The sequence below is a fragment of the Heteronotia binoei genome, chromosome 7 (assembly GCF_032191835.1).
Source record: "Heteronotia binoei isolate CCM8104 ecotype False Entrance Well chromosome 7, APGP_CSIRO_Hbin_v1, whole genome shotgun sequence".
Lineage (NCBI taxonomy): Eukaryota > Metazoa > Chordata > Lepidosauria > Squamata > Gekkonidae > Heteronotia > Heteronotia binoei.
In genome coordinates, this window is record NC_083229.1 from 67,358,751 (window position 1) to 67,430,839 (window position 72,089).

The following is a 72,089-nucleotide window of genomic DNA, read 5'->3' on the forward strand; positions in this document are numbered from 1 at the left end:
ATCAATCTTAGACTCAATTGAAGACACTGTATTTTCATATGATTCTGGTGGGCTGATTTAAATATCACAAGCATATCTGCAGTATCTTTTTCTACACTACTTGATTGCTCAGCTAATTCCAATATTTTGTCAATATGTTTTCACAGATTCCCACCAGCCTACATTCTCATGTTGAAGGGAGAGCTGGCTCTTTCTAAGTCAGCCCAAACAGACTTTAAAGTTAGCATCATAATGACTCTTAGTACCTTTCTGTCAAACCAGTGATAATAGCACATCTTGCTAGCTCATTTTTGGATCCCAGGTAATTTGTTCTTCCTTCAGCTGGATGGTCTGGGTCCACAAGCCTTTTTTTTAATGAGATGGGTCTTCATCCTTCCTCTCCAAATTAGATAGATGCTTTCCATGAGTCTATCTAATAAGTGACCATGCTGTGCATCACAGGAGGTTGCCATTTTTATTCCTTTGTTCTTGCCTGCTCATGCCAAGAGCCTCTGGCAATCTTTCTACCTTTAATAAGAGATGTGCTTAATCTGGGCCCATAACCTCTGTTGGGAGAGTAAGTAATGATGCACAACCTGATTAGATAAAAGTATATTTAGGAACTAACATACTTGATAAGAAAGAGGAGAGACAGAGACAGGTTCTTAACTACATCTCTAGCTGAAAGAGAGATTGAATGTGGTGCCTCTGAGAATAAAGAGGAACTGCCCTAAAAGTAGCAGTCTGGAGACAGAAATGGAATGGCACTTCAGAGGAGAGAAGATGCTGTCCTCACTCTCCTGTCTAATTGTATTCCTGCTGCCTTCCTTCAGGGTCTTTTTCTTCTTTGTACACCAGACAACAGGATAAACCCACCTGGATGCAACCTACATTCACCATGTTGTCATCTTGAGTCTAAATGTGTTTGCTCAGAAATAAATACTACTGAATTTGATGGTGCTCAGTTTCTAAAGAGTGAACGCATGATTGTTGCAATGTTTATTCATTCTGAATATGTTTTTCTTCATTCTGATGTATGGTATACAGTTATGAGATGCCTGTACAAACAACATCTGCTAAAGTGAGATAACTTCTTTTAATTTCTTCCTGAGTAAAAGGAACTGTTGTGCACAGATCATTAGGCACTTCTAAATCAAGTTTAATGGAAAGTTAAAATCTGAATGTAATGTGACACTCAGTAATACACTGTGGAGAGGCCTGGTTTTGCAAAAATATCAGTGAAAAGTTTTTATTATTAAAGAAACTGTAGCATTGTTACTAAGTTACAATTTGATTTATCTCTATAATGTCTAACACACCGTGAGGAGATATTTTAGTGTGGCGAGGTGTATCCAGAAAAGTAGATTACCACTATTCTTGAAAAGGGAGTATGAGAAAAGACCAGCCTGCATAGTGGCTATAATACTGGATTTAGAACAGGCAGACCCAGGTTCAAATCCTCTTTCTGCAGCCTAATCTTCCTCATAACATTTTAAAGGGTAAAATGTTGAGCAGTAACCAAGGTATGTGAGTTGTATAAAGGAAATAAAAGACAGAAATGTAACAAATGTATTAAACACTATGCTGTTTAATACATTTCTTTTGAATTTCCACAGGCCGTGGAAAACAATAATAGCCTATATCATTGCATCCCAAGGGAAAGCTCTCTGTTTATTCTATGACTTCAACAGCCAACTTGTTCCAGGGTCAAAATTATTGTGCCTTCTGTTTAGCACCAGATTGCAGCATTCTGGATAAATGCTGCAATCTGGTATTAAACAGAAAGTGCAGCAATTTTTGAATCTGGTACAAGCTGGATACTGAAGTCATAGAATACACAGAGGGCTTTCCCCCTTGGACTGCAGTAAGTTAAGCATTTTGAATGAGAAGAAACCAGGGAAAAGAAAACCCCCATTGCTATCATCATTTAAACCTTCTGCCTGACCAAATAAAGTAATGGTGTTGAATAAGCACCATCTCTTGATGCATGTTGGTATGCAGGTAAAAAAAGGGAGTAGTAGCAGGATTACGATTTTGAATTTGGAGCCAGGGTGATATTGGCCAAACTCTGGCAACTATGAAAGCTTTTTTTAAGCAAACCCACCCTAAAAGAATGGATAGTTAACAAGTTGACACACACATTGGCATTTCAGCTGTTAACCTTATTTGAATCCATCAAAGAAGTCTTGTGTTTTCCTTTTTGGATGTGGGGGACAAGACACCCACCAAATATAGAAGGGCACCTTCAGATCAAACCTCCAAGTTCATCTTAGAATGCTTTGCTCTTTTGCGCTCTTGTAAATCATGCCTCTGTCAACAAGTCAGCTGAAGTCAAAATACTACTATAAGATACATTTTCTTCATTATCTTTGGAATATGTTACCCTTTATTGACAAAAAAATGCTTTCCTGATGATCTACTGCACTGCATTCTTCTTGTAGCATTCTTTCCTTGGCAGAGTCTTGTTTTTGTTTTGTTTTTTTAAAGTCACTAGGATGGTTTAAAATTAATAAACATATTGGAAACTAACATTTTGTAGACTTGATAAGGAATGTATGTATAACATTGCTGCTTCAAATGAGCAATGATTTAAATAGCAAAAATATACTGTCAACCGGCCAGTGAATTTAGTAAAAATTCATTTGCAGCATAGCTTTGCAAATGAAAACATTTTCCCTTTGTATTGTTGTTGTTTCATATTGTGGGGGTCCCGCAATGTCCATTTCAATGGCATGGATTGAAACCTCCTTGATTAATACTTCCTAATGCAAGCCATATGACATTATGTTTAGACCAGTCTATACGGTATACTGAAAGTTGGTGGAGGGTAGTACTGGAATAGGACCAAATCACCACTCTTCTGCTCTCTGGATGACTTTGGACCCATCTCCCTTTGACAGCCTAAATGTATTTTACTAGTTTGTTGTGAGATAATACTGGTGAAATAATAATATATACAGGAAGGATCAGCATTGGACTTAGTCCATAAAGATGTGAACATATGAAGCTGCCTTATACTGAATCAGACCCTTGGTCCATCAAAGTCAGTATTGTCTACTCAGACTGGCAGCGGCTCTCCAGGGTCACAAGCTGAGGTTTTTCACACCTATTTGCCTGGACCTTTTTTTGGAGATGCCAGGGATTGAACCTGGGACCTTCTGCTTACCAAGCAGATGCTCTACCACTGAGCCACCGTCCCTCCCCAGATAGTTCATTCTTTATATTTTAAAATTGATTGTTATAATTATCTCTAGCTATTACAATAGAACACTTCATTATATTCCAGAACTATATACCGCTTACACTTTCCAATGTTGTACAATCATTTCAGACAGTTTTGATTACATTACAGTGTTCCTGAGAATAACTATTGCTCTCAACTTTGCCAGCATATTAACTTTTTATATTAGATGTCTTCATATTTTATGCCTCAGAAGGTTTCAGAACATATACTATCTTCTGTTAAAAATAGTGTTAGGCACAATTTATGTTTTATTCCTATAATAAACAGCATAACTGAGCATGGGTAAGGTTTATTCCTCCCCTCCCCCTGGAAATTGTGGGTTTTGTAATGCTTTCAGTTCACATATTGATGGATCTTGGTCTCCAATACCATGATTGATCTACAAACTAACTTTCTGAGAAATCTGTGCAATATATTCAGCATACTCTGAGCAGTACTTTTATTACTGCTCTCAAACTCCCGTTACAACTCCCATAGCTGCATTTTTCTGCTGATTTACTTCTGGCTTCCATTATTTTTCAATAACATTCAAGCAGAAGACAGACTCTTGGTATTTTAGCTTTCAAAATAATTTTTTGGGGAAATGAAGAGATTATGGATGATATGTTTCAAAAGGGAGAATCTGTAGAGTGTGGGAAAGTCACATGGTGCAATCCTAAGAATGCTTTCCTGAGAGAGTTCCATTTATTTACTTCTGAGTAGACCAGGTTAGGACTGCTCTTCAGATCAATTAGATGATTTTACAGAGTGCATTTATTGTCCATGGTAGGCTGACATCTGGTCTTATCAAGATACATTCAATTAAATCAACAACTTCTTTCTGGGAGATGGGGGTGGGGAGGGTTTAACAAGTAAGAGGATTCTATGAGGCAATGACCAAATGGCTTGCTTTCTTTTAAACACTCGGGATCCTGTTTCCTAGCATTGAAAATGGGTTATAATAATAATAATAATAAATTTTAATTTATATCCTGGCCTCCCCGCTGAAGCAGGCTCGGGGCGGCTTACAAGACATAGTACATCGTACAATGATACAACAATAAAATTCAAATCGATTAGCAATTAAAATACAATTACATATAAAACAACATTTAGGTTAATAATATAAAACCACAATATAACATAATATGGTGCTGCAATCTTGATGTGCGTATAAAGATAGTTTTTATGGTGATGATGCAATGGTTTCACCTTAAAAGGCCAGCTGACAGAGGACGGTTTTGCAAGCCCGTCGGAACTGATTAAGGTCTCGTAGGGCCCGTATCTCTTCTGGCAGCTGGTTCCACCATTGGGGTGCTGTTATCGAGAAGGCCTGCTCCCTTGTCACTTTTAGTTTGGCCTCCTTTGGCTCAGGGATTTTCAGCAGATTTTGTGAGCTAGATCTCAGTACTTTCTGGGTTGTGGACATGACGTCTGGTTTAAATCAAATTCTGCCTGATTCATATGATCCGTGTAAAATGCAATTTTAACTTGTTGTGAATAATAAGTATCAAAATACAAAACGAATATTATCAGTCCAGTCTTAAAAGTAGGTGGTCCAACGGAGAACTGGTCTGCTTTGCTAGTCGTTTCAGATCTCAAATCCTTTTTCCAGGGACCATTTTTATAAGTATCGTACAGTAATAGCAGGTGCGCCATAGTAAGTACTATACTTATCAGCAATGCAGGCATCCCTGCATTCCCGATAAGGATAGTACTTACTACGGCATTCCCGCTATTATGCGTGCTAATTAGAGAAAGCTAGGAATTCTTTTGGCACTACTGGATCTGGAAAAATGTACAATACTTATAAGAATGGTCCCTGGAAGAAGGATTTGAGATCCGAAATGGCTTGCAAAGCGGACCGGTTCTCCATTGTACCACCTACTTTTAATATTGGACTAAATGTAATTTAGTGGCTTTCAGCCACATAAGGGCAGTAGGAGCATTTAACATATGAGATTTTAACTTGGTGATATGTACTGATAATATTCGTTTTGTATTTTGATACTTATTATTCACAACAACTTAAAATTGCATTTTACACGGAGATTTTTTTCTTTTTGTTGTGGCTTAGTCTCTCCTCTATGGTCCCGTTTACATTGTGATTCATATGATCCAGCAGCTGCATACTTGTAGGTTAAGATGAAATACAGTAGGATAGGTTATGTTTCACACTAAGGATACACAATGTGCTACAAAATTAACAAGTTTGTACTAGTCATCTAGGCAGAAGAAAGATTCTTTTAAAACAGCCAAAATCTGTTGTATGCTGGACAGTTTTCTTATCTCTCTTACCTACAGGGAGTTCTCTCTCCTTTGTTTTCATTCATGCAGTCATAGGGGCAAAATAAGCTCTAGAGGCTATTATATTGTACAAATGTAATATGGTTTTTTAACACAATGCTTTATTCATTTACATAAAGTTAACTAAATAACCATTGCTATTTATGAGAAGGCAGTAATGTATTTGTACATTATATATTACAGATTTCCATGAAGAAACCTGTTGGTAAAACACATAGGGAATTTTAACTGAGTAATAAAATATATATTTTACTTTATGTGGACCATTAGTCTTGGCCTTATTTTTAATCTTCGAGACACTCTGGCACCATGGGAGTGGGGACAGGAAGCTGCTTGGCTCCAAATGAGTTTGCCAAAGGGTGAGAGATGAGCCTGTAATGGTTGTCTGTTTGCACTTGAGGTATTCTAATGCAAGCACAGATAACAGAAAGCACTTCCACACTGATTGTCAACTGAATGGTAAGTATACCGTACTGTCCTGTGACCACTTGCAGTTCATTAATGCTTTGCCTGCTGCAACAGTCCTCCCCGAGTCCCTTTCTTTGAATTGGAGACAGAGCCCACTAACTACCCTCAAGGAACAGTTTGCCCCCAGCCACAATTCCCAGGGAACTCCCTTGTGCAATGTAGCATAATACTCACACAGAGCTTATGTGGGGAGGAGGAGACTGAGGGGACTCAGGAGAATACCCTACTAATGGCATGTGATATATTCATGATTATTTTGTTTCCCGGTAGTTCCCTTTATTGTTGAGTTACTTCTGAATGTTTTGGGTCTTGAAAAATTCTCTTTAAAATTCAGCAAATCTAAAGGGTTCTTTCTCTACTTTCTCCATCCCATGCATAATCTTCTAAACCTCTATCATGTCACCCCACAGTCGACGTTTCTCCAAGCTAAAGAGCCCCAAGCATTCTAACCTTTCTTCATAGGGAAAGTGTTCCGAACCTTTAATCATTCTAGTTGCCCTTTTCTGGACTTTTTCCAATGCTATAATATCCTTTTTGAGGTGCGGTGACCAGAATTGCACACAGTATTCCAAATGAGACCACACCATCGATTTATACAGGGGCATTATGATACTGGCTGATTTGTTTTCAATTCCCTTCCTAATAATTCCCAGCATGGTGTTGGCCTTTTTTATTGCAATCACACACTGTCTTGACATTTTCAGTGAGTTATCTACCACAACCCCAAGATCTCTCTCTTGGTCAGTCTCTGCCAGCTCACACCCCATCAACTTGAATTTGTAGCTGGGATTCTTGGCCTCAATGTGCATTACTTTGCACTTGGCCACATTGAACCTCATCTGCCTCGTTGATGCCCACTCACCCAGCCTCAACAGATCCCGTTGGAGTGCCTCACAATCCTTTCTGGTTCTCACCACCCTGAACAATTTAGTGTCATCTGCAAACTTGGCCACTTCACTGTTCACTCCCAACTCCAAATCATTTATGAACAAGTTAAAGAGCATGGGACCCAGTACTGAGCCCTGCAGCTCTCCACTGCTTACCATCCTCCACTGCGAAGACTGCCCATTTATACTCACTCTCTGCTTCCTATTAATTAGCCAGTTTTTGATCCACAAGAGGACATGTCCTTTTACTCCACGACTCTCGAGCTTACTAAAGAGCCTTTGATGAGGAACTTTATCAAAAGCTTTCTGGAAGTCAAGGTAAACAACATCTATTGGGATTCCTTTGTCCACATGTTTGTTCACCCCCTCAAAGAACTGTAACAGGTTAGTGAGGCAAGCTCTTCCCTTACAGAACCCATGCTGAGTCTTCCTCAATAACCCGTGTTCATCAATGTGCCTACTCATTCTGTCCTTGATAATGGTTTCTATCATTCCTTTCTGTTTTAAAAAAAATACCTTCAAAATACTTTTTTAAAAAACACAATCCAATGGAGTTATACGAATCCAAATCCATTTATTTGAATAATGTAGGATGTAACTCTGTTTAGGATTGTTTCAAAATACTTTTTTAAAAAACACAATCCAATGGAGTTATACGAATCCAAATCCATTTATTTGAATAATGTAGGATGTAACTCTGTTTAGGATTGTTTCATCTCTTTCTCTTAGCATACTTAATGAAGCCTATGTAAATGTGGCAACAACATGGGCCTCTGTGCACATTTCCCAGGATGCTGCAGATGGGGGTAATGGCTCTAGGTTGAAAGACAAGGCTGCTTTCTATAGCTGGTATCCTACAGACCTCACCAGGGAAAACTCATTCCTAGTATTGCCTACTGCTAATTCCTTTGAGTTAAAATCCTAAAGACATTTACCTAGAAGTCCTACTGAATAATATTGAACTTACTTCAGAGTAAACTGGCTTTGAATTACTCTCTCGCTCTTTTTTAATTTAAAGTTTTATTAAATTTCAGTTATAGGGAAAGGGATAGTGAAAATTTTACAGGTAATTTGGGAAAAACAGGGTTGGAGGATGAGGACAGAAAACCTCTCTTAATTATAATTTCTTTCTCATTACATATACATCTGATTCAAACATCACTCTATATATCATTTACAATTGGTATTTTCTATATTGTCTCTTATAACATTTCTATCTCTCTATAATTCTTACCAGCCCCGTAGCCAGGATTTGAAGAATTGGGGGACCCTGATTTTTTCAGGGGGCACATAGTGGCCCCAACCTCCATGGCCTTCTCTCCTACCACCGCTGAGGAGGAAAGCTCGCTGCCATACAGCCTCCCCCTCCTCACAGTTGCCTCAAGGTGATCCCTTTCAACCCTTCTTCCAGCAACTCTGGTGGAGAGCTACACAGAGGTTTAAATATGTGCTGCATGGTCTCCTGCCCTTCCCTGTAGCATGATCCAGCTAGGCAAGCCCGGTGGGACAAGGGGGGGGGGGGTGGAAGGCGCCACCAAGTCGCAACTGACTTCTGGGGCTACAAGACCTCCAATTCAGATTTCTTCCTGTCAGACGTCAAGCCGAAGCTGCCCAAGCGCAGCTCCCACCCTCGCTTGGGTGACCAGCGAGACCAGGCCAGAAAACCCCTGCAGGCGAACATCACCTCTCCACTGATCCCTAGCCCTGGACTGCAGCCAGGACCTCCATTTGTGTGCACCAGGGGTCAGAGATTTCTTCCAGCCCCTAAGAAAGCAGAAGCAACGCGGACCTTGACTTTCAGTCCTGAGTGCTGAAAGTGCCCCGTTGTTTCTGCTTGCTTAGGGGTCAGAGATTTCTTCCAGCCCCTAAGAAAGCAGAAGCAACACGGACCTTAACTTTCAGTCCAGGGCGCTGAAAGTGCCCCATTGTTTCTGCTTGCTGAGGAGTCAGAGATTTTTTCCAACCTCTAAGGAGGCAGAAGCAACAGGGACCTTAACTTTCAGTCCTGGGCACTGAAAGTGCCCCGTTGTTTCTGCTTGCTGAGGGGTCAGAGAATTCTTCCGGACCCTAAGCAAGCAGAAGCAACTGTGTATGATCACGTTCCCTAAGCAACCTACTCTTGTTTGGGTATTTTTTGTGTTTTCCACTGTTTTGCATACATTATTCTTGCTGCAGTTACAGCATAGATCAAGAATTTGATTATCGGTTTGGGAAGCGAATCTTGGCAAATATTTAACAAGTATATCTCAGGTTTATGCTGTAAGTTAGTCTTTAGAAGTTTTTGTAGACAATTATGAATTTGTTTCCAATAGCTTTTCACTAACTCACAATAACGCCACATATGATAGAATGATCCTTTCAATTTTTGACACTTCCAACATTTATTTGAAACATTTGAGTGCATCTTTGCCATCGTCTGGTGTAATATACCATCTATAAAACATCTTATAAAGGTTTTCTTTGAAAGTAACTGATCTTGTAATCTTGATATTTTCTTTCCATACTCTCTCCCAGGTATCTAAGTCTATATTATAGCCGATATTTTGTGCCCATTTCACCATATTGTTTTTTACTATTTCATCTTGCATTTTCATAGTTAGTATATAATTATAATTTTTTAAAATCATTTTTTCCTCTGGTCCTGTTATAATTTGGTCGAATTCATTTTTCTGCTTTGCAAAACCCTTTGTCTTTCATATATGTTTGTTTTTCCTATATCTGAATTTTAATTGTATTTTCATCCACCAATCTTGCGTTTTATGCTCTTCTTTTCTTAAGGTATCGGTCTCATCCAGTACATTCTCGTATATAAGAATTTCTTCAAAATTTAATAGTTTTGGTTGGCTCAGTGCTTCTAGAGGTGATATCCATTTCGGAATATGTTTGTCTATTTGGGGTTTTACCCACATCCAAGTTAAATGTATTGATCTTCTAATTTCATGAATATTAAATACATTCTTCGCTGACGCATTTTGATACCAAAGATATGAGTGCCAGTCACTTGTTAAGTCAAAGCCTTCCAAAATTAATACCTTTTATTCTTTAAAGTAATCCATTATTTGGTCCACAGTAATGTACATGCTTTATAATAGGTCTTCCAATCCGGTAAAGCAAAGCCACTTCGCTGTTTGGCATCCTGCAATGCTTTTAGTTTAATTCTAGGTTTCCAGTTCTGACATATAAACATAGAAATCATTTTATGTAATTGTTGAAAAAATATTTTAGACAGGGGAATAGGTATCATTTGAAATAAAAACAATACTTTTGGTAATATATTCATTTTAATCGTTGCAATTCTCCCCATTAATGAAATTTGTAAGTTTTGCCATTTCTCCAAGTCATTTTTGATTTCTTTTAACAATTTATCATAGTTATCTGTTTTGAATGTTTTTGCTCTGGCTGTTATGCGTATTCCCAAATGTTTAATTTTCTTCGTGGATTCGTAGCCCGATATTTCTTCTAATTATTTGATCTGAATTTCCATCATATTTTTCAGTAAAAAATTAGTTTTCTTATAATTCACTTTAAAACCTGCAAGTACTCCAAATTTCTCCAAATTCTCCTTAAGTCTTTTTATAAATGTTAGTGGCTCTTCCAATATAAAAACCAAGTAATCAGCAAACGCTTGAAGTTTATAGGATTCCCCCCTTATTTTAATTCCTTTTATTTCTTTATTAGAGCGTATTTGTTCATTTAAATATTCCAACATCAAAATAAAGAGTAAAGGTGACAGTGGACAAGCCTGTCTGGTTCGCTTTTCAATCTTAATTTGATCTGTCAGTGTTCCATTCACTATAATTCTTGCCTTCTGTTCTGTGTAGATAGCTTGTACCTATTGCTTAAATTGTTTACCGCAGCCTATCCCCTCCAAACATTTCATCATAAATGTCCAGTTTACATTATCGAAGGCTTTTTCTGCATCTAAAAAAAATGAAGGCCGCTTGTTTATATGGATATTTCTGATAATACTCCAATGCGTTCAATACTGTTCTCATCTTATTTCTCATCTGCCTCTTTGGCAAAAATCCCATTTGATCTTCATTTATTGTACTCATCAAAACTTTCTTCAATCTTGAAGCCAGAATAGACATAAAAAATTTGTAATTCACATTTAATAAAGAGATGGGTCTATAATGTCTAATATCTTTTGGGTCTGTTCCTTCTTTATGTATTATGTATTATGGATATTGTTGCCTCTTTTCATGAGGCTGCTATTTCCAATATCAACGTTATTTTTTCTAGTAGCATTTTATATGGTAATAATAAAACATCTTCAAAACCTTTATAGAATTCTGCCAGTAGTCCGTTTGGTCCTGGTACTTTATTATTTTTCTGTTTTTTAATTACGGCAATAATCTCTTGGCCTGTTATTGGATTATTCAATATCATTTGATGTTCTTTCGAAAGCTCCTCTTTCTTGGTTTCCTTAATATATTCTTCTTGTAGGGACTCTGGACTTTCATGTTTTTCTTATAAATTTCCATAGAAAGTATTTACAATTTGTTCAATTTGGTTACTTTTATATTGCTCTACATTGTTTTCATCCCTCAAGACTGTTAGTACTTTCTTCTCTCTTTTTTTTTTCAGTCTATAAGCCAACCATCTACTCATTTTATTTGCATTTTCAAAAAAGGATTGTCTTGCCCATTTCAATTTCCATTCTACTTCTTCCATCAACAACAAATTTATTTGATGCTGCAAAATCTGTATTTTAGTTTTTGTCTTCTGTCTCAAATTTATCTTAAATTCTTTTTCTTGTACTTCCAGTTTTTCTGTCAATGTTTCATATTCATTTTCTCCGATCCAAGATACTCCAAGGATAGCCTTCTAAATTCAGCAGGCATCTGTCTTGCCAAATTCTGTATGCAATACAACAGAATTTGGTTAAATGGTTTGATTGGCTACCCAAACTCAGGAGAATTCACCTTTGTCTCCCTGAAGGGCTGTAGTGTAATTGATCACATTTTAATCTCTCCTTTATTGAAACCTTATGTCAAAGATTTTACATTGGGGGATTTTATTATTAGTGACCATTTTCCCCTCATTTTGACTCTTCAAATTGGTCCTCACATTTATCCCTCCTGTAACTTGTCCTTGTAACCTTACAAGACTGACTTATTGCCCAGAATTCCATGGAACGATTGCAAAGTTTGGAAAACCCAACAGCTTTTCAGATCTGGTCCCTCTGTAGAATACAGATCCTCTTTAATATGTGCAGCTGACCCTAATGTATCTGTATCAACTTACAATTTTTTAACATCTTATATCTCTGAATCACTGAGTGTCATTTCAGGGTGCCCAAGCAGAGGTGCAACTATTCCGGTAAACTCTATACACCGATGGCTTGACAGAGAATGTAAAGAAACAAAAACTCTACTGCGTAAAGTTTACAACCAGTATCGCAATTTAAACACCCTGACTTTGTCATCACAATACTTTGCGCTTAAGACTCAGTTGCACCACCTTATCACAAAAAGGAGGCACAATTATATTAAAACTCAACGGGAAGAGCTATACCATGCTACTACCTTAAAAAATTCTAATAAGTACTGGGCCATAGTCTCAGGTACATCCCGGGCCGATGACCCATCTATGTCTGCCATTTCCTCTTATGTTTGGTTTCAGCACTTCTCAGTTCTTTCCCATCAAGATCTAGCTTGTGCTGAATCATCTGATTTTCCTCTGGCTGATTTACCTGACTGGCCTCCTGTCCCTCCAGAGGAAATAAAAGAATTAATGACACAACTGAAATTAGGAAAAGCTCCTGGCCCAGATACCATTTCCTCCAAAATCTTAAAATTATACCTAGACTAGTGGGCTTCTCCCCTTGCATCTCTATTTACAATTGTAGATCGAACTGGCATAATTCCCTTGCCATGGTTGAATACAATAGTGGTCCTGCTTTACAAAAAAGGTGATTACACTGACCCTTCCAATTACAGGCCCATTAGCCTACTCTTCATTATTGGCAAGCTTTACTCCAAACATCTATTAGTCAAGCTCAATCTCTGGATGTTGCAGGAAAAAATTCTTGGCCCTGAACAGCTGGGCTTCTGCAAAGGGAAGACCACTTTAGACCGCTACATTACCCTATCCCATCTAGTCAACAAGTACACTGTGCAAAATAACCAGAAATTATTTGTTGCTTTTTTAGATTTAAAAGGTGCATTTGATTCAGGGACCACCTCTGGATTAAGCTAGATAAACTAAACATGGATAAAAGACTCCTTATACTTATTACACACTTCTACCACCTGCCAGATCAAATGCTCATTAGCAGGCAACCTAACATCAAAGATTGCTGCCAATAAAGGTGTCAAACAGGATTGCATTTTGGCTCCCTTTTTATTCAATCTCTTCCTTAATGACCTGGCTATTCAGCTGTCTGGTCCTGACTGCCATAGTCCAAAACTCGGTGCATTACATGCACCCTTGTTACTTTATGCTGACGATACGATGTTGTTGTCCTTCTCTAGAGTGGGCTTAAGATGTCAGTTGTCCCGTTGTGTTCTGTATTTTACTAGTAATAAGCTCCAGCTCAATTTAGAGAAGTCCAAAATCTTAGTTTTCTCAAAAAAAAAAATGGAGGCTTTACAAATGGGTTACTGATTGTAAAGAGATAGAGCAAGTCAGGTATTTTAAATACTTAGGTGTTTATTTTCACTATAATGTGACTTGGTCTACCCATCGCAAGTATGCAGTGAAGATAGCTAACATCAGTGCATCTGCCACAGCTTGTTTTTTTTTATGGCAGAGGTAACCAATTTGTGCCAGCTGCCATAAAAATATTCAAAGCCAAAGTGATTTCACAACTTCTGTATGGCATCCCAATCTGGATTGGATTTTATGAATGTGCTATTGAACGTGTCCAATCCAAATTCTTGTGTAAAATTCTGGGCATGCCAAAATGTGTCCCATATGCTGTTATCAGCTTAGAAACTGGCATGTCTTTAATGGTTACTAGTGCATGGCTCATGACCTTCAAATTCTGGCTACGCTTGCACTACAACTCTGAACCGGGGAGCTATATCTCTCAAATGCTCTCTGAATTTAATTTGTCAAATTGGTCAGCACATATTGAGAGAAAAATAAAAGAAATGGGTTTATCCCTAGAACTATTGTCCATGCTGTCCTTCACCACCACAGTCCAACAAATTAAAAACAGGTTGCTAGATATTGAGCGCCAAGACCTATACAGTCTGGCTAAGAAAACCTGTTCCCCACTGACTTTTGAGATCTCTCTTAGTACTGGGAAAATGGCCTCATATCTATCCGTGTTGCAGGTGCCACAGCAGCGTAGAGCTTTTTCCCTTGCTCGATGCAACGCCATGCCCTCTGCCATTCTTTATGGCAGATTTAACAAGACAGCCTACAAAGTCAGATACTGTCTCTGTAAGCAAAAATGTGTGGAGTCAGTTACTCATATTCTTCTTTATTGTAATTTGTATACAGATCTTCGTCACAAGTATTTACATCCTCTTTTAGTTAGCATGGTTGATTGTTCTGATGCACTTAAGGTCTATAGACTTTTGAACGATACTTCATCTAGTGTCACTGAGAAAGTGGCTAAGTTTCTTTATTCTGTTTTAAAGGCACGCAAGAGGATCTAATAGAAATAGTTTATGCTTTTCCTGATGTATATGTATGCAATCGTTCCATTTTATCTTTTTTTTTAACCAATTTGCTCTCTCATATATATATATATATATATATATATATATATATATATATATATATATATATATATATATATATATATATATATATATATATATATATATATATATATATATATATATATATATATTATGCCAATAAAGGCTAACTTGACTTGACTTGACTTGACTAGTCCAAGTGAGGTTAATAAAAGGGAACACAGGTTGTGGCAAATCAATTGCAAATCTGTGATCAGGCAGGCAAAAAGGAACTATGAGGAGCATATTGCAAAAAACATAAAGGCCAACAATAAAAATGTCTTCAAATACATTAGAAGCAGGAAACCAGCCAGGGAGGCAGTGGGGCCCTTGGATTACCAAGGAGTAAAAGGATTACTGAAGGAGGATAGAGAAATGGCTGAGAAACTGAGTGCATACTTTGCCTCAGTCTTCACTGTGGAAGATGAGAAGTGTTTGCCCACTCCAGAACCGCTAATTTTGGAAGGGGTGAGTCAGATTGAGGTGACAAGAGAGGAGGTCCTACAACTGATAGACAAATTAAAAACTAATAAGTCACCAGACCCGGATGGCATACATCCAAGAGTTCTGAAAGAACTCAAAGGTCAACTTGTGGATCTCCTGACAAAAATATGTAATCTTTCATTGAAATTTGCCTCTGTTCCTGAGGACTGGAACATCTTTAAAAAGGGTTCCAGAGGAGATCCGGGAAATTACAGACCAGTCAGTTTGACTTCAATACCGGGAAAGTTGGTGGAAACCATTATCAAAGAGAGAATGAGTAGGCACATTGATGAACACAAGTTCTTGAGGAAGACTCAGCATGGGTTCTGTAAGGAAAGATCTTGTCTCATTAACCTGTTACAGTTCTTTGAGGGTGTGAACAAACATGTGGACAAAGGGGACAAAATTGACTTCCAGAAAGCTTTTGATAAAGTTCCTCATCAAAGGCTCCTTAGAAAGCTCGAGAGTCATGGAGTAAAAGGACGGGTCCTCTTGTGGATCAAAAACTGGCTAATTAATAGGAAACAGAGAGTGAGTATCAATGGACAATTTTCTCAATGGAGGGTGGTAAGCACTGGGTCTCATGCTTTTTAACTTATTCATTGATGATTTGGAGTTGGGAGTAAGCAGTGAAGTGGCTAAGGTTGTGGATGACTCTAAATTGTTCAGGGTGGTGAGAACCAGAGAGAATTGTGAGGCGCTCCAAAGGGATCTGTTGAAGCTGGGTGAGTGGGCATTAATGTGGCAAATGGGGTTCAACGTGGTCAAGTGCAAAGTAATGCACATTGGGGCAAAAAATCCTAACTATAAATACAAGTTGATGGGGGTGTGAACTGGCAGAGATTGATGAAGAGAGATATTTTGGGGTCTTGGTAGTTGACTCACTGAAAATGTCAAGACAGTGTGAGATTGCAATAAAAAAGGTCAACACCCTGCTGGGAATTATTAGGAAGGGAAATGAAAACAAATCAGCCAGTATCATAATGCCCCTGTATAAATCAATGGTGCGACCTCATTTGGAATACTGTGTACAATTCTGGTCACCACACGTCAAAAAAGATATTATAGCATTGGAAAAAGTCCAGAAAAGGGCAACTAGAATACTTAAAGGGTTGGAACACTTTGCCTAAGAAGAATGGTTAAAACATTTGGGGCTCTTTAGCTTGGAGAAATCTTGGCTGAGGGGTGATATGATAGAGGTTTACAAGTATGCATGGGATAGAGAACGTAGAGAAAGAAGTACTTTTTCCCCTTTCTCACAATACAAGAACTCATGGACATTCAATGAAATTGCTGAGCAGGCGGGTTAGAACAGATAAAAGGAAGTATTTCTTCACCCAAAGGATGATTAACACATGGAATTCACTGCCACAGGAGATGGTGACAGCTACAAGCATAGCCAGATTCAAGAGGGGATTGGATAAACATATGGAGCAGAGGTCCATCAGTGGCTATTAGCCACAGTGTATTGTTGGAACTCTCTGTCTGGGGCAGTGATGCTCTGTATTCTTGGTGCTTGGGGCACAGTAGGAGGGCTTCTAGCCCCACTGGTGGACCTCCTGATGGCACTTGGGTTTTTTTGGCCACTGTGTGACACAGAGTGTTGGACTGGATGGGCCATTGGCCTGATCCAACATATCTTCTCTTATATTCTTAAAAGGAGAGCCAGTTTGGTGTAGTAGTTAAGTGCGTGGACTCTTATCTGGGAGAACCGGGTTTGATTCCCCACGCCTCCACTTGCACCTGCTAGCATGGCCTTGGGTCAGCCATAGCTCTGGCAGAGGTTGTCCTTGAAAGGGCAGCTGTTGTGAGAGCCCTCTCCAGCCCCACCTACCTCACAGGGTGTTTGTTGTGGGGGAGGAAGGTAAAGGAGATTGTGAGCCGCTCTGAGACTCTTCGGAGTGGAGGGCGGGATATAAATCCAATATCTTCTTCTTCTATCTTCTTCTTCTTATGTTCTTATGATGTTTGAACAGGAGCCCTCAACACAAAGATATGGGCCATTCATGAGGTTGTCCCACCCTTGTCCCTGAGTTCAAGTCACAGGCCCTACGCAGTCATTTTTTTCTAATGGAAGACCATTTGACTCAGAGAGTGCAGAGAATGATTATAAAAGGGAAAGTTGCTAAAAAGGGATTTTTTTCATTACCACAAATTTTAAAGGACAGATATTTGAGACTGAACTTTAAACCCCACACAACTTATGCTTGATGTGTGAACTATGTATAATTCATGCGTGTCACATTGACAGATTGTGTAGAGTTTTTCCTCAAGATTTTTGTATGTCCTTTTCCCTATGAATTGCATGACAGCCAGATTCCCTATAGGCAACTTAGAACTGGTGGCAGAAAAATGGAGTTTCCTTAGCAACAAGAGCTATATCAAAGGTCTTAAAACACCTTCTTCCATTAACGAATCTTCTCTTTCTTTGTTTTGTCACTGAGATATTAAAAATACAGAATTTTTGTAGCAGTTAGAATGTAGCAAACAACTAGGATATATTTATAGCATATATGCATGTATTTATTTGAGAACTTATTGCCACACAGGAAAAAAGAATAGGCTATACTGTAGAAATTATTGTAATGACTGTAGCTCAGATGAGAGTGAGCAGAGGTTTGTACTTTTTGGATGTGAACAAGTCTCTTTTGTTAGAGAACAGAAGAGGAATTGAAGGAGAAAATAGAGAACTATATGGCTTCATATTACTACGTAATATGTATATGCTAAAAATAGAAATTAAATTCAAGGTCAGAATTCATCTATGGGCTACCTGGAAGATTTCCGACCTTTTGTAACAAAGCAGTTAAGTGCAGAGTGGAACTGCATGTTTTGTGGAGGCTTCTGATAATTTTAAAACTCATTTTTTTCCTTGTTCTCTCCCACAAAATTGCCATCCACAAGCCACTTTTGCTCTTGCTGACAGAAACAATTAGGTATCTATCCACATTTAGTCAATAAGAGGGTAAAAGCAGCGTATAGGTGGTGATTTGGGGAAGCAGAAATGATATGTAGCCCTTCCCACCAACTCAAATCACAGTAACTACAATCTGTTAAAAAAAAAAGTTGTTTCAAATGAACATGGGGATACATATAACGTGTTCTTCCATTTGATTTCATATCTGATGAAGGAAAATCTGACTCATACCAGACTGGAATCTACTGTAGACCAACACAGCTACCCTGTGAAACACTCTCAGATTTATCATCCAGGATCCACAGCTATAACCACTTGCCTTCCTTGCTCCATAAAGAGAGCAGCTGAGAAACCCATTAGGACAGCAATCCTACCAACACTGCCCCAACTTCCAAATGTTACATTTCAACCCATATACAGAACTAAGCAACTAGATATAAGTGTGTAGAGTAGGATTACCAACAGAGCTGGCCAAAGATTTTTTGGTACCCTATGCCAGCTGGCTCAGGTGACACACACTCCAGTTAGCCAGGATATGCTCCTTGCCAGCTGGCTCAGGTATGCCCTCCCTCCAATCTGCCTGCTAGTAAGTCAATCTGGGCACATGTGCTCCAAGCTGCCAGCTGGTCTGGGCATGGGGCCAGCATGCTCTGAGTTACTACCCAGCCCAGGTAACATCATAAAGTTTCCCCTAGCACAATAGCTAAAACTACCTAGTGGATGGGCTGCCCCTAGTTACCAACCTCAATGTGGAACTTGAAGTTCTCCCAGAATTACAACTGATCATCAGACTTCAGAGATAAGTTGCCCTGGGGTATATGGCAACTTTAGAAAGTGGCTGCTATGACACCACATCTTTGCAGAGTTCCTTTTCCTCCATAACCTCTATCTTCTCCATTCACCAGCCCCAAATCTTAGAACAATTCCAAGCCAGAGCTGGCAGCCCTAGCACTAAAGAGAATAATAGAATCATAGAGTTGGAAAGGTCCTCCAGGATCATCTAGTCCAACCCTCTGCACATTACAGGAGATTCACAAATACCTCCAGTGACCCCTGCTCCCTGCCCAGAAGATGGCAATAAAAAAACCTCCAGGTCCATGGCCAAACTGGCCTGGAGAAAAATTTCTGCCTGACCCCAAAGTGGAGAACATTTCCCTGGGCATGTAAGAAAGGGCCACAAAAACTAGGCACTGATACAACCCTTCCTACCTTCCTTCTCAAGATCCTCTTAAGCTCAAAGAATCAGCATTGCTCTCAAATGGCCATCTAGCATCTGTTTAAAACCTCCAAAGAAGGAGAGCCCACCACTTTCCAAGGAAGCATGTTCCACTGAGAAACTGCTCTAACCATCAGAAAATTCTTCCTAATGTTTAGCTGGAAACATTTGATTTAATTTCAACCCATTAGTTCTGGTCTGACCTTTCTGGAGCAACAGAAAACAACTCTTTACCATACTCTATATCAGGGTTTCCCAAACTTTTCTTTCCCGTAGCCCGGCAATTTTTACATTTCTCCTTTGTGGCCTACTAAAATTTGGGGGTGGAGCCAGGAGACTTTGGGGATGGAGCTGGGAGACAGGAATTATGTCATTTCCTGTGCTGGCAAGGACCAAGTGATGTCACTTCCGGGGCACACTGAACCAAAATTCCACCTTTTCCTGTGATGCCACTTCCAGGGCACTCCCCCAAACCTGCCTCTTCTTCGGAAGTAAATTCATTTTCAGAAAAATCTCTCTGAAACTCATGCTGAACCAAAATGGGGGTGGAAAGTGGGTGGTCCTCTCTTTTCACCCCCATACCTGCATGCACCTATCTGTATTCTTCTCCAGCTTGCAAGCACTCCTAATGCCCATGTTCAATTGTCTGCACTACCTACATATCCCTGGCCAGTGTATGCAGTTAGGAGTGTTGTTGCCATTGCCATCAGGAATGCCAGCACTGTGTACCACCCACACTGGACCCTGGCAGCTGCTCTACCTCAAAATATGCTGACACATTTAGTAGGCCCTTCCTTCAGCTGCTACTACCGGAACCCTGCCTCAAGCTACAACCAAGCTTGCTTGGTTTCAAGAAAATCTTTTGACAGCTATTTTTCATACTTTCTTTGGTTGAAACATCGGGAAATTGCTGTGAAAGGTAGCAGAGACTTGTACTGTAATTAATGAATTAATTTCAAGTTATATGAAGTTCATACAAGCTTTTCTGCAGTTATCCAAAAAAGGATATTTAAGAGGGACTTGCAGCTTTTTACTGGCTGCGTTTCCCATGCCTTTAAAAGCAACCTGTTGTGCAGATACTTAGCCAGTGAACTTCTTTCATCCTTTTTAATATCTACAGGAGGAGTTTAATTTTGGTATCAGACAGTTGTTAAAAACAGGACCAGTAAAATGGTGCCAAGTTCATAGTAACATCTCTTCCAGTGCTGTCGAGATATACCGCAGTAATCTCCAATAATCTTTTTCTGCCCCACACCTCTTACTCTCACTCACTCACACAGAAATCTCACAGAAGACCACCAGGCTACAACTGGGGGTGCCAACTTTTCATTACAAAAGTAGTAACTTAATAGCACCATTGCTGACTTTTCTTATGGGGAAAATGTTCCAAAGGTTGATTTTTATAGTTGAAATTGGGGATGAGGCAAAGTATAACCATAGAGACCATGGCTCTTCAGAACTCCTTGCTGAAGTCTCTTCAACATGTCCCACATAGTTCTTCTTCAGCAATGGTTTACATGGAGACTGCCTTTTTTCACTTAGATCTTATACATTTCATTATTGGCTGAAATTATAGCATATGATTAAAGACAGGTTGCAGAAGTATTACTTGGAACAAATTAGTAAGGGTGTTAGGCATTGCTGGGCCAAAGAATGTGAAGAGATGCTTAATCACAGATTGGCTTTTAATAAATTAACAGCTCTCTTGGTAACTATAGCTATAAAGAGAATTAAGAACAGAAAAACAGTTTGACATCACTCTACACTGCAAGTTTCTCAGTAGCACAGGACCATAAAGGTGAACCACTTGAGCTGAATTTCCACCATCTGTCTTCTCCTTCCAGATGGCTTTCACTTTTCTATAGTCTTATACCCCTGACATATTTGGAAGGCTGGTGTGCCAAGCAGCCAACTGGTTACTGAAATGATAATATATTTGTGGACAACAGTCCTTAGATGATATGCACCTTGATGTTTTAGTCCTAGAAAGATGTTTCTGCTGATATTCTCGCCAAAGTTTCTAGATGGAATGTTTTTGATAAAGTCTGCAAACAGTTAACAGATCACAAGAAATATATGATCTGTTGAATCACAGGTGCAAAAATTAAGATAGTAATTAATTCTCTAACATTTAGTCTCATGTTGTGATGATCAGATACGGCCTTGAGTGGTCTAGGACCAAAGTATCTGCAGGACCATCTCCTCTGGTATGTCCCTGGAAGAGCCTTGTGCTCCACTGATAACAACACTCTGGTGATCCCTGGCTATCCTCAACTATGGCCAGGACCTGCTCACAACCTGGTAAAACTCTGCGTCAGGTAATGTCATGGCCCTGAGGGATCTCATGCAATTCTGCAGAGTTTGTAAGGCAGAGATATTCCACTAGGTTTTTGGCTGAAGACAGTAATTATTCAGCTGGCACCTTCCATTCTCCGCCCCCCCCCCCCAATGTTTTGAAAGTTTTTCTTCCCCCTAGCAGCCCAGGATGTCAAGAAAAAAACCTATTGGGCACTATCTGAGCTTTTATAATTTTAATTAATCTATGTGCTGTATTTGTTCTGTATATTGTTTTAAATTATATGTTGTACATCACCCAGAGCTTGGCATGAGCTGGGATGGGATGATTAAATAAATAAATAACAACAACAACAACGGACTCCAACCCATGAATGTTTAGATTGTAATAAATCTGTCAATCTTTAGGTTGCTACAAAATCTCTTTTTTGTTTTTTCCTGCATCAGAATAACATCACAAATGATCTTAGAACAGACAGTGTCTAGCATTTCAAAAATACTGGCCTCATGGTAGGCTTGCCAATCCCCAGGTCCCAGCAGGGGTTCTCTCTCTTTCCCAGGCTCCTTCCTGCCCCCAGTCAGCTGGCCGGTGGGGGGAAGCCGTGCCCCCACAGCCCTTTCCACCTCTGGAGGCTTCAGTCTCCAATTGGAAAGGCTTCCTCTTGGGATGGTGTGTCTGAGTTACTTTGAAGAAGCTGGCAGCAACTCGTGAGTAGAGAGGCCAATCCCTCGCTTCAGAGTTGCCAGAAAAGGGGGAGGGGAGGGAAATGTCTGCTGGGCACTTCATTATTCCCTATGTGGAGATCGATTCTCATAGGGTATAACGGGGAATTGATCTGGAGGTATCGGGGGCTGTGGGGGGACTGTGTTTTGAGGTAGAGGCACCAAGTTTTCAGTATAGCATCTAGCGCCTCTCCCCAAAGTACCCCCCAAGTTTCAAAACGATTGGACCAGGGGATCCAATTCTATGAGCCCCAAAAGAAGGTGCCCCTGTCTTTCATTATTTCCTATAGAAGGAAGGCATTTTAAAAAGGTGTGCTGTCCCTTTAAATGTGATGGCCAGAACTCCCTTGGAGTTCAATTATGCTTGTCACACCCTTGCTCCTGGCTCTGCCCCAATGTCTCCTGGCTCCACCCCACTGATTGGGCACTTGCTTTGATGTCCCAAATATTTGGGAGTGCCCTTACAGTTTTGGATTTTGGTCCCCCCCCCCCCCCCCAAAACATCAATAATCTGGGGACTAGAATAATGGTTTAGTGACTCTTGGTTCCATAAGATTAGACCTGGCTATGGTTCCAATCAGAATTCTCCTCCTCCCTCCAGGGGTGTCGAACTCATTTGTTATGCCAGGTAGTAGAGATATAAACTTTCTAAAGGACATAGACAAGCACAATTAGAGATTTAAAAAACTTACAAAAATATGCTTAAAACATTTGCACTCATTGGTCTTAAAGGTGATTTCTTTATATCTTTCCCTTGCAATCCAGGGAAATGGGCAAATTAAGCTGTGGCTCTTTCCTTCCTTACGAGGAGGGGGAGGAGCCTCAGCCAATAGAAGGAAGAGAGGTTTGGTTCAGCAGCTATGCTATGCGATTGAGAGAGCCTGGCAAAACAAGCTCTTCCTCCCCAAGGGAGGAGCCTTAGCCAATGGAGACTTTGCTCTGTAGTTCCTGAGCAAGCCTGGAAAGGCAAGCTGTGATCCAGAAGGAAGCAAGAGAGAGGGAGAAGGAAGCAGACAGCCAGTTGATAGGGGGCCTGATAGGAGCCCTCTGCCTGATTCGGCTCCTGGGCTGCATGTTTGACACCCTTGCTCTACATGCTTATTAAAACAATAACAATAATTAAAAATTACAGAGAGACCAAGCACTGTCGTACAATTAAAGTGAGAGCTGATAGCTGGCTTCTTCCACTCCCTTAGAAATGTAAAAACAAAAGCAGAGACTGAACTGGCTCAGTCCTGAACTTACCTGGCATTACTCCTCTGATGACTCCAGAGCCATGTTTTGGTCCTTTCCCTTCACTTTCAGCCCCTGCTGCTGGCATCAGAAGTGACAGAGTTTGCCCCAACTGCTGGGAAATGGCAGGTAAGCCAGCAAGCAGGCTCCTGCAACCCTATGAAGCTTGGCAATCAGGGTAGGTGTTTCCCATCTCCAACATAGCTGGTGGGGGCAAGAATTAAAGCAGACAAACCAAATGTGGTCCAGAGCTTCCATAAAAGCAATGCCAGGTAAATTCAGGGCTAGGAAGATTTGATCCTTGTATTTTAAAATTCAAAGGGGTGGAGGGACTACCAGCTCTCAGCTCAGTTGTTTGTACCTGGTCCCTTTAATTTTTTTTTAAGTTATTCTTTTCTATGAGAGCAGTTCTGACCCCAGAAACAGAAAAGTCTTCTCATGTACTTTCTGTCTTGATATCCAGTAACAGGGCTTTTTGTGAGCAGGAACGCACAGGAACGCAGTTCTGGCTGGCTTGGTGTCAGGGGGTGTGGCCTAATATGCTAATGAATTCTTGCTGGGCTTTTTCTACACAAAGCCCTATGTGAAACAATGGTGACATCAAGGGGTGTGGCCTAATATGAAAATGAGTTCCTGCAGGGCTTTTGCTACCAAAAAAGCCCTGTCCAGTAATATAGATATTTAATATTCATCCTGATTGGTAATCTGGTTCTGGTTCTAAAAGTGGAAAGTGGAACTCCCTGGACAGATTAGAATGACAAAAGAAGTATCTCAAGAGAAGACAGATACTCTCCCCCTTAGACTATTCACATCCCTGTAAAATATGTCACTGGTAGAGGATTGGGATGAAGTGAAACACACCTCTGCACACTGCATGGAACAGACACCTGGGGTATATGGAGGAAAGAGTGTTGCTAGAAAAGAGATGAGTTCCTGCCTGCCTTCACTTGACCCTGTCCAGTTTCTGTCAATTCTGAACATGTGTGTTTGTATTATAATTTTGAGTCACCTTGCCTTGTTAACACAGCCATACAAGTTGCCTTGTGTGTGAGTGCTGCATTAACCTGTAGGATTTAAATAGAAGCCACAGAGTAAATGTCAGCATGATCATTTTCCTGCAATCTGTACAGGGCTTGGTCATTTCACAACTGCAAGTTCTCTGCACAATAAATTATGGAATATTTTATAGCTCCTCCCAATATAATATAATTCTTACAATATAATAATGGCATCAGTAGAAAAATAGTTGCATCCAAAGGCTTTCTCTACTGACTCTCAGACTCATGTTGTGGTTAAGAATTGCTAACTGTGAAGTTCAAATGATTTCTCTCTCTAGATTTCTAGGAAGTCATTCCAACAACAGCTGGAAACCTTTGGTTTCATGTGGATGTTCCTAACTTCATAGGGTCATTTAAAAGTTTAATACCTGTGAGAATCAAGAAAAGCAAGTTTTGTTTTGTTTTTTTCAAACAATTTCCTCAAGCTGTAACAGAAAAAAGGAGAAAAGTATTATCTTCCTGTGTGCAATGGCAATTCTCTGTCTGCAGCATCATAGGATAAGAAAGGTTTTTCTGCCTTGCTTCCTTAATCTGGTTTTAGTGAAACAGTGGACAAAGTATTAGCATGACAGATAAGCCCTGAATACATTCAAGATGTATTATGTAGGTTGTCAAATATGCCTCATTTGAAATTTTCTCTGTGTATGTGCCTTTTAATGCTAATTAACAGTGAGGATATTTACAAAGAGAATCCATATGCTTTTTTTAAAAAACCCTTAAAGCTATGATAAGAGTAAGAAAGCAACTTGAATTGTTGTTTAAAAATTCTTGATGCTTTAGGACTGGCTGCCTTTCCCTTGTCTAATACTTGCCTTCCTTTTGGTGTTTAGAAAAAAGTCATGTGAGCTTCCAGGAGAATGTGTGCAGTAGGGGCTGCTGGAGTGCAGAGCTAGCAAAGAGAATGAATGTGTGAGAGATCGCTTGGTTCTCAGGTAAAGTGCAGGCAGCAGCCAGGGCTGCTGTAGTCTAATACTTGGGATTCAGCCTGTTATTTGCTCCTCAGGAATTCAAGCCATAAAGATTCAAAGGGAAAAGAAGTGTCATTTCCAGTGCTGAAACAGAGACAGAGAGGATGCTTTTGAACTTGTGAATCTCTTGGAAGACTTTGCTTCTTCCCCTGGATTTTTTTATAAAGGTAATGTTATTACTGTTATATATCTCTTGCTTTCTTTTTCATAGTAATTTCGTGTTACTGAAATCTATTTATCTATTACTGAAAAAGGTATATCTTTCAAAGAGTGTAAGTGCTCTTCTCACTATACTTAAATTGCTTTTTGTTGTGATAGTTTTTTAGTTTATCTAAGGAGAAAGAGGTTAAAAAGGGGAGTGGACCTGACCACTTTCAGATCATGGTCCTGAACCAAAAGCATTCATACTCACTTTATCTAGACAGTCTTTTGGTGCTTTCTTGTATTTAAAAGTCCAAAGGAGTTTCAAAATGTTTAATTGTTGTGGCGTTGTTTCATAACCCACTATCTGAAGGACTTGGATTTATTCCAGTTTTCTCTCAATGAACTCTAAGGTCTAAAATAGTTTCCATCAGTACATTTAGGCTCAGATGGGATGTGAATCAAGTGATTGATTTGTTAAAGAATTTGCCTGTGGTTTAACAATTCCTCCCACTACTGTGGGATATCTCATCCTATCCTCTACTTACAAACCAATGTTTTTGGAGATACTCTAGATAATTTGAATAACTTTTTGATTTTCATTGATTTCTCTACTGTACACTGTTCTTATCAGTTTCCTCTCTTTCCAGCACTTCCTTTCTGCTATTCCCTCTGCTGAACCTGGCCTCTATGGAATCCCCAGTGTACATTTTTCGTGAGGAACCAGGCCCCACTTGCTCCCCAGGACTATGTCTGCTTCCAAGCAGCAGCAGTAGCAACTGGCTCCTAGACTGGGCTGAATATGGCAACAATAACAGTGGCATGTATGAGGATTTACAGCAGAACAACACTAATATCTCCCCAGCTATTCCTATAATTATCACTGCTGTCTATTCCATGGTCTTTGTGGTTGGCTTGGTTGGCAACTCTCTAGTAATGTTTGTCATCATAAGGTAAGATGGAGCTTTATTAGAAATTATTTGGATGCCATAAAGGGCAATCCTAAACAGGATTACAATTCTAAATTCGTTATCTTCAGTGGCATTAGGGAGATGTCTAACTGTGTTTAGGGTTGCACTAATTGACTAGTAGCCTATCTGTGACTTCTCAGAAGTAATTTCCGTTATATTCAGTAGGGTTTACTCCCCAGAAGTGTGTGTAGGTTTGCAGCCATGATAATGAAAAATGCATGAAAAAACAAAATGTGTGAACTCTCTGTGAATTTAGGAAGAGATATATAATTACTAAGATTGTAAATGTTAGGGTTCTAAGATGCTTCTTAGTATAGGGATATTCAGACCCAGATAGTGAACCTGTGTCTAGCTGGATCTTTGCACATGGCATAAACTGAAAGAGTAACTGTTGATGAACTCACATGCCATGGCATTTCTTCCTTTAAATACCTTTATCCATTCTTTCTGTTTAGCATTTCTAAGCCTAACCAACATTTTTTTAAAAATCCAAAAACTTATGTCTGTTTAAATATCAGAGACTGTGTCCCCTTGATTCTGAGATGAAGATTTTGATAAAATAGACTTAAAAGTTGTAAAACCTGTGTTTGCATGATGTGGTAAAGTAGTACAAGATATATAAATTGTGGAACTATGTGGGTAGAGCGCCCCCCAGGGATCAGAAGCAGATAATGTTGTATATATTATTACCAATATTATATAATAATCATAGTCTTTATTTCTTGCAGTCTGCATAATTTGTTCTTTGTCTTTTGAAGAAAATGGTTTCATGTTGAAAACTGTATATTGAGTGGGAGTTCAATTAAGACTGATGATTTGACCCATTGAAACAGCTCACCTATGCAAGGAAGATTCCCATAGGCTTAATAGATCACTGTCCCCCACCCACCCCCTTCCCACCTATATGTGCCTAAAGGAGCAGTCACAGACAGTATAAAGGAGCACTATCTCTATTAGTAGTTCCTTTGGTTATAGTAGAAATTATTAATGTGGAGAAGGCTTGCCAATCCCCAGGTCCCAGCGGGGGTTCTTCCACTTTCACAGGCTCCTTCCTGCTCCCAGTCAGCTGGCCGGTGGGGGGAAGCCCCACCCCCAGAGGACCATGTGCCTTTCTACCTCTGGAGGCTTCAGTCTCCGGTTGAAAGGCTTCCTCTTGGGATGGTGTGTCTGTGTTACTTTGAAGAAGCTGGCAGCAACTCGTGAGTAGAGAGGCCAATCCCTCGCTTCAGAGTCACCAGAAACGGGGTGGGGGGGAGGGAAACGTCTGCTGAGCACTTTCATTATTCCCTATGTGGAGATCGATTCTCATAGGGTATAATGGGGAATTGATCTGGAGGTTTCAAGGGCTCTGGGGGAGCTGTTTTTTGAGGTAGAGGCACCAAATTTTCAGTATAGCATCTAGTGCCTCTCCCCAAAATACCCCCCAAGTTTCAAAACGATTAGAAATAATTTCTAATAAATTTAGAAATTCTATGAGCCCCAAAAGAAGGTGCCCCTATCCTTCATGATTTCCTATGGAAGGAAGACCTTTAAAAAGGTGTGCTGTTCCTTTAAATGTGATGGCCAGAACTCCCTTGGAGTTCAATTATGCTTGTCACACCCTTGTTCCTGGCTCCACCCCAATGTCTCCTGGTTGCACCCCCAAAGTCCTCAGATATTTCTTGAATTGGACTTGGCAACCCTAATGTGGAGCACATTGGAAATCTACATTGAATAAAAGGGAAAACTGAATAGGAATGCACAACCACCTCTGGGTGAACCAAGAAGTATCAGGTGGCCAAAATAAAACAGTCAGAATTTTAAAGCAGAAAAATGTGTGACATTTACATTTTAATTTAATCCCTCAGAGGAAGGATCTGTAGATCAACACAATAAAATGAATATAATTTTTACTCGCAAAAAGGTAACAAACTATTAGTTTATTTCTTTTATATTGAGAGAGGAAGATGTTTCCTAATAAAATAATATCTGCTGTATGTCACATTGTGTGTTCTCCTGTCCTCAATATATCCTATATAGAGTAATGATAAATAACTGGATAATCAGTGAAATCACACTCTCTCCATCTTACTCTAAGAGATTTTAAATATTTTCATTACCGAAAGTGTTAGTTTACATGTTGTGTATATTATTACCAAAGATACAAACACACACACACACACATCTTTTTTTTAACAGGAATGCAGTTCTGGCTGGCAAGAGACATGGAGCCACCCAAAAGCACCCTCTCCGAGGAGAGGCCAGGCCTGCCACTGCCTGCTCCGCCACACGTTTCTCTCTCTCTGGCTGTGTTGGGGGGAGGGGTGAAACGAGGCCTCTCATTGGGCTGCATGAGAACACACATCCATGAAATGCAGCTGATGACACTGTACCGTTCTGTGTCAATATATAGAAAGTAACCTACTAAATGAGTGATGTCCCTTCCAGTGACATCAGGGGGTGTGGCCTAATATACAAATGAGTTCTTTCAGTGTTATATAATACTCATATTCTCTCTGTATTAGTCTACACGCATGCACACACAAACACCAAGCAACATATACCACTATGATTTATAATTTACCACATACACACACACAAGTGGCAGTCCCACAAGGACTTGTGGAGGATACCTCATTCCTTTGCTTACTATTTCTGCTTTCCCTTGCCTGAAAGCCCGGATAACCTCTCCCCTATTCCTGCTTCCTCCCTTCTTCCCTCCTCCTGGCAGCTCTCCCTGAGAAAACTCTGTGTGGTTCTGACTGTCCAGCTGGGCTGGGCTCAGTTATACTGTGTTGGTTGCCAGGCCAAACCCAATTACACAGCGTGGAACCTGCGATGACTTTTGTGTGGGGGGTTCACTTTCCTCTGGATTTCCTCACCTTCTTTTGCTTCCTTTTCTCCTTCCTGCCCGCCAGCCCATCTACTTCTTATCTGCCCCAAGGGTTGTCAGACCCCCTGCTGGAGGCAGGAGCCCCTAACCATCAGCCTTGTCCCCCAGCCACTAATCAGCTTGTTGGTGGGGGACTTATCGGTAGAAAAAAGACAATCTAGGCCATGTTGCTGGCATCATACAGGAACTGACATCATCATGCAAGCAATCTCTAGATGACACTCTGGTATTTGGGCAAAAACTCTATGGTTCAGTTCAGCTTTATTATGGTCAAAGACCAGAACTTAAATACCCATGGATAAAATGCCACACAGGGTAGAAATAAAGTTTACCATAGAATTTTTGACCAAATATCAGAGCATCACCTGGAAGTCACTGCATGATGAGTTCATCTCCTGCATGATGCTGACCATGTGGCTTGGGCCTTTCTGTTTCTCCTGTTAAGTCCCCCCATCCCCTGCCAGTTGCCAGGACATGGCAACCCTGTCTCTACTATATTTATTATTTATTTACTTCATTTATACCCCACCTTCTTCCACAATGAGGACCCAAAGCAGCTTACATTATTCTCCTCCATTTTATCCTCACAAAAGTCCTGTGAGATAGGTTAGGCTAAAAGTGTGTGACTAGTCCAAGATTACTCACTGAGCACTATGGCAGAGTGGGAATTCAAACCCGGATTACCCAGATCTCAGTCTGAAACTCTAACTATTACACCAAACAAGATTTTAGGGGGTGGCTGCTACTGAACATTAGCAAGCAGCCAGTCATGGGCAAGTCATGCAGGATGTATGTTATTATCACCTGGTTGTTGCTGCTGCCTCTGGCTGTGAGGAGTCTTCCCTTAAAGGCCAAAACAATCCTGGGAAGATCCCTGGCTTTCTCATTGCCTTTTACTGATATAAAACAAGGCTTGAAGGGCAGCAATACTGCTGTGGTTGCCTAGCAATGGCCACTGGGGGCATTTGTTTAATGAAACTACAAGTCCTGTTTCTGTCAATTTGAAGAATTTTAATTCTCTCCAATGTATTTTGTTTTTTTTTTTTGTTTTTTTAGATTTCAGATTTTTCTTCAAACCTAGGATTTTCACAGCTTTGTAGAAATATCTATCTTCTGTCCATGGACCCAGTCTCTGGATAATATTTTTGAAGAAAAATTGTTTGGGGTGATTGTGTGTAATAGCTGCTAAACCAGGAGCCACTTGCATAGATATGTGGCCAATTTATGACTACAACAGTGATTGTACAAATGCTGATAACAGCACTGTACTCTTTTGAGACATTATGGTGGAAAAAAACTAGTAGAGATGTTATTTTCTCTTGACTGATGATATCCAGTTAACCTAATCCCATACATGTTCTTTCAAATATGCCTTACACAGATTCAGATGGATTTAGTCCTAGGTAAGCAGGGGTCATTTTGTAGAAAAATAGGTGGTGGAGCTCATCCAGGGATTGTTATGTAGCTGCACATACTATTCAATGGACAAGGAGGTGAAACTCTCAGAAGGAGGAGGTGGAACTCTCATAAAAGTTCAGGAGCTGTGCTCCTGTGTGCAACCACTGAATCTGAAACCTGTAGGTAAGTATGTTACAATGGTAGCCTTCGGCAATTCTGTTCATTCTAACTTGAGGATAAGTTCATTGAAAGGTCCAGGGCTTTTTTTGTAGCAGGAACTCATTTGCATATTAGGACACACATGCCTAATGTAGTCAATCCTCCAAGATCTTACAGGGTTCTTAGTACAGGACCTATTGTAAGCTCCAGAAGGATTGGCTGTATCAGGAGTGTGTGGCCTAATATGCAAAGGAGTTCCTGCAACAAAAAGCCCTGGAAAGGTTCTTTCCCCAGATGCCTAGTCCTGATCTGTATATTCCATGACCATAATAATCGAGGGTCAAACAAGAGGTGGTTGGTATAGAAATTTATAAAGAATTTGCCTCAGGATGTCATATATCACAAGCATTATGACTAGGAGTTGTGTAATTTGTATATTTACATAGTCAGGTTAAAAAAAATAAGATTCAAGCCTTTTGTCATAGGAAACATAGAAATAATTGTAGTTTTTAGTAGTGTAATTACTGTTCATATTATTAGGAAACAATCCAGTTGAGTTTCCACAGGATTCAATGGAAAGCTGGGTATAAGTTTTCCACCCCCTGCCCAGAATTAAAATTCTCATGGACTATAACCTTCACCTAAAGAATCTTTGTCAGTTTTCAGGCAGTTGGACATTCTTGGGAGGTAAAGCATCTTCTTGGCATGCAGAAGGTCTCAAGTTCAATCTCCAGTCTCCAGGTAAAAAAAATCAAGTAGAAGATGATGCGAAAGACCTCCACCTAAGATCCTGGAGAGTCACTCCAGTACTGAACACAGTACTGACTTAGATGGACCAAGGATCTGATTTATTGTAAGGCAACTTCATTTGTTCATTCACTTGTTCATTTGAGACAGCATTCCTGTTCAACAGGCAATGTAATGCTCAATGAGTACAAGAAGATGTTAATTCATATGAATGAGCTTATCATCCTTTCTCAGAGTCATCAAGAGTAGGCTGGGGTATTTTTTTTAAACAAAGAGTCAGTGTATTAGTGATCACTTTCCCACCTCACATCCTTTCATCCTTGGTTGGGTACTTGTTATAGCCACAGGGCAGGTTTGATAAAGGTACAAAATGTGGACATTTGCTTTATGGAGGAGTTCCATGTCTGGAGGAAGCATGGTAGATTTCTGATGTCAAAGCACAGAGGAATATTAACTTGATCATTCCTTATAAGAAGGGAAGGAACAGAAGTTAACGCCAGGGGTCTCCAACACAGGCACCATGATGCCTGCTGATACCTTTCCTGGTGACTCCCAAGTGTTTTTAGAAAGTAGGATGGGTCAGCTGGGGCTGTTACCCTACAAGGCTTTTGATTGGCCATTGGAGATTTGATTAGTTGTTCAGATTTTTTAAAAATGTTTCTTTAGCAGCAGTTGCCATCACATCATAAGTATCTTCACTGTATGACTGAATGTAATTTGCAGCAGCCATTCTGAGGCTGACTCCACTTCCTGTGGCAGCCATATTATGGCTGTGCCCATCACAATTCATCAAAATTCCAAGGTGCCTGCAGAGTGAAAAATGTTGAGGACCGCAGCCTAGACAGTTGCATGGATATTTATTGAATGCTGAAAAAATATGTTTAGGACCACTTTCCAGCGCATTCTAAAGCTGCAAAGCATGTGTGGGAAATCTTTCCCTTTTTAGCATAGATGTGGACCAATCTTTTTTACATTTGGGGTTTCTCTGGATATGTTTTAAAAATTACTTAAAACTTTTAGGATGGAGTCTAATTTCAACTTGTAATAGAAATGTAGCATTAGTGTTGTGGAAATGCCATTGTGATGCTTTTTCTCAACTAGTAATAGCTACCATAAGTAGAGTGTGACTCATCTAGTAATTCTGGATTCTCTCAGTGTATCTGGTCTCCATTGCCCCAGGATGCCATTTAAATGTAAGAACTGCTGACTATTATCAAGCTCCAAGATGGCTACTTTTTCAAATTATCTCGCAAGCCACATGTGATTTGAATAATGTTCTAGGGAAAGATGGATTTAACAAGGAGCTCCTTATAGTTACATGGAGAGGGGGAAAACAACTTCTGTTCTCAGATATGTCTGATGATACTTCAGAGAAAAGGCATCTAATTCCTTACAGTTAGCAATGCAATGCAGTCAGATCCCATACAGTTTCAGTGTGTGTAACTTGGATTTAGTTAAAACTAACATTTAGTCCAATTTAGAGATCCCCTTGGTCAATTATAATCACACGAAACAATATTATATAATATTTAAACGTAAATCATAAAACCTGTCATTGGACACAGCAAAAGATGATATGGCACTACAGTTGCTAATCTTCCATTGCTTTATGGCATCATACGTCACTGAGGTCCTTTCCCTCCCCAGCTCTGCATTTCCCAGGATCTACCTAATGTAACTGCATTTTCGAGCTCTGGATATTTTTGTGCTTTGAAACACAATATCTGGCACATTTTTGGGGAACATTTCAACCATGACACATTGAGATTTGTCTTGGGGTAAAATATACCCCATATGCAGTATGTACACGCTTGTTGTAGGGTTGTTATACATGTTAGAGATCAAAACCAGTATTTGAATTGTGCTCCAAGCAAACTGGAAGTCAGAGAAGCTATAACTCAGCATGTTTAATGTCTAGTAGTCTACATCAGAACAGGGCACAGTAATCTCCATAGTTGTTAGTTTGTTACTGTTCTTACTTCATTGTACAAACGTGTTAAAGTCATGTAACAGCATACAGGCAATTCAGGATCTGGAATATAGCAGGGTTGCCAGTCTCCAGTTGAGTTCTGGAGTTCTCCTGGAATTATGATGGATTAGGAAAAAGGCCTGTTGTGGGGGAAAATACAAGAGACTCCAGAAAAAGGCTCTGGGTGAGTGCCCCCCCCATTCTTTCTGTGTTCCCCACTACCCAAGTGAAAGCATTCACTCCCCTCTTCACCTCCAGGGGAGGAGATCTCTGCTATCTGGAAAGCAGTTGTAATTCTGAGTGATCTCCAGCCGTCACCTGGAAATTGGCAACAATGGTTTCCCAGGAGGAAATTACTTGTTTGGAGGACTACTAGGAATAAGGAATTTTTTTGGGGGGGAGATGTTCTGGGCAAGTGCTCCCCACCCTTGTTCTCACCCATCCACCCACCTACCCAAGTCAGAGCATTGTACCTGTCTGAGGTGCCACCCCTCCTCAAACCCACCCTCTCCAGGCTCCACCCCTCAAATCTCCAGGAATTTGCCAACCTGGAGTTGGCAACTGCTAGGACACACTGGCTGACATAGGGGAGCTGCTGCTGAACAGGAGCAAGCAGCCAGGCCTAGTTAAGTCATGCCAGCCAGGTGGAATCAAGTCACCCAGAGGGTGTTGCCAGGCTAGGGTAGCCAGTCTCCAGGTGGAACCTTAAGACCTCCTGGGATCACAACTGAACACCAGATGGCAGATCTCTCTCCCTATCCTGGAGAAAATAACTGCTTTGGAGGCTGGACTCTATGGCATTATATTTAGCTGAGGCCTCTCCCTTTACTGAAAGAAGTTGCTTCTGGCGAGGGGTGAGGCTGAGAGGAGAAGAGAGAGAGGGTGTGACAGGAAAGACGTGGCAGCAATGACTCTGAGGAAATACTCCTAGCGGGGCCAGGTCTTCCTGCCTAGTTGCATTATGGTGGTGGCAGTGGCTCCCTGGTTATTTCTGAGGCCTTCGGAGACTGTGTGTGCTGGAAGGCTATCTATGTGGGCTGATGATGAAGCAGTGATGCTCTTTGTGAGGCCAGTTAACAGAGAGGACACAGAGAAGAGTTGGAGATGTGGCTGTCTCTGAGGTAAGACTGTTTTGGTAGTTTGTTCAACATTCCCTGGCCTGCAGTAGGAGGGGACAAGGGAGTCAGCCAATGGGAGCCAAAGACTGAGCCATGATGGACCAATGGTTTGTAGTGTTCACCTCTAAGCCAATGAGAGTGTTCCATTTGGCCACCACCATAGGGGAATTATTATCTACTAGGAATAAGGCACTTTGGGGGGGGGGGATACAATGGGCTCTAGAAAGAGGCTCTGGGCAAGTGCTCCCCACCCTTGTTGCCTTCCCACCCACCCAAGTCAGAGCATTCACTCCCCCCCCCTGGGTGTTTTCCCACCCCCAACTTCTCTCTCCCAGTCCTTGTCCCAATACTACCTTCCTACAGCCACCTATTCATTTCAGCTACCCCTGCACTCTTGGCATCCCACTACCCCTCATCAGTCACCCCTCTGCTATTTTCTCACATACCCTACAGCTGAAACATGCTGGTTTCCCATTCCCTTATGTGTGTGTCCTTGTGTCCGTAGTGGTTCAAAGCTCTGAAAGAGGCATAGAATGGAGATAAGAAAGAATAATTATGGGGGATATGGGGGCATGACAACAGTCACACAGACGCTGAAGCTCAGCATTCCTTTAGTTTGCAGTGAATTTTTGCTGCCTTTTTTTGTGGTGTTTATTCTGCCTTGTGGTGTTTAGCATCCATCTTTGGACCCGATGGTCCTAGTCAATTACTGCCCAGTCTCAAATTTACCGTTTTGGGGAAAGGTGATTGAGAAAGCAGTGGCAGAGATGTTCCAAGTGTTCCTGGAAGATACATCCGCCCTTGACCCCTTCCAGTCCGGCTTTTGTCCTGGTCATGGGCAGAGGCTGCTTTGGTTGCCCTCACAGATGATCTCAGAAGGCATCTGGATCAAGGTGGATCAGCGCTGCTGTTGCTTCTAGATCTCTCAGCAGCATTTGACATGGTCGATTATGATCTGATGACCCACCACATTGCCTACGTTGGAGTTCAGGGGATAGCCTTTCAGTGGTTTTTCTCCTTTTTCTGTAGTTGGGGACAAAGGGTGGAGATTGGTGAGCAGACCTTCCTGTGTTATCCACTAGAATGTGGTGTACCACAGGGAGCTATCCTCTCACCAATGATGTTTAACATCTATATGCATCCCCTTGCCCAGATTGCCAGAGGTTTTGGGCTGGGTTGTCACCAGTATGCAGATGACCTCCAGCTCTATCTGTTGATGCATGGTCATCCAGACTCTGCCCCAGACCATCTGACCATGGTGCTGGAAACCATGGCTGGTTGATTACAACTAAGCTGGCTGAAGCACAATCCAACTAAGGTGGAGGTCCTGCACTTGAGTTGAGGGGGGCCACGACTGGGCATCCAACTCCCCACCCTGGATGCAGCACCTCTTGTGCCAGTCCAGGTGAGGAGTTTGGGTGTGATGCTGAATGCCACCTTTTCCATGGAGGCCCAGATCACAGCAGTTGCGCAATCTGCCTTTTACCATCTTTGGCAGGTCAAACAGCTAGCATCCTATATGGCCCCCTGGGACTTAGCTACAGTGATCCATGCAATGGTCAATTCCAGGCTGTTCTACTGTAACTCGCTCTACACAGGCTTGCCCTTGGGACTGATCTGGAAACTCCAGCTGGTGCAGAATGCGGCAGCTCGATTGTTGACTGAACTGCCTGTATGGGCAGGCAGTCGGCCAATGCTGTACGATTTGAACTGGCTACTATTATAGCACCTGATCCATTTCAAGGTACTAGTATTGACATTTAAATCCTTGTGTGGCCTGGGACCGACATACCTGCAGGACCGCCTCTCCCCATATGAGCCCCAGAGATTCCTACGATCAGCAAAACAACATCTTTTGACCATCCCTGGCCCAAAGGACGTCCAGCTTGCCTTGACCAGGGCCAGGGTCTTCACAGCCCTGGCCCCAACCTGGTGGAATCAGCTCCCTACGAAGATTCAGGCCCTACTGGACTTACTACCATTCCGTAGGGCCTGCAAAATGGAGCTATTCTGCCAGGCCTTTGGTTGAGGCAAGCAGGCATCCTCACCTTACTGCTCACATAATCTAACAGACCTTCTTGCACTGACCAACTACTCGGACTGCTTGATATCAGGCCTACAGCCATGACATCTATGACACCTAGGATATCTATATTGGATATAAGTTATAAAATGCACTGTACCATCCATGCTGCATATTTTGTTTGTTTGTTGATTGCTTTATGGCAGACATGTCCAACATAGAAAAGGTCGTGATCTATTTTTTCCGTACAAAAGTGCTGGTGATCTACCATCATGAAAATTAAGTTTCAAATTAGTTTTGAATTAGATTTTAACCCACCAAAATTGGGTTCCACCTCCAACCATTTACAATGCACCTTCTGTCATTTACTGGTAAGCAAAATAAGCAAAAACAAACCAGAGAGATGAAGATCCAGATAAAACTTGGAACAGTATTTCTTAAATTTTTATTGTTATAACTTTCTTTAACTTTTATTGAGTAATTTGTGTTAAATGTAGGTCAAGTATTGATCCAGGCTGATCTTACGCAATCTTTAAAACTTCGCTCTTGCTAATTAGTGAGATGTCTGAGCCTGCATTTCATCCACCAGCTTTTTGAAGTTGGGTGAATATTGCGTGAGGGCCAGTCTCAGGAAATCCTGAAGATATTCATCTGTCATGTTGGAACGCTGTGTACTCTTTGTCATTTTCAGATGGGAAAACGCAGATTCACACAAATAAGTTGAACTGAAACAGGAGCGTACATGCAGGTTCACTGCATCTTCTCAAGTTGGGAAATTTGTCTCTAGGCACTAGCTTCCAAAACGATTCTTGCTCAGCACGGGTCTTGAGAAAAATGTCATTTTTAAGGGTTACTATTTCGTTTTCAAGAGATGCCTTGTTCAATGAGTAAATTTTACTGATAGCAGCTGCAGTTTCTTTAATGCCCATATCTGCTTTGAATGGGTATGACAAGTACTCCACAACTTTTTCAATTCTTTGGAAGTCACAGAATTTTTTTTTTAATTCCTGGATAACAGAGCAGATTTCTGTCACATACTTCTATTCTGAAAAACAGAATTTGGACATTGTCCCAGATGGTCCTGTGTATTAGGAAAATGATCAAAAGTGTTGTTTGCAAGATCAGTCATCATTAGCTCAAATTTGCTCTTGTAGGATGAAACTGTACTCATCATCTCGCCAATGCATTTTTTTTACCTGTAGTTCAATGTTCATATCACTTAGTTCACCTGTAAAGTCAGCGAGAAATGCCAGATCATATAACCGCTCCTCATCTTCCAACTCTGCTTTGTCATCTACCCTCTCCTTCAAAAACTTTCTTATTTCATTCATTATAATCCTTATAATAATACTCCAGATTACCCTTTTTGGGCAAGGATACAGCGGCATTACAAAGTAGACAACCACACTTGTTTTTCACCATGATGAAGAAGTAGTCCATTTCCCATTCATCATGAAAGTGGTAGGTTTTGATCTTCTTTGGAATACTCATCTTCGTTATACTGGGTGGCTGGGGTGCTAAATTAACACTGGCTGAATCTGGTCCAAAACTGTCACTGTCCCAAAGTATTAAAAATCAACAGGAACTGAAGACCTCTGGATGATGCCAAAACCACACATGCAGTTCTAAAAGTAAAAATAAGAATTCATCATACCGGCACCAATAATCAAATACCACCACACCAAACAATCATCAAAAAACCCCAAACACCTGTCCAGCAAACCATGAGACCAAGTGGTGCTGGTGATCTACCTCTGATCCCTCCACGATCTACTGGTAGATAGCGATCTACCTGTTGGACATACCTGTTTTATGGTTTTATTGTTGGATTTTTACTGTTTTACTGTTTTATCGTGCTCATGATCTGCCCTGAGCCCATTATGGGGAAAGGCGGATTATAAATCTACTAAAATAAATAAATCAGTGTGAGCTTGTGGCGTGATCTGGGTTTTTGTATATGGCTTGGTTGTGTTATGGTATACCACAGAGTATTCACCTCAAGGTGGCTGTTTTATGTAAGGGAATTGAACTGACTTCAGCCTTCCATCCTCTCTTCCCTCCCTGCAGCCTCTATCTAGGAAAAGGATAGTCCTTCTCCACAGTGGAGACCAAAGCAGCAGGGAAGCAGCCTCCGCAGGTTATAATGACACAGAGTCCACCCTGCAAAGCAGCCATTGTAACCTGATTGGGAAGCATATGAGTATGAAAAATTAGATTGGTTGGAAGTGCCAGGTCATGTATTAAAACTTGAAGAATGCCCAGTGGGTGAAAACAAGGTTTAAAACTCCCGGGAAACCTGTTCAGCTTGAGCTTGCATAAAAGGACTTTAAATTATTTTACATCAGAGAATCCCACTGATAGAAGTATGCTGTCTTCATGTTTCTTAGTCCGCTTCACTGCTGCACAGCGGGAATGTGGACGGCTGACCTAAAGAGAGAGAAAAATGGACTTACCTGTTGAATAATTCATGAACTGAAGTATTTACTAGGATATGCCTTCTTCCTGGTTTATTTATTTACTGTTTAGTTTCATTGTTATCTATTGTTATCTATTGTTATGGGGTGTACTATTAAGGAAGTTAAAATATTTTGCTAATTGATGTTCATGGTTTTTTTTTTTTTAAAGAATTCAGCTTAGACAGCATACATGGAAGCATGACTTTTTCCCCTTACCACCCTCACCTGGAGATTGGCAACAATGATTGCCCAGAAAGAAATGGCTGGTTTGGAGGGTAGCATTGTACCTGTTGAGGCTGCACCTCCTCAAGCTCCACCCTCTCCAGGAATCTTCCTCACATCTCCCTCTCCCACCCATCAAATCTTCAGGAATTTTCCAACTTGGAGTTGGCAACCCTATCTCCTTCTTAGCCAACCATCCTGGGATGAGGCTGTGGGGAGGAGGGAGAGATGGAGTGATAGGAAAGAGACAGGAAAGACAGGAAATGTGGGACAGTTCCCAGGCAATTTTGGTGGCCTTCAGAGGCCTTTGGGCTTGAGAAAGGGTGAGACCTCAGACAGGCACAATGCCATGGACTCCACCCTCAAAACTAGCTAGTTCCTCTTGGGGAACCATTGTTGTCAATTTCCAGGTGAGGACTGGAGATCACTCAGAATTACAACTTCTCTCCAGATGGCAGAGATTACTTGCCATGGAGAAAATGGCTGCTTTGTAGGGTGGACTTTAAGTAATTATACCCTGGTAAACTTACTTCCCTTCTGCTTTGATCCACACTGTGGAGAAAGACTGTACTTTTCCTAGGAAGAGGCTGCAGGGAGAGAGGAAGAGATGGAAAGCTGAAGTCAGATCACTTCCCCTACAGAAAACAGCTGCCTTGAGGAGCATATTGTATGGTATACCATAATACAACCATGCCAGGGCAAAAAAAAAAAATCAGATCATGCCACAAACACACACTGATGCTCAATGGTGCATGGCCAAATATGGCAGAAAAAAGGCAGAAACAATTAAAATGCAGATGAAAAGAATGCTGAGCTTTAGCATCTATATGATCGTCATCATGCTATGATGCCACTGCAAATTGACTCCAAGTATCCAAGGGCCTTATTCCTAGTAATATTAGAATGCATATTCTGTTGGTGAAAGAATCTATCTTGACCCAGGTTGACAGCTCTGCAATGACAGCTGGTGATCTAGCCGGCATGCTAGGTCACAGTGACCTTATCAACAGGCTGGTTTGAGCCGGCTGAAGACAAGAGAAGGAACCTGCTGAGTCAGCATGAGAGTGGACTGCCAGGATTGGCTGACTGGACTATAAATGAACTGTGTGTGCAATACACAGGTCTCTTTCTGAGAATTGACTTGCTGGCGGAGCATTCTGTTTGTGTGATCAATATATTGGACTGCACTAGTGAGCATGTATTGTATATAATGTAAATACACTACTTTGGCACTAGCTACAGGTGTCTGGCTGATTTCTTCCCTGGAGCTCTGTGTCGGGCTCATCACATCGCTCCCTCTGCTAGCGTCCGCACCGACATATTCATCAAATGAAAGTGATTGGCTTTCAAGAAGAAACCTATAACGTGGGGTGGCCAACGGTAGCTCTCCAGATGTTTTTTGCCTACAACTCCCATCAGCCGCAGCCAGCATGGCCAATGGTTGGGGCTGATGGAAGTTGTAGCCAAAAAACATCTGGAGAGCTACCGTTGGCCACCCCTGCTATAATGTTTTAAGAAACCTAAATGTGTTCAATTTAAACTTTTAAAAAACATGTTGTGATAACTCTTTTAGGAACATCCATAACAGCAGCATAGCAAAGCAACAAGAAAACAAAATATAAACACATTTTGATTTTTTTCTTTACATTAGTACACTAGAATAAACACTTAAATAGTATGACAGCTTAATGTAAACAAGCATTTGCCAAAGTTAGTATCTGCTTATCCACAACCTGTTATGTTTCATTTCCATTAAATGAAGTCCTATAATTTTTGTTGTTTGCATGCCCCTTGGTTTTTGGGGGGTTTTGGCAGATAATTAGCCTTTTCTTTTTAATATGGTATTTTTTAATGAACAGATGGTATCATTAAGATTTTAAGATGATGCTTTGTGAATAGATGTTCATCATTATACATTCGTGTGGAATAGATGTTCATTTGAATGAGCCATTTTATGCTGAAGAATTAGTAATCATATATACATGTTATGATGAATATCCCTGTGAATCTAGATTACTCGAGATCACTTGACTTTCTGGTAGTTGGCAGTAGAGATGGGCACAAACCACATTTTCATATGAACCAATATGCTGGTTCATGAATCAAACTGGTTGTTACTGGTTTGTGAACCATTTAGAGCACAATCCGGGGCCCATAATTGGCTCCATTCTCTGTTTGGGGGTGGGTTGGAGATGGCTATCAGCCTCTCTGGGGCTGCCTCTCCCCATCCCTGACTGTCATGAGCTGCGGCGCATGTGCCAAGACTGGCCAATGGGGGGGGGGAGTGGGCTGGCCCTCCCCTCCGGCCACCTCCTCCTCCCTTCCTTGCCTCTGCCAGTGGTGTTGCCATGGCAAGCTACGCCTCTCCCCTCCCCAGGCTCCAGCGTGCCGAAGTCCTCAGGAAGTCTACTACGCCATGGCCAGCCGCCCCTTATCTCTGAATTGGGCTGCCCAAGTTTAAACTCCTGCTTTCTGCTCCCTGTGGCTTTTTGCGGGGAGCAGAAGGCTGGGGTTTCCAAACACCTGTGTGGTGGTTTTTTGAGGGGAGCAGAATGCAGAGGTTTAAATTGCTCCCAGCTGTTTTTTTTATGGCTCAGTTGTTTTTTCTTCACAAACCATCATTATCTGCATCAACATGCATGGAAATTTATGGTGATTCTTCAGTTTGTAAACATTGCTTTGTGAACCACAAACTGTCCAAAATTTGTGAGGATCTTTAATTTGTCAGCTGTTTTGTGCCCATCCCTAGTTGACAGTACCAGCTCCTGGGTGATACTAAAGGATTTTGTTGTTCAGTTGCACAGTCGAGTCCGACTCTTTGCGACCCCATGGACAAAGTCATGCCAGGCCCTCCTGTCTTCCACCATCTTCCAAAGTCTGCTCAAATTCGTGTTTGTTACATCAGTAACACTGTCCAGCCATCGCAGAAATAGACATTTTTCTGATACTCCCGTGCTTTCTCCATAATCCATCCAATGTTGGCAATTTGATCTCTAATTCCTCTACCTCTCCAAAACCCAGCTTGAACTTCTAATAGTTCCCAATCTACATACTGCTGGAGCCTAGCTTGTAGGATCTTTAACATGACCTTGCTGGCATGTACTATTTATAAACTACTTGAGCCATTAATGGTCAAATGAACAGATCCCCAGAAAGGTCATCAGACAAATCCCAAGAAAATTAATAGACCATGTTAGTTGCAACTAGTTGAAGTCCTATTGATTGCACTGAGACTTTGCAATTAATAGTTCAGTATTAAACCAATATGTGCCCTCCTAAATCCATTTAATTCAATGGATTCAGAAAGATGTAACTCTGTTTAGGATTGCATTGAAAATATACTATTTTTTATCTATAATTCATTGTCATTAGCACTGTCATCCTAAGAAGGTATACTCGGAATCCTACTCCAGTCTACTCAGTGGGGATTACTCACAGGAAAGCATCTTTAGTATTGCACTTAGCATTTGGTCATACAACAATAGGATTTTAAAAATATGATTTCAGTGGTAACAGGAGGATGGCAACTGCTAACTTTAAAACTAAGATTCCTAAAAAGCAAAATAAAAATAGTACAGTTTCAAATGGTCATCAACATGCAGAATTATACTATCAGTTAACTGTTGTTTGATTTTAGTAGCAATAAATCTATGAGCTTTACTATAACTTGACTAATCTGCATAAACTAATTATGATCAGTCACAAATACAGTTCTGCCTCTGGCAAGAAATTTTTAATTGGTAAGCAGTGAGTCAATAAATCAGTTAATAGAAAAGGAAGTGGAGTACAATTCAAGAGTTGTAAATTCCAGTAAGGTAGCCTAGAGCTCTGCCAAATGTTCAGTGTGCTTAGGGAGCAAAAGTTACCCCTTCTGAAAAAAAAACCAAGCTACTCTTTCCATTTTGTCACCAAGTTGATGTCTATAGCTACTATTCTTTCTGTTTGACAACAGGTGCTGTTTTAAACCATTTACTTTCAATGTCACCACTAAAATAGGGAGGAGAAGCAAAAAGCAGGTGCATGGTGAAAATATTTATTAGAGCTTTATAGCTCTAATATGCATTTTGCTGTTAAGCTTCTTCAGGGGATCTGTTATAAAATATAAAAACATAAATCATTAATATATGAACAATTTTATGATAAAACTTTATGCAGAATTAAAATGAAATACATAACTATACAAATTCTCCTTCAAAATTTTTATAACTTTATGCAGAATTAAGATGAACTACATAACCATACAGTTTTTTCCATACAGAATTAAGAGAATAAAAGTAATTAAAAATGAAAAGTTATGCAGACAATGTGGTTCTAACAGCCTTGAATCCCCAGAAATCATTGCAATATGTAATTGAAAATTCCTATCGATTCCTATCAAGCTGTAAAATTAATAGAAAACAAACAAAATGATAATGGAATTTTTATAACATAATAACGTGAAGAAGAGATTATAAAGAGCACAGACTGCTCAACAGACACTGATCCAGGTTATTTTATCAAATATTTGAAAATAAATGTGACTTGGCAAAACTGTAATCTTTTAAAACAGTAACTATCAGAAAACTTGGAAATTGATATAAGCAGGTTTATTAAGATAGGGAAAAAATGAAAAATTTTGTGGGAAGAATCTCTGCAATGAAAATAAATGTGCTGCCAAACCTAACTTTTTTGTTCCAAATGTTACTCATATACGGAGAAGAAAGGATATTGAAAGAGTGGCAAAGACTAATAAACCAATTTATATGGAATGGCAAAACCCCACCCAAGAATAAGCTTCAAAATACTACAAGATGAGAAAAAGAGAGGAGATGAACTTTTGAAAGTATGGTTTTCACGCTTGGATTTATTGAGCCTCTCAAACTTCACTTATTTCCTCAATAGAAGCACACTATGTTAACACAAGAAATAAAAATGATTTTTTTAAAAAAATACAGAACTCAGGAGAAAATAAAATCTTGGCAAAATATTAAAGATGAAATATTAAACATTCAATGTTTAAACATTGAATATTAAACATTCAATGGCTGCTATATTATCAATTAATCTAAAAGTTAAAGGAGATAATGAACATAAGATATGTGACTGAATTAGAACAGCTGATTATAAAACAAAAAGAACATTTACTATGATGGATATGTAAGATTTTACTTCAGCTAGGAACAGAAGATGAACAATTGGAAAAAAATGTATGATTAAGTTGATGCAAGACATTAAAGAACAGATATCTATGCAACAATGGGAATGACTATAGGAAAAAGATACCAGATTTACAGTCAGTCAGACACTAAGAGAAAACTGCTACAAAATACTTTTCAGATGGTATATAACTCCAAAGAACATTAAGAAAGCTGATAAAAGCTACAAAAGAAAATGCTGGAAAATCTGGAACTTTCATACGTTATACACTTGTAAAAAGCAAAAAAAAAAATGAAAAAAATACACTGAAAAATGCAGAACATATTAAATTCCCAATGGAAGCCAAGAATATGCTTTTAGATGTTCTGCCTAACAATTTTCCAGGACTTTTTTTGTAGAAAAAGCCCAGCAGGAACTTATTTGCATATTAGACTACAAGCCAGCTGTAATTGCATTCCTGTGCATTCTACTCAAAAAAGGACCTGAATCCAAGTAGTTACTTTAATTGGAAACACTTCTCCAGATACAACTTCACCTACGTAAAGCATTGGGATGAAATTCTCAGGGATTGTACTCCCCACTTAAGGGATCCTCTCTCCAAAATTTCAGACAGATAGTAGAAAGCAACCTTGTCAAGGGTCATTTTGTAGATAAATAGGTGGTGGAGCTCATTAGCATAAGCTGCCACCACCCCAGCCAAAAGCAACCCGGTGCAAGAAAGGAGAGCCCCGGGCAAGAGAGTCTTGCTTGGGCTGGCTAAAGATCCAGCCAGCCCAAGCAGGCCTCGTTCGCCGGGGCTCTCCTGGGCTGTTCCCGCCCCTCAGTCAAAAGGCCAGCAAGCCACCCACCACCCAAAATCACATAAGAAGTGGAGAAAGGGTGGTGCAGGCTTCTCCAGGGTTAATGAGGGCTCTTGGAGGCATGGCAAAGCCCCTGGTGGGTGGCTGCCTGCCTGCTCTCCTAATCCAGGGATTGTTATGCAGCTGCACCTACTATTCAATGGACAAGGTGGGGGGGGGGAAGAAGAGTGGGAACCCTCAGAGAGGTTCAGGAGCTTTGCTCCTGTGAGCTCCTGCTGAATCTGAAGCCTGATCTTTGTTTGCATAACATAGCATAATATTTACTAGGTAAGGTCAAAGGCCATTACAATTAGGACGCACAAAAGGACATGGTAAGAACAATGTTAAAAATACTTAAAAACATATAAACACCTTCCTTGTGTTAATGAAACAATTAAAATAGTTCAATCTTTAGACACAGTTCTTGCTTTTTTTTTTTTTGCTTTTGTTGTCAAGGCAAATTGTGCATCCTGGTTTTGTAGGCTATTAAACTCCTCCCTTGCAGAGTAATCACAGTAAAGTGTGCCTTGCTGTGGGAGTGAACATTTCCCGCCTTTTTCAGCTCCTTGAGAAGGGGGTTGAGGGGTATGGTTCCCCTCCAAAAAAGTGAAGTGTGTGGGGGTCTAAATCAAGCTTCCTCACTCCTGTGATGTACTTCAGTTCTTTCAAAATTTTTCTACCAGCCCAGCTGACTGCATATATCAGAGTTTCAAGTACCACAGTAAAATGCGAGGATTAGCTTGCGTGGTTTTATTTAAAGAATCTGAAGAAGTGTGCTTGCACATGAAAGTTTATACTTTAAATAAAAATTTGTTGGTCTTAAAGGTGCCACTGGACTTGAACTTTGTTCTCTCTCTCTGTCCCTCTCTCAAATACACATACATACAACTTCCTTTATATGTGAATAGGGTCGATTGGCTATGTTTTTCTCTACTTGGACTAATTGAGGCTAGGTTGGAAATCTGCAGCAAATAAAAGATGCAACTATTTTACATTAAATTATAGATTTGGATCCTAAATCAGTGATTTTCTCACACAGAGATCTGATCTTTTCCTTTTCTATCAGAAATCTCTTGCAGCTTGTTTGATTATGTGTGAACACTCATGTGCACATGCTCTTACTATTTGGGGGAAATCATACAACTGGAGAGGATCCCTATCATAAACATATATGTCGATGCTTTCCTGTTTGCTTTAGCAACCCCCAGGAACCAGGAAACTAGAAAGCAAATCATTAGACTAACCATCAGATGGAAAGACTTCCAACAATACAGTTGGTCATTTGATTTTCTATTAGAGATTTTTTAAACTGTATTTATTCACATTGTTAGTTTGAGGCAGGTTTTTTTTTGAGCAGGAGCACACAGGAATACAGTGCCAGCTGCCTTGGCATCAGGGGGTGTGGCCTAATACACAAATGAGTTCCTACTGGGATTTTTCTATCAAAAAAGCCCTGGTTTGTGGTATTGTTATCCTTCAGGATGGGGAGAGAGGAGGAGGAAGAAAAGAAGGAGGGAGGAACAGGGAAGAGATAGAGAAAGGAAGAGAGTGAAAGAAAGATGTGTAAAGAAAACAAATAGATGGGTTAGGAAGGGGGAAAGAGAGAAAGAGAAAGCAAACAGATGGGGATGGAGGGGGGAATAAAGTGGGAGAGAAAGGAAGGAAATTTGAGAACAAGAGAGAAAAGTGGGAAGAAAGAAAGCTACATCCTCCCTTGAACATCCCCTTCCTACCTTTTACCTGACCACCCAGGCTACTGTGGTGTTTGCAGACCCTCCAAAGGCAACTTTCCCCTGCAAACAGTGCAGCAGCATAGGAGTCTCTCAGCCACCAGCACCCTCCCCTCAATACAGCCCTGCATCCACCCCAGCAGTAGGGATGCGAGCAGCTAGCACAGGCATGCTGGGAAAGTTTCCTGGGAGAGCCCTGGCCTGGTCACTCTCTAGCACTTGTCTCCCTCCTTCCCAACAAAGGAGACTCAAGCGCACCCCCCCCCCCAAAAAAACCCCCTTACTCTTTTGCTTCTGGCTCCCAGCAGCATGTGCAGCCCAGCTTGTCCTGTTCCAATTGAGGCTGCTGGAGCAGGGGCGGGGCTTAGCTGCCTCCATGGCTTCCTACTCTGGAAGTGCTGCTCGCTGAACTGCTTCCCCAACTGAGGCCTGCACAGGGTCCAAAGGACAACTGGAAGGCTTTTTTTTTTTTTTAGCTGTAACCCTGGTGAAGCCAGATGGAATGGCATTCTGGTGTGTTCTGGCTCAAAACAAAGTCCTGCAAATTACTAAAATTTTTAGAATAGATATTCAAATATATGATGACAGTGGCTAGAACTATTTACACAGCAAAATGGGAAGTAGATGCTAGGTTTCCCAATCCCCAGGTCCCAGTGGGAGATCCCCTGGTTTTACAGGCTTCCCCCCTCCCCCAGCCAGCTGGCCGGCAGGGGAAGCCCCACCCCCACAGCCATTATGCACCTCCATGAACAATTCCCATAAGGAATGATGGGGAATTGATCTGCGAGTATTGGGGGCTTGGGGGGGGCTGTTTTTTGAGGTAGAGGTGCCAAATTTTCAGTATAACATCTAGTGCCTCTTCCCAAAATACCCCCCAAATTTCAAAACGATTGGATCAGGGGGTCCAATTCGACGAGCCCCAAAAGAAGGTGCCCCTATCCTTCATTATTTTCTATGGAAGGAAGGCATTTTAAAAGGTGTGCTGTCCCTTTAAATGTGAAGGCCAGAACTCCCTTGGAGTTCAATTCTGCTTGTCACACCCGTGCTCCTGGCTCCGCCCCAATGTCTCCTGGCTCCACCCCCAAAGTCTCCTGGCCCCACCCCCAAAGTCCCCAGATATTTCTTGAATTGGACTTGGCAACCCTAGTAGATGTCTGTCCACGTTTAGAAAAATTGGAAAATAAAATTGCTGAATATGCAGTAATGGCAAAATTAACAACCTATTTGAGAAACAGGTCTGTTACATAGGTCTGTTTGATGAGAGACTGAGTGTGTATTATGTGTATTATGCTAAGAGGAGACAAACTTAAGGTGAGAAAATATCATATACAAATGTATGGTAATAAAATAGAATTAGAATTTAAATCTGTTCCAAATGTAATATCTTGAATACAAATAGGATTTTGATATAAGATATGTGATAGATTTCCTTTTGCACCTTGATATATTACTTCTCTATTAAAGGTTCAAATGAATATGTACAATGGTAAAAATACATTATACTGAATATGTAGTAATGATGAAACTAATACTGCAGTCAAAATAGACTAGTTATAAAGTCTGAAATTTAAATTTAAATATTGAATACAATTGTACCTCAACAGATTGGATTTTATAGATAGTACCTTAAAATTGTAATAAAGGGGATGTAAGGGGAAATATTTTCTGTCTTACACATTTTGTACTACATGACTGTCTTTGACAAACACAGTCATGTTATATAGGCCCTTTTCACACTTACCAGTGGAAACCAGAAGGGAGTCGGTATTGTGCCGCCTTGCAGTAATCCGAGACAGGGATGGGAGTTTTCAGACACATGTTTTTTCCCCCCAGTAGGATTTCGTGATTGAAGCAAGCCATTTCACACTGTTCCGCTTTTATCTCGCTTCCACCAGCACCAGCCGTTTTTGCCTCTGGGCTCGCGATCTCCAGCTTATTTTTTTTTTTTGGAACGTCGGCAAAGATCGCTATAGCGCTATAGCAACGTATCACAACAGCACCACCATAGAGATGGCTAGGTTCCATTGAGATAAGTCATCAGGTTTCAGCGGCGGCGATCTCTGGCATCTTAATGGAACCCAGGCATCCCTATGGTGATGCTGTTGTGATATGTCACTATAGCGCTATAGCGATCTTTGCCCGACATTCCCCCCCCCCCAAAAAAAGCCGGAGATCGCGCGCCCATACTGGACATTTCACACAGCGCCCATAGATACTGGACATTTCACACAGCGCCCCATACCGATTTCAACCAGGAAGGAGGGGTTGAAGAGTGGAAGAAGCTGCTCTTTAGTAATGACTCAGGCATGCCTCACTACCGGGACAGCCGCGGGACTGTGTGAAAAGGTGAGAGTATTCCGCTAGCAGCCAGTTACTGAATCAGGTCTGTCTGAAATGCCAGCAGAAACCCGTTACTGTTCATTAACTGACCAGCTGGCATACCGGAATACTTAGGCTGTGTGAAAAAGCTCATAATCCTTTTGTTCTTTCCCCTTTCTTTTCTGTATCCCCACTGCTCTAAATTAAAAACAATAACAAAACAATAAAAAATAAAAAAATTAAAAGGGAGGAGCAGAATGTTAAAAGCCCTCATGCCATTTTATCTTTGCTCTGATATTTCTAAATATTGTTCCTAGGAGAAAATTTATAGTTCTTTTCTTCTTGTGCTCCAGGTATACAAAGATGAAGACAGCTACCAACATTTATATTTTTAACTTGGCTCTGGCTGATGCCTTAGTTACCACAACAATGCCTTTCCAAAGCACAGTGTACTTAATGAACTCGTGGCCATTTGGGGATGTGCTGTGTAAGATAGTCATTTCCATTGACTACTACAACATGTTTACCAGCATATTCACGCTGACCATGATGAGTGTGGATCGATACATTGCTGTGTGCCACCCTGTGAAGGCTTTGGATTTCCGTACCCCTCTGAAGGCAAAGATCATCAATATCTGCATCTGGCTATTATCTTCATCAGTGGGCATATCAGCCATTGTTCTTGGTGGCACAAAGATCAGAGAAGGTGAGTCTAGGTTCTGCCCTGTGCATGAGATCATCATTGTTTAAAGGGAAAGGATTTTTTTTTTTTTGCTGCTTCATAGTAGAATCTGGAGAGTCCCACCTTTTATTTTTTTTAAAAAAAGGGACAACTCTAGACAGCACAAGGCCATAGAGGAATATTTTTTTAGAAATACAATGGCTGAATTGCAAAAGGAAGAAAGATGGATTCAAGTGCTATCTACCTGAAAGTTCCTATTGCCAGTACTTAGCATTTATGTAGCACTTTAAATTGTTCATAGCTCTAAATAAATATTATCTCAGATTCTTTATGATGTTCCTGGGTGGTGGATGACTTGCAGTTTTCCTGAATTCAAGATCAGAGAGAGCTGATACCAATATATTTTTTTTTAGCTATTTAACAGGACACTTTCTATACTTATCCTACAACTATAGAAATTATTCTTGCTTTCATTATGAAGTACTCTTTCTTCCTTTTAATCTGCAGAGCTTTTCGCTTTTTAAGGGCTTGGGTCCTTCCTTCAATTACTTCTTCCAGGGGGAAAGTAGTTACTTCCTGGATCTCTTAAAACTGTACTCAACGGACAAATAGCCCTTTTTCTTCTTGAGTCGACATTGGGCTGCCATGCCTCACTCCATTAAGTAGGTCAGCCTGTAAGCCATCCTTAAAATGTATATCTCCATGCTACATCATCATATTAGCAAACCAGGGTCTACACTGACCACATGGAAACTTCTGGAAACATCCTTCCTGAGAAAGATGCTCCATGCAGTAGCTAACATGTGTAGGGAGGCTTCCTGTGTAGATTCTACTGTGTAGAGAACGTTCAAGCATGAACACAGGGAGATACTATAGAGAATTCCCAAACAACAGGGGTGCTGCTCCAAATATGATGGAGTCACCTATTGTATCTACATATGGAGAAGCCATTCTGTGGATTTTTTTTTTTTGCCCCAGCAGCTTCTGTGCAACAGTTATAACATTTAAAGCAGCTCTATATTTTCTGTGTTTTTACTGTGAATTTATTGTCAATTAGAGTAAAAGGCACAATTTATTGCAGAGGAGGAAAGACTGTTAGCTCACTGATTCAATCAAGTGGGCTGGTGTATTATAGTACACCATATAATATTTCTCCCGCTCCATAAATCCCACATCTTTGTAAATCATGCATCTCCATCATCAGCAGTTCTTCCTCATTACTTCCAGAGCAAGACCTCTAAAAGCTTCTGCTTCTCTTTTCAGCCACTAAAAATGTGACTGCTTCAGTGCATTAGGGAGGTTCAGAGCTGTGTATAGGTAAAGAGGCAACAAAATGTATTTGCAAGGTCAGGCTGAGGCTCATTCACTAAGAGCAGCAGTGGTATTACACTTAATGTGACAATGTTTACAAACTTCAGACTATAATAAGGCTGAGAAATCTGGGCTCAAGGGGAAGGACTCAGGTGGGAAGAAGCCCCTCATCCCTCCATCATTCACTGCACTGCACTTGCATAAAGGGCTGGAAGATACCAGGAGTCCTCTGACACCTTGCTTTTATAACTCATTTTATGGAAGCAAATGGTTCTTTGTGCAGGATTGCCAGAGCTTATCCCTGTTTCCACTAAACTAAGATAAACACTGGTTATATTTGCTACCCTAACTGAACAGCAACAATCTGACTATTTTCCCCCATAATGGAAGATTCTGCAGCCTAGGAAGAAACTAAAATGAGAATACTCCATATTAAAGGGCAGAGCTATCCTGTGCTGTGGATGTGTCATGGCGGTCAGTCACTGCTTAACTATGACAGCTCTAGTCCATTCCCTATAGGTATGAGTTATGCATCAGCCAGCAGACAAAGTCAGTGGGATTGCAGTATTTTCTGATCATAATTGGGGTAGTGTCTATAGCAACTGCACCACAGCACTATGATTGACAGGGCTGCCATGTGGCAAGGGGTTGGAGTCCAGTGTCCATCTCAGTCAGGGAGTGGAGAGAGATGAACCACAGGAATTCTGCTTGTTGTCAGGAGCACACCCTCATTCCCGTTAAAAGGATCAACTCCTGTTAGCAGATCCAGGTACCTGATAGTGGAGAAGGGGTTCAAGCTGTCCACTCCACCAGCATCTGCAGCTGCCTCAATGCCCACACAGAGCACAGGGTTCCTGAATGGAAGAAGAGGAAGGGGAGCTGTCATTCCCACCCTATGCATTTGCTCACCCGAGGACATGCAGCATCACCCTCAGTCACCAATTCCCTCCTCGATGGAGCAGAGGTGGTCTGGGACTGAACCGACCATCATTCCACAGTAGGATCTATCATTCCAGTCCCAGAGCAATCAATGTCCAGAGACTGTGACCAGTTTCTCACTAGCATTGCTTCACTCCCAGGATTCTGTTTCCCCAGGTGCATGTGACCAATTTCTCACCAGTTGCTCTGTGGGTGCATTTTGATGCGGGGCTCCCTCCAGTTCCCTGCATGGTTTTGTGATGCTGTCTTTTAAAGATTACAATGCCATGCGGGGAATTGGGGGAGGCCTGGAAGAAAACTGAATTTTCAATCTCTTATTTCACTTTCAGCACTTATCAAGTCTTAATGTCTTGTCAGTTAAGCAATGGAAAGGCTGAGAGGCACCATTGCTGTGTTGTGCTTAGGGAATAAAGGCGATCTGGACAGTGCTATCTGGGTTTTCCCAGATCACCTACTTCCAAGAACAAATAGGATGCTGGTTTTCTGATATGATTTCCTTAATTTCTCTCTTGTGCCCAGTGAGTGTTGTTGTTTCACCTGGGGAAATTCCTGAAGATTTGGGGGACAATATGTGTAGACTGTTAGGGAAATTCTGTTTGAAATTCTATTTCTTTATCTCAAACAGTGCGATGGATCACTGGATCAAATAATCATTGAGAGGCATTTAACATGAAAAAGCAAAAACATATTTCTTTCTACAGGGAAAGGGTACTGGGAGGTGAAAATAACAAACACTATAGAACTACATGCTTACACTAGAAGATCATGTGCTTAATGCAGGCTACTTCCTCCTTCTTCTTGACCTCTCTGCCTGAACAAAGGAAGTCACCTGACCAAACAGACAAAACAGGTTTTCCCGCTTCTAGACCTTGATTGACAGCAGTCAGTATCTTCTTCCCAGGTCATGCAGATAATAGGGAATCAGGCAGTGTTAACCCTATAATGACTGGAACATTAGAACATTGCAAAGGACGTACAAAACAGATACATATTTCCAACATGGACACAGTGAAGTTTGGGGAGAAGAAGAATCTCAGTGGACATGTGATGCTTGCATCACTTACTTGCTTCAGCAGCATGCAGCAAATACCTCTGTAAACAGGGCAGAATATTCTTCCCATCAGCCCAGCCTGCTTAATAGTGCCTTGTACTTTTTTTGAAAAGAGGAATAGGTACCACAGTACTCCATGGCTCCAGCAGAGCCATGAACAGCTTTAGCTTCAATAGAAAATTAACAACTTCCTCACAATCAAACTAACCTTGTTGAATCCTCTTGACAACCCAAATAGAATAGTATCATATCAATTTTTAGCATCAACATTTTACACATTGAGACCAATTATTATTTGTTTTTCATTAGTAATTAAATGCATGGTTACCTATTTTTTTTCTAGACTCTTATCCCTAATTGATGTTTTAATGATTGATTTGTGACAAAAGTAAGTTTGATAGGAGCCTGACAGGAGCCCTCTGGGGACCTGATTCAGCCCCTGAGCCGCATGTTTGGTACCCCTGCAAGTGTAAACCAACTGCCACACATGTAAAAGTGTGTTTTTTATATTTTAGAGTGAGCCACCCTGAGCCTGCTTCGGCGGAGAGGGCGGGATATAAATCAAATCAATAAATGAATAATAAATAAATCAGTGCTCTTGGAAAAACGCTGCTTCAACTAGCTGATGGCTCTGCTTGGAATAGCATTTCTTAAATATCTAGTAAAATATTAGCTATGTTGTACTGTAAATTCTGTTTGTTTAACCTGTTCTTATTGGCCTTTCATACAGGCAGTACCGAGTGTTCACTGCAGTTTCCTGATGAAGACTATGTCTGGTGGGACATCTTTATGAAAATCTGTGTCTTCGTTTTTGCATTTATTATCCCAGTGCTGATTATAGTAGTTTGCTATACTCTGATGATTCTGCGCTTGAAGAGCGTGAGACTTCTTTCTGGCTCTCGGGAAAAAGACCGAAACCTCCGCCGCATTACCAGATTGGTTCTTGTTGTAGTTGCAGTTTTCATTATCTGCTGGACTCCAATCCACATTTTTGTATTGGTTGAGGCCCTGGGGGATGTATCCCACAGTACTGCAGCCATTTCCAGTTATTATTTCTGCATTGCTTTGGGCTACACTAATAGCAGTCTCAATCCCATCCTTTATGCTTTTCTGGATGAAAACTTCAAACGTTGTTTTAAAGATTTCTGCTTTCCTTTTAAGATGAAGACAGATAGACACAGCACCAATAGAGTCAGAAACACAATCCGAGACCCTGCTTATCCAGAAGAGGTTGATGGGACAAACAAACCAGCATGACTAGCCGTGGAAATGTCATCTTACTGTCCTCCAGGACAAGATGAGTCCAATGACCTTGGACTAACTCAGATAACTACTGCATTGTGAAATGGACAATAATAGACCTATTTGATGCCATGTAAGAAATTCCACAATCTGAACTGATATATCACCACTGCTGGTAATGAGGGTTTCTTCAAATGTACTTTTGGATCATATTAAAAACATCTTTGTACATAGCTGCATATCAATTTTGGGAAGAAAAAGCAGAGGAAGCTCTTTGTTATGCTAATGTCTTTGTGGAAAGGGAAATCTATTTTTCTTATTCTATCTTTCTGCTGCTGCTTAGGTTCTGGTTGGAAATGATAGTGTGGCTTTCAGTGACTGGTAAAAAAATCAGCTAAAGTGTAATGATCTTTTATTATACTGTATTATAAGAAAAGGTGTTAGTTCTGAGCTTATAATACCTGCTAAAACTGCAAAATCAACATTTTTCTTACAGCCTATGTATGCAGTGTGTATTTCCAGATATCTACACAGCCATGAATCATATAGTAGATTATGGAAACTAGTCTTCTGTTTAAATTTAGGGGTTCCTGAGAGGTAGACATGCACAATCATATTTTACATTATGATTGTATCCATTACTTTATAGGCTGATCAATGGAAATATCCAGAGCTTTTTTTCTTCTTCTTTTTTTAAAAAAAGGCAGGGACTCCTTTGCATATTAGGGCACACGCCCCTGAAGTAACCAATCTTCCAAGAGTTTACAGGGCTCTTAGTACAGGGCCTACTGTAAGCTCCAGGAGTATTTGCTACATCAGGGGTGTGTGGTCTAATATGCAAAGGAGTTCCTGCTACAAAAAAGCCCTAGAAACATCAATGACTTGCAAGTGAAGCAACCATTAATGCTGAGGGAAACTCATATGTGATAATTATGTAATTATGGCATGAGTGGGCAATGTGAATTCTGTTGATATACACTATTCATAACTAACTTTGCTAGGATAGGGTTGCCAGGCCTCTCATTATGGTGTGAGACTTCCTACTAGCAACCTTTGTTGCCCACTGCTGCTCGGGAAATGCCATTGTTGTACATGATGTTGCTTCAAGAATCACTGGCAAACTCTATGGTTTGCTGTAGAGTTTCCAGTGATCCCTAGAGTGATGTGGTCTCACTTATGGTTTTCTTGAAAGTGATGTCCTGGCGCATATGATACTAGCATCCCTTATATCCCTATCCCCACCTTTTGGGGCATATTACATTGAAAGCTGAAATCACAACTAATTTCTACACTCACCAGTGAGTTTTCAGATATTCACAAACCCTGCTTTCCCCTGATTTCAGTCATTCGTTTGAATGATATAATCATCTTTCAGTGAATTCAAAACAAAAGGCAGTAAAATAAGTGGTTATAACAAATCACTGACAAAAGTCTGGCCAACTAAACATGAGTTAAAAGGAAGGCCATAGACAGTCTCAGGAAAAATATGGATATTGCAATTAAAGAGGCAGACAAAGGAGGAGCTGTTGTCATCATGAACACATTAGACTACATCAAGGAGGCTCAAAGACAACTCTCAAATACTTCATTTTACAAACCACTGGACTCAGACCCCACACAGGAATATAAAAAAGAATTAAGCAAGATTACAAAGGAATTACCTCTGAGTATTCAGGAACAGATCCTGTCAGACACATCACAGGAACCTCGACCAGGTACTTTTTATCTTCTACCCAAAATACACAAACCAGGCAACCCGGGACATCTCATTGTGTCAGGGATAGGCACCATCACTGAGGGGGTATCTGGATATATGGACTCTATTCTAAGACCCTATGCCACCAGTACTCCCAGTTATGTTCATGATACTACAGATTTTCTGAGGAAAATACATCTTTGAACAACCTTCCAGAGAACACTAAGCCACCATGGATGTAGAATCTTTATATACCAACATCCCACACCAAGATGGATTACAAACTGTAAGTAATATAATCTCTGATAAAAACACAGCTGACTTTGCCACCAAACAGTGCCATTGTGTTCTCACCCATAACTACTTCAGATTTGGCAATGAACTTTTCTACAGATCAATGGTACAGCCATGGGCACCCGCATGGCCCCACAATATGCTAACATCTTCATGGCTGACTTGGAGCAACACTTCCTAGACTCCCACCCACTCCTATCTACCTTATACCTGAGTTACATTGATGACATTTTTATGGTCTGGACACATGGTAAAGAAGCCCTGGATACATTTCACCAGGCATTCAATGACTTCCATCCCACCATCAACCTGACAATGAACCAGTTTACGCAAGAAATACATTTTCTGGACACCACTGTTAAAATACACAATGGATGCATACACACTACCCTATACCGGAAATCTACTGACTGACAAACATACCTGCATGCTTTCAGCTACCATCCCAAACATACCAAACGATCCATTGTATACAGCCATGCTCTACGCTACAGCCGCATTTGCTCCAATCCTGCTGACAGAGATTCTCACCTGAGGGATCTACAACAAACCTTTTTGGAACTAAAGTACCCACCTGATGAAATCAGGAAACAGATTAACAAAGCCAGAATGGTACCCAGAGAAAACCTGCCCAAAAATAGGCCCCAAAAAGATGGTAACAGAACACCACTAGTGGTCACATACAGCTCTTGAGTCAAAACAGTTCAACACACCATCAGCAAATTACAACCTCTACTGGGTAATGAAAGCTCTCTTTCATAAGTACTGAGGGACAAAACTTTTCTTGCCCACAGACAGCTCCCCCAATTTCAAACAATCTCCTCATCCACAATAATACAGAGCTAATTTGAACATGGACACTGGTCTCAGAACTTACAATAAACCCAGATGCCAGCTTTGCTGCCACATACACCCAGACAACACAATCACTGGACTTAACAGCATTAACTACACCGTCTCAGGCTCATTCACTTGTTCATCTTCCAACATTATATATGCCATTAAATGCCAACAATGCCCTTCAGTTCTCTGCATAGAGCAAACAGGACAAACTCTCCACCAAAGGATAAATGGACACAAATCTGACATCAGGAATTACAGAACTGAGAAACGTGTGGGGGAACACTTCAACCTTCCAAAGCATTCAATGGGTGACCTCAAAGTAGCTGTTTTACTGCAAAGGAACTTCAAGAACAGAATGGAGAGAGAAACTGCTGAATTACAAACTATTATGAAACTTAGAACAAACACCTCCCCAGGACTGAACAGAGCTGTTGTTTTGGTTTTTTATCTCATTACATATGCTAAACCCACTTTTACCAAGTAGGGCGATATATCCACAGTATTCCCATGTATTTCTCTTTAAGGATAGTGTATCAGAATAATGCTTTTGTATTGACATACTCAAACTAGGGATATTGGCTGTTTATCTCATTACATATATTGAACCCATCTTCTACTATATTTTAATTTATTTTTCCTAATGGCAAACTAGAATTATGTATATATTTATGTTACATGTTAAAAGGTAAATTAGTTGGAGAGGAAAAACTTCTGGGAAAGAAATGCCTTCTTTTTGATTCAGGTTTATTAGCAATAGAATAATTAACAGGCATTCTCACATTCTGACATGTTACTGTTCTATGGTTTCCCACGCTAATTCAACCCAGATCAAAGGTTTTCTGAATTTATTAATTTTACTATTCTGCTATTGGTTTTTAACTTTGTACCACTTGGCATTCCAAACCCTGCCAGCTATATGTGGCTCTGCTTACTGTACCTCATTCCTTGTCTGAAGAAGTGTGCATGCATACGAAATCTTACGTTCTGAATAAAACTAAGTTGGTCTTAAAGGTGCAATTGACTCCTATTTTGTTCTAAACATTAATTGTGTCTCCCATGTCCTTTCTGTTAAGTAATCAGCCTTGTTTTGCCAAAGAAATACTTCCTCACTTAGTACAAGAAGACTGTAGGATATAACTCTAAAAATGCCATTCTAAGCTTGTCTGCTTGGACTCCTACTCATTTCTGTTTAATGGGACTTACTCTTAGGAAAGTGTTCTTAGGATTGCACTATTACTTATTATCATCCCTGGTTCTAGTGGTCTTCTTTTGGAAGTTCCATTGCTATAAAGTACATAGACCAAAAATGTGTGCAATACATGGAATTAAAATAGCAAGTACTACTACCTTTTCTTTTAAAGTAAGATTAAAAACACGTTATTGCTGAAATCTAGGAAATTGGAGAAAATCAGGGTGTGGCTTTAAAGTTGCTGAGATGAGAATATTTATCCTCTCCTTTCCACTTTATTATCCAAACCTTTTCACATTGTTCAGAGATATGTTTGCCAATTTCCTTAGTCTCTCACCTTTCTTTTTCCTTCACCTGATTCCACATTTGACACACTCAAAAGCCACACATTTTCCAGCCAAAATAGAATATACAAATATGTATAATTTATTCCAATTAGAATTGTTGTGGACTGTCCTTTTATGCCTGTTTGTACTCTGAGCTTCCTGGTTTAAGCATGATAATTGGAATAACTTTTGTACTTGTGTCTGTTCACTACAAAAGTGTTACAATGTTGTTGTTTTTTAGCAACACTTAAAATACAAAATAATATATATGTTAATGTCTTATGATTGGTGATTTTTTTTGTGTCTGAATATATCTCTACCTAATTATTGTGAAAGTAACAGTAAACCTTTAACAATGTAGAGCTATTGATATGGAAATATCAGACCTACAGGATAATATAATACATTTTCCTTCTTGCAAACACTATTGCTATTGTTCTTTCTTACCATGAGCTAAACAGAACTTGCACAGAACTGTATCACTGTCTCCCAGTTAGCTCACAGTAGTTAAGATGGAGTGTCTCATAATGTCAGGCTCTGTGAGGTTTATGAATAATAACTGCAACATACTAACCATATGGACCTCTGATACTAACCCATATATCTTTCCTGCTATGTAGTCTCTAAGCATATCAAAGAGACAGCCATTAATGTGTAAACATTGTTGATGCTCCCAAGGCACAAAAGAATGCAACCGTTAAAAGATAGCTTGGCCACAAGGCAACTTCTCAGGGGAAAGAGATAAGCTGAAGCCTGTGTGAAAGCTTGCACCTCCAACTCCTTGATGTCTTGGGAAAGGGAGCTTTGTTTAGAATTGCTTTGATGTAGAATCTCTTAAGAGTGACCCATGCCTAGGCATTGGTATTAGTCTCAATCTTTGTAACCAGCTATGAGTTTCCAATAAAGTGTCATTTTGTTTCAAATGAACATTGCCTTGAGATTCCATCGCCTGACATTTTGAGACTAAACCCGAAAAACAGGGTTTATCTGAACAGGCCACTTTGAAGTCAAATGGCTGAAAAAGTTCCGGGGAACAGAGAACCTCCAGAGGAGCCGAAAACTCCCCCATGGCACGTCCTTGGGCCAAGGTGAGCTACGGGACTCGAGTCTCCATCTTACATCAAAATTCTATTCATCAGCCCGAAGCAGTGGAAGCCGAGAACCTCCACGGCCCTGATGGATGCTGCCCCAGCCCGCCACGAGAACCTCCTCACCCGGCCGAACACGAGAACTACTGGGGAAGATGTCGATGCCTCCCAAGTAAGCCTGCCAGAGTCAGAGGAGGAGGGCGAAGAGGCACCCAGGGAAGAGGGAGAGAATGCCCCCCTGGAAGAGAAAATCCTGAGGAAAGTGAAGGTTCAAATGAAGGGGTTGGCGAGAGACCTCCATGGAAAGATCAAAAGCAACACCGACGCAATAGCCAGGGAAGTGGGACGACAAATCGACTGTCTACAGGCCCTGTGGGAACTAGAGTGACGGCAACCCCAGGGTCCGGATCCATCTGGTTGCCCACCTCCAGCAGGACCGGCATCGCCAGTGCCCGTGCCGCCGGCTCCCCCTCCTCCAGGAGGCCTCACACTTCGAGAACCGGGGAGAAACCAAGAGCTGGACCTCAAGTATGATGGGGATCCTGAGGAGGTGGAGTATTTCACCATCCAGGCCACCAGCTACATGTACTACTGGGGGAACACGTTCCCAGACGAGGCGAGCAGAGTGGACTACCTGGGGTCGAAGCTAACTGGGGCCGCTTGAAGATGGTATGTGAGCCTGTACAAAGCCAGGGGTCCAGAGCTGGGGAGTGTACATGGATTCTTACAAGCCATGCTACATCAGTACGAAGACCCCCTCAGAGAGACCCGGGCCCTTACAGTGCTGAAAGAGCTGAAACAGGGGAGCAAATCCGTGAGAGAATACACTGCCGAATTCTGAACACAAAGCACGAGAGTGCGGGGTTGGAACGAGGCGATGAAGATCGAAGCCTACCAGAACGGCCTCCGAGCCAACCTACTCAACAGAGCACTCCACCAGGCTCGCCCAGCCACCCTGGTGGGGTGGATGCAGCTCGTGGGAGAGGTCGAGACCAACATGGAGAGAGTGGCCCTACAGCGGCAATGAGAGGGAGGTAAAGGGGGGGGGTGAGGCTCAGTCCAGGGCAAAGACTGAGTCTAAAAAATCAGCCCAGTCCAGCAGTGCCACCAAAGGGCCCACAGCCCGTAAATGTTACCGATGTGGGGACCCTGGGCACTTAGTGGAGGATTGCCCCAAAAAACCTGGAGCCCCTCCCTTTACCCCAAAAATGGCGGCACCCAAACCAAAGAAAACATCGGGAAGACCAAAGGAGCCCAGTTGGGGCAACACCGCACTGTCGGCGGTGCTTGATGAGGATTTTACCAGGGAGAACAAATTGGAGGGAGGGGTGGAGCCGGCGGGAAACGAGACCGACCTGCCCTGAGCGGAGCCAGAAGGCAAGTCTACACCGCACCAGCACCACTGCGGGTGAGAATAACTGGAGAACTGTTTCTGGTCCCTTTGACTTTATTGAATCCCAGCTCCAAGAGATTTATGCACACCCGAGCCCTAATTGACTCTGGGTGCACCCAGGAAATTATCACCCGGAGGCTAGTAGAGGCATTAGGATTAGCATGAAACCCTCTACCCCACCCTCTTCAATTTGAGCAAGTGGACAGGACAGTAATGAAAGGGGAGCCATGCGTGGAAGAAACCCAGTTCCTCCCTGTAGGGATTAAGGAACACTGGGACATGGAAGTTTTTGTAATCGCCCCCTCCTCCTCCTTCGAAGCGGTGGGAGGGATAGGCTGGTTAGCAAAACAGCAACCGAATATCCAATGGGGAGAGCAGACTATAGACTTTGATAGCAAAAAATGAGTTCACCACCACTGGTCACTAAAGTGGGGACCCTCATCCCCCCCCCCCCCAAGAACGAAAGACTGTGCTTAATGATAGAGGAAGTAAAATCTATCCCCAAAGAATACCGAGATTTACACAGAGCATTTAGTGAGGAAGAGGCGAATGAACTTCCCCCCCCATAGGAGCACCAACTGTGCCATAGAGCTGATACCAGGTCAAGAGTTGCCTAAAGCGAAGCTCTACTCCATGCGATGGGCAGAAAAGGAGGAACTGAGGAAGTTCCTGGATAAAAACTTGAAGCGAGGGTTCATTAGATCGGCAACCGCGCCACATGCCGCCCCAGCGCTATTCAGAAAGAAGAAAGACTTTGCACAGATTTTCGCGGGATAAATGCTATATCCATGTCGAACGTGTACCCGATCCCCCTGATCAAAGACTTATTAAGTATGGTGCCAGAGGGATCCATCTTTACCAAACTAGATCTGAGAGACGCATACTTTCGAATTAGAATTAAAGAGGGGAATGAGTGGAAAATGGCATTCAATACACCCATGGGGCAATTCGAGTATCTAGTAATGCCGTTCGGGCTGCAAGGTGTGCCCAGAGTATTTATGAATTTCATCAACGAAGTGCTAAGAGAATATTTGTACAAGGGGGTGGTGGTGTACCTTGATGACATCATTATCTATTCAAAGGATCTACCCTCCCACATAAAGTTGGTGAGGAAAGTACACAACACTCTGTTACAGCACAAACTTATGCCAAATTGTCAAAGTGTGAATTCCACCAGGAGGAACTCGACTACTTGGGATTTAGAGTCTCGGGGGAAGGATTAGCCATGGACCCAGTCAAAATACAGGCAGTGCTAGACTGGGAACCCCCGAAAACACGTAAACAACTCCAATCTTTCATCGGATTCGCAAATTTTTACAGGGGGTTCATAGAAGGGTTTGCTAAAGTTATGCTGCCATTGACGGACCTGCTGAAAACCAAGGGGAAGGGTCCAGAGGCGAGTAAACCAGGAACCAAGCTAGACTGGTCTCCCAAGTGCCAGAAAGCCTTCAACAAGCTAAAGCAACTGTTCACAAGCGAGCCTATCCTGGCACACCCAAATGAGCTCAAACCCTTCGTGGTGCAATGTGACGCTTCCGATGTAGCCATCGGAGCAATATTGATGCAGAAAAATAATGAGGGTAGATTAAAGCCGTGCGCCTACATCTCCAAAAAATTCTCTAACGAGCAGCGCAACTGGTCAGTCTGGGACAAGGAAGCGTTCGCAGTAACGTTTGCGCTGAAAACCTGGCACATGGCTAGAGGGGGTGTGAGTGCCATTTGAAATTTGGACAGACCACAAGAACCTAGAGGCACTAACTGGGCGCCAAAAATTAACCGCCAAACAAATTTGGTGGGCAGGATTCTTTGCTAAGTTTGATTTCACCCTCAGACACATACTGGGTTCTAAGAATTTTCTAACAGATGCCCTCTCCCGGCTGCCGCAGCACGAGAGTCAGAGAGAGGAAACCATAGATTCTCTCATTCCCCCCTCGGCAATAGCGGGAGGAGTAACCACGCAGTCGGGAAAAAAGACCGGGGCCTCAGAACCGTGTGTGGGGGGGAGTAAACTGATCGTCGAGACCGAACAGGAAGGAGAGGGCCGCCCCGAAGGAATTACTAAAGGAGAAAGGGGTTTTTGGTACTTTGAGGGGAAGTTGTACCTTCCAAAAACCCTCCGCCCAGAAGTGTTGCAGCACTGCCACAACAGTAAAATAGCAGGGCATTTCGGCTACGTAAAAATGCTGCACTTAGTAAACAGATAATTTTGGTGGCCCAAAATGAAAAGAGACGTTTCCGAATTTGTAGCTTCTTGCCCAGTATGCATTATGGCCAAAAGGAGAGGAGGAAAACCTCCGGGTTTGCTTCGCCCCATGGCCACTGCCAAGAGACCCTGGTAGGTAGTATCAATGGACTTTATAGTCAAATTACCGGTCTCTCAGGGGCTCACAGTAATTTTAGTAGTGGTGGACACCTTCTCCAAGCAAGCGCATTTCATTCCATGCAAACAAATACCCGATTGTTCTTCCAACACATGGTCAGTGACTGCAGCTCGTAGTTCGTTGCCAACTTCTGGTGGGAGTTTTGTAAAATAACAGGCATAGAACAAGGGCTAAGTTCCGCCTATCACCCGCAGATGGACGGACAGACAGAGAGTGTGAACGGACTTTTAGAACAATATTTACGATGCTATGTGAACTATCAACAAACAAATTGGGTGGAATTACTCCCCTTTGCAGAGTACAGATACAATAACAACGTACACAGCGTTTAGAACAATATTTACGATGCTATGTGAACTATCAACAAACAAATTGGGTGGAATTACTCCCCTTTGCAGAGTACAGATACAATAACAATGTACACAGCTCTACTAAAACATCACCATTTCAAACTGTGAATGGCTATGAGGGAAAGCCATTCCCCCTACTACCGGCTCCCAAGGGAACAGCGCCACCTACCGCTAGCCACCAATGGTGGGAAACTCTAGCCGAAGGTTGGAAAGTGATCCAGGAAAACCTGGAGACGGCTAAACGACTATAAAAAACAATTTGATAAAAAGTACTCGCTTGAATGGGACTTTAAAGCAGGAGATACAGTATTTCTGTCCACTAAGAACCTACCATTACCACAACCCTCCTGGAAATTGGCATACAAATACTTGGGACCGTTTAAAATTAAGAGAGTCATAAATCCAGTCACAGTGGAACTAGACTTACCAAAAATGTTTAGTAAAATTCACCCTGTTTTCCATTCCAGCTTATTGAAAAAGGACCCTGGACCTACGTGTTGGCATCCATGCCCACAGACACCCACTCCTATTCCAGTGAAGGGTCAGAGTCATCATGAGGTGCAAGAAATACTGGATGCCAAAGTAAAAAGGGGAATACTACACTACCTAATCCATTGGAAATACTTTCCCCCTAGCTGTGACGAATGGGTCAAGTCATCAGACCTCCGTGCACCCTCACTTTTAAAAAAGTTTTACCTACTGCACCCAGACAACCCTAAGCAGGAGCTTAGGGGGGGGGGGGGCAGTATGTCAGGCTCTGTAAGGTTTATGAATAATAACTGCAACATACTAACCATATGGACCTCTGATACTAACCCATATATCTTTCCTGCTATGTAGTCTCTATGCATATGTGTTTGGAATTGATCCACAGCTATTTAGGGCATCGAGAAGAATGTTTCAAAGGTCCACATATTTGTCTCATGTCATTTTTGCACTCACCTTAATCAGCAGCGACGACCCTCTTCACCGCGCAGGATCTGCGCGGATTTCGCACTGATTGCCGCGGAGCACCCAGAAGAGCTGGAAAGTCCCGGCACTTTTGCGGCACAAACGGAAACTGGTTTTTGGCGGTTTCCGTTTGCGCCGCAAAAGCGCCGGGACTTTCCGGCTCTTCTGGGTGCTCTGCAGCAATTAGTACGAAATCCGCGCAGCTCCTGCGCGGTGAAGAGGGTCGTTGCTGCTGATTAAGGTGAGTGCGAAAACGACCTCAGTTTAACTTAATTCATTGAGAGAGAAGTAAAAATGCACTTAACAGCAGTCTGAAGCACAGAACTCTTCTAAGCCCATTGACTCCAATAGACTTAGAAGGGTGTAACATTTCTTATCCCCCATTTATATTAGAAGTTAATGTTGCTTAATTTAGTCCTTATGCAATGAACTCTGAAACTTTTTTGTCAGCTAAGATGTGTGTGTGTAAAGTGCCATCAAGTTGCAGCTGACTTATGGTCACCCCAACAAGGGGTTTTCAAGGAAAATGAGAAGTGGAGGCTATTTATCATAACCAAACTTTGCAGACTCTTCCTTGGAGGTCTCCCTTCCAAGTACTGACCCTGCTTACCTTCTGAGATCTGTTGAGATCAGACTGTACTATGCTGCCTGCCTGCCTTAGTATATTTACATTTCAGGAAATTGTGCCCCACATATCAGAGGTTGTCATAATTTGTTTATTGCTGTCCTTGTTTGTTGTTTAATTCACAGTCCCCTCAATAGCATATGGGCTGCTCAGTCAGTAGACTTTATGTCTGCAGTGCCTTAGGAAAAGGTTTCCAGTGTCTGTCTATTATGAGCAACTGTCTGTGCTTGGCACAAATGACTTATGCAGAGTATATTTCATTCAGTATAAATTTCTGCAATCTTCATGCATATATAATGTGAACATTTGTAACTCAGAAAATCTGCTTTACAAGGTTTTCTTGGTGAAAGAGACCTGTAACTATTACCTTGAGTCATACAATAACTATCAATCTCATCATAAACCTCCAGAAGAAATACAGGGATCATATTTTTTCCATGTATTTACTCATGGCATTAAAATCCCGAGCAGAACATGGTGACTAGCTAGTGGATTATCAAGGTCCTGGATATGTTTCTTTTTGTTTCTAAAATGGAATAAGATTGGCCTATTTCAAGAAAAAATATATAAATTTGAGACTAAGCACTGTGAAAATATTAAGAACAGGTGTAATACAAATGCTAATTAGAATACAAGGTTTTTTTCTAAGGCAAAATACAGAAGTTAATCAAAAGTACAGTACTTATATTAACAAATATGTAGATTAATTATCAGTGCTATTCTAGGTAAAGATTTAATGGAAGAGCTGTTACCCAGTGGTTGGAATAATTCCCCCCATCCACTCAATCTTGTATTTGGCATGTGCAAGTCATCTGTCTTCATATATAGGATCTCTGTCTTAGAGTAGTAAATTTGGTGTTTCTCAAAACAATCACAAATTGTAGGCATTAGTAAAAACAAACAAACAAATCTAGAACTAGAAGCCTCTTCTGATGTTGTAAATAAGACACTTTGCTCATTGCCAGATTAATGGTTTCCTTGGAGCTGTCCAGCTGGAGTGGTAATAGAACACAGATTTTCTCTTCATTCCTTTCTTGGGATATGAGATCTTCTTGTGGATTATTACTCTAAGAAGGTAAGCAAAAGCTTAAGGGTCAGTAACTGGCTCAGAGTTGGCTCAGAGATGGAGAGAAAGAGAGTGTCCAATTCACTTTCCACACTTCAGTTTATCCTTCCTTTTTAATGGCACAGCTGAACTACAGTAATGAAAAGATGCTCGCACAGAAGCATCAGTGGCTGCTGCAGCATCATCATTTGGGAGCTAGGTTCCTTATTGGAACAAGGAAATAAATATCTGCTTGGGTGAGACTTGTATGGCCTTAGGTGTCCTTCTCATCAGTGTCTTAGTAAAGATTGGTCACATATTAGCCTGCGGCCCCAATGAGTGCTAAGACAGGATTGTTTCAATACCACTTGACCTCCACAGCTGAGCCATGAAATATGGCTATATATGGGAAATATGAGCCTAGCATGGGATACAAGCAGGAGGAACTAGAAGTCCTGATACAGGAAGGGAACTATGACCCAATGGGCCTTACTGAAACTTGGTGGGACAATTGGAATATTAGAATTGAGGGGTACAATTAATTTAAAAGGCATAGACAAATAATGGAGGGTGGAGGTGTAGCATTATATGTGAAAGAGGTATATACTTGTGGGGTAGTATGTGAATCTGAGCATGGCAGCTCAATTGAGAGTCTCTGGATAAAAATAAAAGGAGTAAAAAATAACAGTGATATTATGGTGGTTGTCTGCTATGGACCAACTCAGACAGAGGACTTGGATGACATACAGAAACAGGATACAGGATGATTTTGACAGGCTGGAAAACTGGGATATATAAAACTAGCATGTGTGAAAAGGATCTAGGGGTCTTAGTGGACCATATGCCAAACATGAGTCAGCAGTGTTATGCGGTGGCTAAAAAGGCAAATTCAGTTTGTGGCTGTGTCCAGATCACATAAAATGATGGTATTGCTTTACTCTGCTCTGGTTAGACCTCACCTGAGATATTGTGTTCATTTTGGGGCACCACAGTTTAAGAACATGCTGGAGCATATTCAGAGGAGGGCAACAAAGATGGTAAGGTGTCTGGAATTTGTCCTCTGAGGAAGGGTTGAAGGAGTTGGGTATGTTTAGTCTGGAAAAGAGACATTGAGATTATGTGATCACCATCTTCAAGTACTTGAAGGGCTGTCATATAGAGGATGGTGCAGAATTGTTTTCTGTTGCCCCAGAAGGTCAGACCAGAACCAATGGGTTGAAATTAAATCAAAATAGTTTCCAGCTCAACATTAGGAAGAACTTCCTGACAGAGCAGTTCCTTGCCCCCTCCAGTCGGAATAAAGAAGCTGACACAGTATGTTGGATAAACCGGGCCATTTTATTAAAGATAACTTAATCAACTAGAACGGCAAGGGATATAGGCCTAACAGGACAAGCCCTGGGGTCAACCACAGGACCCCGCCTTGTCCTTAGAGGGTGAGCCACCCTGCCCGCAGCACGAGCCCAATATTCTGGCTGGTGCTGAGCGGCCATGCCCAAACTCCACCTCCACCTAGGCCAGCATCAATCCCTCTGGAAAGATCTGCCCCGGTGAGGCTTTGCCGTGATCTGCACTCCCCGCCATTCAGCCCATCTGCAGTTCATACAGACCACCTGCACCTGCTGGTGCAGGGACATAGGTGCTCCCCTGAACAAACACTGTAGCCCATACCTCATTCTGCCACCACCAATGCCAAGCCTCTGCTTAGGCATTAGCACCCACTGGACGGCCCAGAGCCGACTGCAACCCCAGCCTAATCTCTTCCAAATAGACCCAGTTACCCAATTCAGATAAATGCACCCCATCCGGCCTATACAAGGCGGCATCCTCGACTCGTATGGCCGGATAGGGGAGAAATATCCCTAAACCCCCCCCTCCATGACTTTCTGCAAGGCCCTATTGGCCTTGCACCTGGCACGTTCTACCCCAGCAGGGGAAAGCATACCGCCGGACTCTGCTTGCAGAATTGCTGACCACTCCAACAGAACACCTGGCCATCTCTCCTTAATGGCCCACATATCATCCCGTGCCTGCAATGAAAGGGCCTTCCCCTTCATAAAACCAAGGTCATTACCACCAAGGTGGATGACCAAAATGTGTGGAGGAGGCGCACTCCTCCCACGGAACAACAGTGGCATGATCCCTGGTCAACGCAGGCCGCGGTGACCCAGCCACTCCACAGTCATCCACTCACTGAGACCCAGCTGGGTGCCAACTGGCAATCTCCTGGCCTGGTGGGCAGCCCAAAAATCATACTGTGCCTGCAGATGAGGATTCGACGCCTCTCCCTACGAGCTACAGCACCTGAAAAACAGAAAAGAGTCACAACCCAGAAAATACATGCCAACAGGTGACATAGCAACTACCAGCCCACCCCACCCCCCATGATCTCACTGAAAGGCCAACGGGCGAACATATGACCGATAGGCAGCCGACTGCCAATGGCCCAACCACTGTATGGCCAGAGGGGTGTAGCCCATAGCTGCCGCGGTGGATGCGGCACCAATTGAGAACGAATGTGTAGCGAATTTAACCCCCCCTAGCCCCAACTTCTCCAGTGCCTTACCGGTCACTGCCCAAAATTGGTATTTAGTTAGGGGGGAACCCCCACTATGGCAAAACAAGGGGCCATCGCCCTCTCTTTTGAGCGATATATACCGCTCCAATGCAGTGACGGGGCACAGCTCTGGTGAACCACACCGCCTAATTGTAATTACTGTGCCTCTCTGATGCTGGTCTGTCTTGGACTGCCTTACTATCACCCAAGCCTGCCACCCTTCAAATTTGACATTCTTAGCCTGAAGCACCTGTTCTGAGGTATCCTTTTCGACTGCACCACCAACTCACTGATCCACAGTGCGCTGAAAAAGGCCACCAAAGAGGCCGCATGAAAAAGTGTGGCCTCGAAGGAAGATAAACAGGGAAGACCGGGATTGACTGCAGCCCTCATTCTGAAGGCCTCGTCATATTGCAACCACACAGCCCCAACAAAGTCCATATATGCACGGTGCACTATGTCACAATATTGGAAAATGGCTGCAGCCCGTAAAGGTTGTCCCTTGCTATCACCCCCGCATAGATCAGGAAACCTGGCAGCCAAACGGCCCAAGTCGTGTCCACCTTTCTACGTTTCAGCTTCTCCTTTTCCTTGTTGTCTAACTCCTCTTTGTCTTTCTTTTCTAGTTCTCTAAATAGGAGACTGAAAATGTCCACATATTCACCCCTCAGTATTTTTTCCCGGGTGGCCATTGCCAAATGATCACCCAAGGGCAATGCGGTGTCATCATATGGCAGGACTTGGAACGGTATGGACCCATAAGGATTCAGTGGATAATGCCACACACCCCAAGGATGCCCTGGCCACGCCCCTTGTTGCAGCAACTGCTGCTGCCCGCCCCACGGCAGCACACCCAGCACTGCCTGTGAAGTAGAGGCACCTTACGACGCCGGCGTAGCCACCGACTGCAAAGGGGGCTGTGAGGCAGAACCGACTGTGTTCTGGCTTTGAAGCGAGGTACAAGGTGCACCCCAAGCCCAAGAAGGTCCCGCCTGACTGTATTGCCCAGAAGGAGCCAACTGCCCAGGCGATGACACCGCCATACACGGTGTATTGTGGATAACCGACGGCTGGGGGAGGCCCCATGGCCAAGTTGGAAGCTGATGTTGCAATGGGGACTTACCAGCTACCCCCGAAGGGGTAACAGCAACTGCCACCGCCGGGGTTGTCTCCACCACCACTCCTCCTGTGCCAGGATCCACAGGCTCCCCACCAGGGGCCTCTCTCGTGTCCACCTCTGCTTCCAGGTCCGATTCCTGCTGCATATCCGAGCCAACGACCACGCCCTGTAACGCAGAAAGGCGAGCCAACACCTCCTTTTCAAAAGTCAACTTGGACGAATGGCCTGTTGCCCTACGGCGCCCTTCCCATGTGGGAGCCCCTACAGCACCCCTCTGTTGCTCCAAAGCGTCTAGCTGTCCAATGATGGCCTGCTGTAGCTGGGCCTCCTCACCCAAGTCACCAGGCAGCCTAGCTTGCTGTCCCCTCTTTCTAGTGGGCTGTTTTCCCTTAGAGGGGCCCTGACCCTTCTTGGGAGCCATCCCTCCTTTATTAACCACCCTTTTACCTGACCACCCCTCACGTAACCGAGCTCCCCACACACGGGCAACCAACATTCTGAAATTAATATAAAAAGAGAACCTTGACCTGGCTACTTATACCCAGCTTCCCCCGGGATCGACTCAGGTCATGAACAGAGTTTAGGACTGCAGGCCTGCAGCTTAACCACTCTGCCCAACAGAACTGCTATATGTGTGCTGGGGGGGGGGGGCAGGCAACAAAACTAAGCCCCACTACCCTATCAACCAACAAGAGGGGGGTGGGAGTGAGTACACGCTCCTGCCCTCACGGTGTGTATGTGTGTGTGTGTGAATAGGCCTCCGGCCTGGCTTCTGTGCCCAACGACCCCTCTCCCACCTTTTCCCAAAAGCACCCCCCCAACCTGCAGTCAACTGGAACTCCTGCCCCCACAGCGGGGAGGGGGAGTGACTAGGCCACCGGCCTGGCGTCTGCACTGAACAACCCCTCTAGCCTTCCTCTAAAAAGCACCCCCCAACTTGGGCTCTGGCTGGAACACCAGCTCTTGAGAGAAAAAAAACGCTGCTCGCACAGAAGCCGGCAATGCCTCGCCCATGTCTTCCGATGCTGCTCACATGCTCTGCCGCGCCCAGGCCCCGCGCGATCAAGCAGCTCAGAAGGTGCTCTCCCTCTGAGAGCCAAAGAAAAGTGCATGGAGTTGGGCGGGGCCACGCCCCAAAAGACATCCCCGGATGCCGGAGATGATGGGGGCCAGCCCTCCCTCCTTCTGGGAGGGCAACAGTGGCTCCCAGCCTCTAGCTGGCGAGCCGGCCTGGCTGGGAAGGGGCCAATCTTAGTGGAACTTGCTTCCTCAGGAAGTGGTGGGCTCTCCTTCCTTGGAGGTTTTTAAACTGAGGCTAGATGGTCATCTGACAGCAATGCTCATTCTGTAAATTAAGCATACCATGAGAGGGAGGGCAGGAAGGGCTGCATTTGTGATTAGTTCCACAACCCTTTCTGACACATCCAGGGAAATGCTGATTGCCACTTTGGGGTT

The 72,089-nt window shown here is 42.0% G+C and overlaps 1 protein-coding gene across 1 annotated transcript; it reads left to right on the forward strand.

Moving 5' to 3' along the window:
- Positions 1 to 26,267: 26,267 nt before the first annotated feature.
- Positions 26,268 to 55,345, forward strand: OPRK1 (opioid receptor kappa 1). The gene is made up of 3 exons (XM_060243796.1): positions 26,268 to 26,545; positions 49,905 to 50,257; positions 54,265 to 55,345. The coding sequence occupies exons 1-3, from the start codon at positions 26,283 to 26,285 to the stop codon at positions 54,789 to 54,791; spliced, it is 1,143 nt and encodes a 380-aa protein (XP_060099779.1). The 5' UTR covers positions 26,268 to 26,282; the 3' UTR covers positions 54,792 to 55,345.
- Positions 55,346 to 72,089: the final 16,744 nt, after the last annotated feature.

What these genes read in the sequence shown, in the direction of transcription:
- OPRK1 (XM_060243796.1), top strand. Translation starts at nt 26,283, where the DNA reads ATGGAATCCCCAGTGTACATTTTTCGTGAGGAACCAGGCCCCACTTGC. An exon ending in GTAATGTTTGTCATCATAAG is followed by an intron (nt 26,546 to 49,904) that starts GTAAGATGGAGC and finishes CTTGTGCTCCAG; the next exon opens with GTATACAAAGATGAAGACAG. An exon ending in TGGCACAAAGATCAGAGAAG is followed by an intron (nt 50,258 to 54,264) that starts GTGAGTCTAGGT and finishes CCTTTCATACAG; the next exon opens with GCAGTACCGAGTGTTCACTG.